This window comes from Alligator sinensis, unplaced genomic scaffold, assembly GCF_000455745.1.
Source record: "Alligator sinensis unplaced genomic scaffold, ASM45574v1 scaffold209_1, whole genome shotgun sequence".
Taxonomy (NCBI): domain Eukaryota; kingdom Metazoa; phylum Chordata; order Crocodylia; family Alligatoridae; genus Alligator; species Alligator sinensis.
This window is the reverse complement of record NW_005842184.1, coordinates 1,248,703-1,309,217: the sequence shown is the minus strand read 5'-3', so window position 1 is coordinate 1,309,217 and position 60,515 is coordinate 1,248,703. Positions and strand designations below refer to the sequence as shown.

Genomic DNA, 60,515 nt, shown 5'->3' with positions numbered 1-60,515 from the left:
CTTTCCCTAGGTGAGCAGGCTCTGCCATCCAGACACCCCTCAAGGGTAAGATATCCATCCCCTTGCATGCCACAGACATACCTCTCTAGTTACTTATCCAGATAGATGTATTGATAATCACCAAAAAGCATCTCTCATTATTCACATGTAAAGTAGGTCAAGAAATTGCATTGGAAGAGTTTCCTACTGGAAGCTGCAGTATCACTGGATATGCAATGTGTTTGTTTGGGGGGTTTGTTTTTTGTTTTTTAAGAAAAACACAAATTGTTTATCTTGTTTCATTCCAATGAAGTCAAGCATTGCCTTTGATAATGTCAAACCAGATCCCTGAACAACAAAACAAAAAAAATGCAATATATATAATATTGTATATTATATCAAACCAAACATATATATATATATATATATGTTTGGTTTGATATAAAATAAACACTTTTCATATTTATTTAATTTAGACTTCCATATTTGAATGTCATCCTGCTGTTATATATAGTATGAAATAAGGACTTTTATATTAAAATATTAAACCTTGTTATTATATTACAGTAATTCAGCACAGCTGAAACTTAAATTTGATGTTTTCAAATAAATAGTGTTCAGAATTTTCATTCCTTGAGAAGTTAGTTGTGAAACGTCAACTTTGTGCTCCAACTTGAAATAGATATCTATATTTTTTTTGCATGATCAGCAAGATGAAAATGATATTTTCGCATTAGCTGTAGTCACAAAATGTTCAATCCTTTGCAGCCTCCTGCAGAGTCCTGACTTGAATGTACAGTTGTGGTAATACAATATCTAAAGATAGTTGCTTCATTGTACATGGATCTAGGACCGCCATTTTATTTTAAAATCTGACTTTAAAGGAGGAAAAGACAAAGGTGAAGGAAATGTGGTGTGGTAGAGAGATGATGTTATTAGTTTTGATTAGTCCTTCTAAGCTGCCCCACATTTTGCAGTGGCCGGTCGAAGTGTTTAGAGCACTGTCTTTGGCTTGTAGAGGAAAGTCATTACAAGGAGACAAGAGGGAGAGGAAGAGAGAGAAATACCTGGTTGAATACAAAAGAAAAAGCCTGAAGATCAGTTCTGTGCTTTTCCCGAGAAGTGGTTACGCTGCGATTCCTGGGTAGGGAGAAGCAGCCGTGGAAATAAGGTCTCCTGGGGGAGGTTATGGGACCAACGGTGCATGACCTGGTAAGCGACTTAGGCGCGTGCTGTCATTGTTAGCACGGCCTTGGCCTCGGAGAGATTTTCTGCAAAACTTTGGAAGAAACGATGCTGCGTTTCCTTGCCTGGCAGATTTGTGTCCCCCATGAGAAGGCCCAGGAAGATTTGTGCTTCCATCAAGTTGCTGTTATTGACTGTGTATTTCAATCTAGCGGGTCGCCAGGGAGAGAGGAAAGCCCCGTGTAATAACTTTGTGTTTGTTTACAGGATTCACCTGTCTAGCCCTCTGCTTGGAGGTCGTGAGGAGTTAGCTGATGCTTCAGCAGGGCAAGCGTTATCAATTTCCTCCCAGCAGACGCACCTGGGTTACGCTGCGGTCTCTGCCTGCTGCACAGGGAGTCTGATGATTTCTTTCCAAATCCCGTACTCCAGGCAGTGCCGTCCTGAGAATAGAGAGCGAGCGGTTTGGAAACGGTCTCAGCTGGCATTTGGCTTGCAGCTTCTTAAAAGTTTCTTGCTTGGTCAAAATAAAATATAAGCATTTATTGAGGGAAAAGGCAATGCTTGATCCTTCGGCACACAACATCATGCATATGCACGCTCAGCCTTGTAAAGGAACTGAAAAAAAGTCTTCTTTTTCTAATATGTTAAGCCAGCGCAGATTGTTTCACAAAATAATCCTACAATAGATGAAACTACAATAGACCATTATGCAGACAGTGCAAATGACAGTAGAAAGCCTGGGTAGGACGGAGTTTTTTTCTGTTGTTATCAGCTATGCTTGGCTTGGTTTTGCATGGTATCAGCCCAAGGCTTAGCTGCAGCTTATCTGAGGACTTTTACTTCCCTTTTTCCATGTCTTTTGGACAGCTTGCATACATCTTGGTTTCTAAAACTTTCACGTAGATCAAGTTGCAACTCTTTATAGTTAGGCCACCTATTTGCATACTTTTGTCAAATCCTTTTCATACCTGTATTAACTAGACAGCTTCAGTCAAAGAATGAATCAATTCAGGCTATCGTTCTCAGAGCTGGAAGTCCCCTCCGACCTAGGGAAAGAGCATACATGCAGTTATCTCATACTTCACCTAGAGAAGCCATTGTATTTATAATGCAATAGTTCATCTTCAAGTGCAGCATCATTTCATCTAAGCTTTGTGCAAAAGGATTGCACAAATCCTGCAGGAAGACGGTGGGTTATAGTTTCATCTCAACACACGGAAAATGATGCTGTACAAATCCTGATTTATCAGTAGGAAAACAACCCCTCCCTGCGTGGGGACATGAACTCTTTATCTGGAAAACAATGTTAAATTAATACAATAGTTTTAAAACTATGAAGCCATATAAAGAACAACTGATGGCATAGAGAGGGAAAACAAAGCGTTTCATAGCGTGCACAGGTTCTCGACATCCAGAAGGACCAGCCGCCTGCCATTTCACGCCTGGGTGTATTTATAGAAGTGCGCTCCTGTCCACAGCGGAGTAGCAGCCAGCTCTGAACATTTGCTTTCTCTCCCAGCGCAAACGGCGATTTCAGGAGGTTTGTCTGCTGTCTCTGTGCGGCAGGACTGCAATGCACGCGGGGAATGGATAACTCAGTTGATAGGCTTGTCCCTTTGTAGACGATTCTTGTTATAAAATTGCTCAAGCTTGTTTTAGAAATTCATTCGGGTGCTGGAAAGACTGCTCTTTCGGCACAGTGGGTAATTCTCTAGGATGTGCTATTTCAAGAGCTGGGAGAAAGCAGAGTGAACACCAGCCTCAAAATCTGCTCTCAGAGGCACTCGCATCCTGAAGGATGCTGCGACATCCGTGGAGTGGCTGAAAGCAGAATTTGGTCTCTTCTCTTTGAAGTGAACATGCCTAGAAGTGCTGATCCCTGGTGCTCAAAGATTGCAGCACCGGAGGGGACAGACAAGCTGGCGGTGAGCAGGGGGGGACTAGTACTTGTTTCAAACCAAAATTCATCTCAAGATGGCAGAAAACGTGAACGTTGCAGATGTTGCTCTGCATCCTTGCATGTATCTGAGGGAAGGACATCGATGCTAAGCCCTGTGAAGTGGTAACATGGCAAAATACAGAGCAACACAGCTGTTAACAGCAGTCACCTCTGAAAAATCCCAGATAGTGGTAAGAAGTATATTAGCAACCAGCACACGCAAAAAGGGTTGGTTTTGACAGGCCTTGCTAAATGGGCGCTATAGGCAAACCTTGGATCTAATGAACTAAATTAAAAAAAAAGAAAGAAAAAAAGCCATGGAAAAGCTGGTATTTCATTACAAACTTACATGATGATGACAAGGGAGTGGAAAGGAAGAGACTTGCTCTGCTGAATCATAGGCTCATAGGGAGGTGGGGCTGGAAGACACTTCCAGAGGTCACATCCAGCCCAACCCTCTGCCTGAGGCAGGATCAGCCCTGTCCAAACCGTCCCAAATAAACCCGTCGCCTAAACTCTTCCTAAAACTACTGTCAGCCCTGGCACAACACAAACATCACACCCGAGCCTGCCGCAGGCAAAACAAGAGACCCATGACAGCCTGCTTCTATAAACCGCTGTTAATATAACAAACCAAATGTGTGCTTTGTTGGCAACAGGGACGGGAACCCTGTTCTGCCCACCTTGCTCAGAGTCTGGCCAGCTGGAAGGAAAAGCAGGTCCTTGCTTGGGGATTTGTCTTGGTCTTGTGTGACGGCTGGGTGTAACGGGGCGCAGGAGGTCGCAGCACCCGCGGTGTGCGTCTCCTGGCTTGGAGAGCTCAGGGCTGGCCCGTGACAGATGCGGTGCTCGTCCCTGTCGGCATGGGCTGCTGCCTCGCCATCCACCCGAAGACCCTAGGGGTAAACGAGATGTCGAGCGGGTCCGTGGGCGAGTCCGTTAACTGCACCCCGTCCCGCATCCTCGGTTATCTGCAGCCTCTCGTGCCCGTGAGCTGTTTCCTAAGTGCTCTTGTCCTGACCCAGCTTTCCATGCTGTTTACCCAGATTGCCCTGGCTGCTTCGTCTGCCTGCTCCTTTTCATTTTGCCCTCCACATCCAAGGAGCGATGCTAGTTCCTGCCTTTCTGGGGACATCTCTTTCTGGCCTTGCCATCATGCTCGGGTCTGGAACAAGCAAGGCCAGTTCTCTGCATCTTTCACCGCTGTGTGGGTTTTGCTTTCCAGCCATTTTAAATTGTTGTTATTCTTGGAGCCAGTTCCAGTTGGCGTCTCTTTGAAAAATGCATTTCCCCAAACTAGCGACAGAGCCTGCGTGGTGCTGTACCAGTGACACGCTCTGAAAAGAGGCAGAGAGAGGATGACGGCTTTGCGAGGTTGTTTTTTTTCCTCCTAATGCTGCAACTATTAATAAATTAGATCCCAATATAGCTTTTGTCTGGTTCGTACACTGTTGCATTGACTCATTCAGTGTATCACTTCGAGCTCATTTGCTGCGATACTACTGCTTAATGAGTTGCCTTCATTTTAGCTTTGTGCGCCTGAGTGTTTCTTCCTGTGTGAGTTGCTCAACATTTGGTTTATTGAATTTCAAATTTATTAATTTTAGCTCATTATTACCATGGTAGTTGAACAGTGCTGTGCATTGTTCTTTTGATGTCTGAGTTAACTCCTCGTCCCCGTGTGATGCATTTGGACAATACGCACACCAGGCATGTCCTGAGTGGGCTAGCACACTTAATTCCACAGTGAGGATGCATTTGCACATGCACCCATCCCATGAATAGGAGACTGTTGATGGTTTGGGATGTTTGCTTATGAGGATAACTGGAGCGGGGAGGAGAACAAAAAAACCAAAACTGAGCTCATGGAAAACACTGTCTCTATTCCTTCAACTAAAGCTCTTTGTATTTATCACCAGACTGTGTGTATAGCCCAAGAACTACAGATAGGTCAAGTAGGATCTCCTAAAGAGCTCAGCACTGACCTAATTCAAGGTCCATCGGAGGCAGCGGGAAAGCTCTCTGATTCTGCAGCAAGCAAAGCTGGCCGGCATGCCGAGTGCTTTGCCGAATTTCCCTGAAGTGGGGTGCAGAGAGGATGGAGCTGGACTTCTGTCAGTGAGGGCAGATGGCAGGACAAGGAGCAATGGGCTCAAGCTGCAGCAAGGGAAGTTGAGGTTGGATATTAGGAAAAACTTTCTCACTCGGAGGGTGGTGAAGCGCTGGAGCAAGCTCTCCAGAGAGGTGGTGCAGTCTCCATCCTTGGAGGTGTTTAAGACCCAAGTAGACAAAGCCCTGGCTGGGATGATGTAGGTGGGGCTGGTCCTGCTTGGAGCAGGGGGTTGGACTAGATGTGACCTCCCGAGGTCTCTTCCAACCCTCCTTGTCTGTGATGCTGTGGCATGGATGCTAGACTCTGTGGATCATGGACCACCTCTCTTGCGGAGGACCAACTTTGCTTAGAGACTGCAGCGGCGCTCTTTAGGATAAAATTGCCTAATGTCCACCGCTCTCTGCCTGTAATTAGCCTCGCCATGGCTCAAAGAGTATCTGGTTATTTGGGGTTTGTTTGCTTTTGCGTTTCTTTATCTCTATGCTATTCTTATTGTTAGCAGTTTTGCACTTTGGGGCAAATAAACAAAGGCAGTCTCATGTAACACAGGTAACTGCAGGACTACATTTATTTAGTCTTATTTTTCCTTCCAATTTGTGGACATATAGGATACATCCCTTGGTCCCCACACTGGCTGTTCCCATTGCATACCTCCTCCTTCCAAGGGGCATTGCTCATTTTAGTCTCCCCATCAGTTCATTGCAACACATCATGCCTCCCTCCAAAATGGATTTTGAAATCCTAGATGTAAGAAATTCAACAAACTTGGGGAATAATTATATTGGCAAGGAGGCCTTTTGGTTTAAGGAGCACTTCTGTCATGTCTATGATTTTGTCTGAAGCCTTGCTCTCTTTAGATGAAAGATTCACGTGACCCCAGAAGCTGGGGCTATAAACACATCTTAAATTATGCAGGAGCTGCAGTGAAATCGCAGGAGCTGACAACACTCCTTTGGGCTTTGATTATCCCTTGCCCCCTATATCGTGACCCCGGCAGTTCAAAAGGTACAACCTGCTGTTTTCAGGGCGGGCCCCTCCCCATCCCGCACATCTACAACCCAGCGCTCCTCAAAGGCAGATGTGTGTGATTTGCACAAGAGCAGCGGAGGTAAAAAGACCGTTCATGTTGTTGTTGCATTCGAGCATGAGTCCCACCATCTTTGTGCAATATAGTGATTTAAATCTCTCCTCCCCTCTCCTGCAAGGCGGTGAGAAGACCCTGCCCTGCCCCTCTCAAGTCAGGGAGGGAGCTCCAGGTGTTTTCATAGCATCGAGCCAAGGGCAGAGCGTGGAGGATGGAGCTGGCAAGGACCATGGCAAGCCCCGTGGTGGGTGGGCTTGCCGTGGGGCAGATGAGGTGTGTACAATGTGGTGTGATATGTGGTAATGGGTATGCCTTGCCTGGTAGAGTGAGGCCCCATGAACAGCAGGGAAGCCCTGAGGTCAGGAAAGCCGAAGGGCAGCTGGGCACGAAAAGGGACTGAAACATTGCAAGGTCATCCATTTGTCGACACCATGAGGGGAGTTTGCATTAGGTGCCGTGGTTTTCCCTTCCTTTCTGGAATCACTCCCTCCCTGGGCAAAGCCACCGCTGAGTTGGGACAGGCTGGATGACCAGGGCATTGTGCTCATGGTCCCTTGGCATGATCCAGGCTGGTCTTCCAGGGCCAGCAAGGAAGGCTGGATGAAAGACGAGAGCCTGCGCGAGGGAAGGATGGTGGATGAAGTTTGCTGCATGTGCTCCTGCTGCTGCAGGGAGCACGTGGTGCTGGGAGCGCCCGAGTTTCTGTGGTGGCATGCATTTAGGGCTCCCTTAGCATCCCAGGAAAGTTGGGCTGGAAAAGAGCTCATGACGTCACTGTAGCCCAGCCCTTGCTCAAATTAGGATGACCTTGGACTAAACCATCCCAGCCACGTGTGTCTCTAACCCTGCTCTGTGCCCGTTGTGCCTTGGGCCCGCAGAGCTCTGAAATGGCTCGCTGCAAATGCAACTTGCAGCAAAGTCCCACTGCAGAGCTGGAGGTGGGAGCAGGGGTCTCCTATCCCTTCCTCACACTGTCAGATCCGAGCCTGGGGCTGGGCACTGCTCTCCAGGTGTCCGTGGTGTTGATGTGGTCGAACCTCCATCCTTGGAAACTTTCAAGAGCAGGTTGGGCAGACACTTGGCTGGGATGGTGCAGTCAGGGATGATCCTGCCTTGAGGAGGGGGCTGGACTAGATGACTTTGTGAGGTCCCTTGCAACGTGACTGTCCTATGATGATGTGATCCAAGCACACTGTCCCCCCACTGAGTCCTCCGGTGTGCTTGAAACTACCCATGTATATGCACTGCAGTGATCAGTCCCCCAAATCGCCAGAGACACTGGTCCAGGAGCAGGTTCTGAATTAAAGCCATTGGCATTCATTTCATCTTTATCTGCCCTGCAATGCAGAAGAGAGGTAGCTGGATTGGGAAAATAGCAAAGGGAAGGGGCGGCAAGGCTTGGAGCCCAGGACTGCGGCTCTGAGAAGGGCTACTGGGCAGCAGTACGTTGCAGTCTCGTTGGTGCCTCCAGGCTGCATAGGTGGCTTGTCCTTCATCTGGTTAAAGTCTGGAAATGAAAGGCCTAGCGGATGCTGCGATGTTTTGGGTTGCAGGAAAAATTAGCAGACAAAATACGTGCCAGTAGCAGGAGCTTGAACTTGCAAATTGCATTGAGGATTACAAATAAATTAGGGAAATTGAGTTCTTTCCGAAGCAGATGAACTGTGAAAGCCGAAGTCAACTGCCATAGCACCGCAAACCCTTCTGCGCTGGCACGTAATGGCTTCATGCCGCTCTGCCGTCTCCAGGAGAGACTGACAGCTGAGAAACGTAGGGAAGCAATTTTAATAATTAATAGGCTGCTATTAGTACAATCCAATACAGAGCACTCCTTTTATTCAGCTGCCTAAGTCCTGGCTAGAAGGTTTTGCTTTTATGGTTAGAGTCAAACTGAGAGTTTGGGGGCAGGAAGCCATCTCTACCTCGGGGGCAGTTGCTGAGAACAAGGGGGTGTTTTGCCTCTTCCTTGCATCTTCTCAGTTTATACTGACCAGTTTCTTCTCTGCCCTTGAGGTGGCCATGCCCGCCTCTCCCTGTTTTTAGCCTGCAGCCTTGGCGTGTTATTGCTGATGCCGGTCCTGTGCCTTGCAGCCCTGGGGTGTGAAGGTTTGAAGCAGGTGTTTTTTAAGCAACGCTTCCATTAATGTCATGCCTGAGAATGCAGGCTTGGACTGGGATACACTCAGGCCTAGTTCACGCGCTAACATGCCTGGAAAATATGTACGGCAACACGGCATTTTATAGCCGGCCTTTGTGCGCTGATGTGAAGTGGCTGGCACCTCGGCGGGCAGCCAAGTCCTCCTGCGGTGACCGCGGTGAGCCAGCGCCCTTCCCCGTCGAGCAGCAGGGTGGTGGAAGTCAAGAACTGGACTTACCCAGGACACGTTGAGTCTAGACGTGGCAGGATCCGATTTTTACTGGTCAACATCGATTTCACCTCACTTTTTCATCAGTTTGTGAACGTATTTCCATTGTTAATAATGAAAATATATAGAAGTGGGACATAAGAAAAAATGATGGCTGATGGAGTGCGTGGTGACAAGGGGAGCAGTGCTACTGACGTGCGCTGACCCTAGTCTGGACCACAACCCCCAGAAGGCCCAGGGGACTGGGACACATTAAGAAGACGCGGCCAAGCAAAACAGGGAGCTCAGCTGCTCCAAACATTTGTTGTAGCGGATGGTTAAACTGCACTATAATAATAGTATCCCCACCACTGCTACTTTTGTGCAATCCTGAAAATTATAATATATAAAAATCTAAGTAAATGCTCAACAATAAGCATTGCTATCTGTCAAAATTATTTTAAAAAAATAAAAATTGAATTCTGCCAAGACTAGTCAGGTCAAACCAACATCGCTTAGTTCTGCGGCAACTAATAGGCCTCATGCACAGAGAAGAAACAGTCGAGGTGATCTAGCTGGACCCTCGCAAGGCAATCGATATTGTCCCCTGTAGTCGCTGCAAGGGAAAGTCCCGGGGCTGAGCAGCTGTATGTGCCATAGATGCATCCCTGCAAGAATTAAGTCCGATGGAGCCTGTGTCCTCTCAATCCAAAGCAGTCAGGTGAGATTGCTGTTGTAGAGAGCAACACCTCTCACCTGTCTAGAGCCCAAACCATGCCAGGCTCGGAAAAATCAGTGCATCAGCCTCAAACTAGACTGTTCAGCCAGGTGCGAGCCCCTGGCCCAACATAGGTGCAGTCTGTGCTTTTCCACATTTCATCCTCATCCTATTCATGCCTGCATTTTCCTTGGGATGAAACGCATAGCGGTATCTCTGTGCAGTGAAATAGCTTTTTCCATGGCCATGTACCCTCATAAGTCATTTCCTCGTGATTGCCCTTAAACGTGGAGAACTCTAATGTTTAAGTGAAACATCTAAATTAGTTTTAGATAGGCTACATGAGTTGAAACAATAAAGCCTACAAAGTGAGCAAAACCTACTGTTCCATTAAAAGTAATAAGAAAATAAATTGAAAGGCTCATTCTGCGAGAGCAAGTACATAATCATAACGCTGGCTGCACATTTGTAAATGAAAACGTATGCGACACTTGAGCAGCTCCATGTGAAAAATGTGCGATATGTTTATGTGGCTTGAAATTTGCTAGCAGCCGTCTGCAACCGTGAGCATCATTTAATTAGAGGACTTTAATAAAATAAAATAGAAGAAAATAAAATATTTGTGGGTTTGCAGGCCAGGTCCCTCTTTGGGCAGATCTAAGATTTTGAAAGGGGGGTGCAGATGGTATGGTGCATCATCACATATAACACAGCACCCATTTTTATCCAGGTAAAAAGAAACTAGAAGCTGTACTAATAGGCTAGGGGCCTAGGACTCTATTATTTTGTTTAAGATTGAAGCAAAATAAATGTAACTTTATTGCAATGTGCATTAACTTTCTATACCATCTTTACGTATTAAAAAAAATCACAACAAACTAGGCAAAAATAATCAAAATGTGTTGTTTCTTTTGTCCTCTAATAGTCATTAGAATGAAATGTGCAGCTCTTTGAGATTCATGAAACAAATGCAGGCCCTCTTGAGCTTCTTGACAGTATATCCAATGCTTCACAGGAAGTTATTTCCATCCAGAGTTAATGTTCACCTGTGTAAAAGGTTTCCACACCTAAGTTCATGTTTTTAGCAAGAGTTAACAATAATCTGCAGGCTTGCAAAATAGGTTCCACCTTACCAGGAGCAGCTAACAGACAGCAGCATTGCAGAAGAGAGAATAGTTTGTGTGGCAGAAATGCCCCCGTCGGTGCCCCTCTCCAGAGATCTGTCTCAGCCAGCCCGAGAGGCTGCTGTTGAATCCCTCACAGCAGGGATCTCGCTCCTTGTCTGCAGACAAAAGCCTGGCGCCTGGGAGGCGATGCTCTGGTCACCTGGGCAGGGGGGGGAAGCCCCGGCCCTGCGCGCGGGCCCAGGTAGCCAGGGATGCTTTGCAGATTGGACGGTTTGTAGCCAGTATTGGCAGCTTCGATTGGACCGGCTGCTGAGGTCAGGGAGGTTTTAAAAAGGCCTGGGCGAGGAAGAAGGCCAGCCATTATCCATGCGGTCATCCAGGTGAATCTGAACCTGGCTCTCTCCTCATCACCGCATGCTGCAAGAGTGCCCTGCCGATTCCTCTGATATTCCTATAAGATTTCTTGATATTGCTCTACCTTTTACCCTATTCCTGCCCTACCCCTGTAATCAATAAAGTTCTCCTTTGTGACCGGTGTGGAGACTTATTGAGGGGTGGGTCTAAATTATGCCAAGGAGGCCCCTTAGGTCGGTGGACTAAGGGAGGCTTCCTAATCAGCCCCTGACTTGGGGAAGTGCCCCAAGTGCTTGTATTGGGTCTAGTACCCATTGGACGATCAGGCCTGTGTTTTCCAAGGTGCGCAGAGCCAGAAGTGAGTCCAGAGCCTTGGATGGTGGCAGCGGGAACCCCAGGCTAGCGGGTGTGCTCCAGGGAAGGGGTCGGCCGGACGGGAGGCACCCCAGGGAGGCACTCGGAGCCTGGAAGGTGGTCGGGAGCAGGGAGGTGGGCGGCTCAACGCAGGAGCGCCCCCTACTGGCCCGCCACACTTTGATTAGTAAAACATTAAGATCATGAAAAGAATGAGGCAGGGCCATTAACACCTGTGGCAGGAGGAGTTTAGGAGGGATCAGGTACATGACAATGAGCCATGAAGGCAAGCAACTCCCTCACCCCTGCCTGACTGGAAATGCTGCTGTCACTGCCAGGCATTTGGCTTTAAAGCTTGCATAAGCCAGGAATCAAATGGGGGTGCAGCTGCACCACTGCACCCCCTGGATCTGCACCCCCTTGGGCCCCTTCATCAAGAATTGAGAAGCCACTGATTGCTACCCTTCCTCTCCTGGTCACTGAAAATGCAACCTGAATGTACGGAGACAGGCTAATGCATCAGTGGCTTCTGTCCCCGAGGACTGCAGCCAGCCGTGGCACCACAGAGGGGATCTTGGTCTTATCATAAAACTACAGCAAGTCCAAGGAAAGCAGTAGGCCAGCTCCCTTGGCTTCTGAACCAACGAAGCGGGCTATCGGTGTCAGCGGAGAGAAGGGCAGGCCATGGGAGCGACTGTCCAGTGCAGCAGGGCGCTGTTGAGTGTTTGCATGTGCTGGGCTGCTGTTCAACATCTGTAGTAGGAAGGTTACTGCCTCTCTTGTTGAATTTCCAGGCTTCTGGGTACTGCATCGCTCTCCAGTACCTGTGTGTTGGTAGTGCCCAAGGATGTGGCATCCCTGAGCTGGATCATACCGGGAGCTCATTCGCACCAGTGTCCTGCCTCCAAGGGTGGCCGCTACAAGCAGTGTCATCGGGAGCAGTGCACAAAACCCTCGCAGTGGCCGTGATAGGAAGAGGCGTGCCCCAGGAAAGTGTCCTGTGGGCCCCTGTAGGCACAGGTTGGCTGTGGCCCTGAAGCAGAGGTGTTTCAGCCCCTTCCAAAACCACAGAAGCATAGACAATTTGGGTTGGAAAGGACCAACCAATTGCATCTGCCCCCTGCTCAAAGCAGGACCAGCCCCAACTACATCATCCCAGCCAAGGCTTCCATTAGCCGGGTCTTAAATGCCTCCAGGCATGGAGAGACCATTATTTCTGTGGGTAGCCTGATGTAGTGCTTCACCACCCTCCTAGTGAGAGAGCTTTTCCTAATATCAACTTCCCTTGCTGCAGCTTGCGCCCATTGCTCCTTCTATCATCTGCCCCCACTGAGGACAGCCCAGCACCATCCTCTTTGCAGCCCCCCTGCAGGGAGGTGAAGGCTGCTGTTCAATCCCCCTCGGTCTTCTCTTCTCCAGACTGAATCAATCCAGTTCCCTCCTCCTCTCCTCGCAAGTCCTGTCTCCCAAGCATTTTCCATCCTCTCTGCTGGACTCTCTTCAATGTGTCCACATCCTTTCTGTCGTGGGGGCCCACAGCTGGACACAGGACTGCAGATGTGGCCTCCCCAGTGCCGAATAGAGGGGAGGAATCACTGCCCTCCATCTTTGTAAAGTAAATCATTGCCTTACTTTTCATTCTCTTTGTGTTGCCGTTGACTTACAGCATTTCTCTCCACTTTTATTTACTTTTCTGAGTCTGGCTCTTCCTGTGCCCGGACCGAGCCCAGTCCCTTCTGAATTGCAGCAGAGCTGGTGGTTTATTTGCCAGGAAAATGATCCAGAAGCGTTCCCTGGCGGGGCTGCCAGCTCTTTAACAAGTTGCATCCTAATAACCCAGCACAATGCCCTGGTGGAGTCCGGCCTGCCTTTTTAGTGAAGCTTAGATAAACCTTTAGAAAAGCTGATTTTCACTTCAAAGGGCAGTTTAGGAAATCAGTAAGCACCTGAGATGGAGAATCCCAAGCAGCTCCCTGGTGACAGCCCTGCAGGGAGAGGCTTAGAGCGCAGATGAGAAGAAAAGGTTTTGAACACAACGTGCTGCACTTGGGAATCAAAGCGCCGAACACACCTTTTGGTCCCAGATATATTTGTTAATTTTAATGTAAATGTGTCAGTGCAGCATTTCACATGGCTCTTGCTCTTAGCAGCTGCTTAAAGTAAAGAATGCTATTCAAATCATGTTCCCCATTTGCAAGGTTTTTAGCTTCAGGTACACCAGGTGTGTTACTCTTGTGCTTTTTCATGCGGTTGCCATCATTAATGCCTGCTAGTGAAGCAGTACCCTGGATGTGCATAGCACTGACAGAAGAGATCCCATGCTCCCCAGAGCTTATGCTGTGGGAAGGACAAGAGCAAATGGAGGAGAAGAGACATGGGGGTTAAGACCACAGGACAGTGCTTGCTAACCCCTCTGTGTATCTTCTTGTGGAGCAGTTCGCGGTTGGGGGTACATCAGCAGGAGGAACTTCTTGCAGAGTGAAGTGAGTGTGCATTGGCGTTTGGGTGTGAATGTAAAGCTACTGCACCGTATCGTACTCGCACACTGCAATTGCAAAGCTCCCCGTGTACTTTAGGTGCACAAAAGCTCTGTGAGCGCACAGTGGGAGTATCGGCATCGCAGGTGTGTCGCTTGAGCTATCCAAGACTGCTGACATACCTGGCATCAGCGAGGTAGAGGCAGGGGAGTACCAGAGCCTTCCTGCACCAAGATGCATGGAGATCGTCCCACCCCTGCCACCGGCGTATATCCCAGAGGCACTTGTAGAAGGAAGTGAAGCAGGAAGCGACAGGCAGGGTGAGGGCGGAGAAGATGCTGCAAAGAGACTGGAGATTTTGGCTGGGACGATGTAGTTGGGGCTGGTCCTGCTTTGAGCAGGGGGTTGCACTAGATGTGACCTCCTGAGATCCCTTCCCACCCTCGTTGTCTGTGATTCTCCCCCAGCCTGTTGTTTGGGGCCGTTCTCATTGCTTTCAAGAGCAATGAGATTGGTTGTGAATCCCCAGAGCCGTGATTAGCGTGAGGGCTGACTGCTTGTGGCTGAGGAGGGGAGACAGAGAGAGGAAGCTGAGAGCATTTTCAGGACAGATGCATCATAGGAAAGTCTATGGAAAAAACAAGCCTGGGATTAAATCTGGTGAAGTTGAAAAACATCAACACAAAGATGTGCATGAAGGGCAAGAGTTGCAAAAATGTTCCCGATATCCATTTTCCTGCCAGCTCTGAGCTGGGTTTTGATCTTGCGAGGCAATTTTTCATGAGATGAAAAAACTAAGTTTGGGCTGTGACAGCTCCCAAGGCCGTGCCTTGCACACGGGAACCTGCGAAGGCTGAGCTGGCCGTGTCAAGGGACTGGAAACCGGTCTCGAAGGTGGGGGAGATGCCTTCCACGGCTGCTGTCACCCCGTGCGGTCCAGGTCGCTGCAGCCTGCCCGGGGAGGCCTGTGGAGCAGCTCCTGAGTTAGCATCTAGCTTTCCATTGTCCCAATTAAGATCCACACTCCTGTTACACAACAGCGGCTGGGTCATTTCCGAGTAGGTAACGACAGGGCAGGCATTAAGTGCTCCTGCATTCGTTACGGCCGCCAGCTGTCGGCTACTGCTCTGCCCTAAAATGCTGCTGAGGCTCTTCCTGGCTCGTGGAGCTCGCACACAGCGCTTCCCCAAACAGTGAATCGTCTGGACAAGGGGTAGGGGACGGGCAGGCCCTGAGAGACGAAACCCAGCCGCCGCCCTTCTACAGCATCCACCCAGCGTCTGAAAATCACTGCGCTGCCCTCCTTCCCTGTGCATTTTAATCAGCGGTGGAGAAAGTGAATGTGAGCGACCCACTTTCTGTGTGCAGTTGCTAGACCATTCATCATAAAACCCAATTTGTGGAGTCTCCTGACACAGCAAAAGTCTCTGCCCAGGTTGCCAAGCGTGTGCTTCTCCCGAAATCTCTGCTGCCTTTGTGCACTGCCGCACCATCCCGGGGCGCGCGGATGGAGTCAAAGGAGGGGCAAGATACGGAGGAAATACAGCACCTGACTTATATTCCCAGCTCCTTCCTAGCACCTCAGCTTTGCATGCAGAAATAAATCATGCTTCACAAGAGCTGCAGCAGGCTCTGCGATGGGTCTCAGGTCTGTGGCCCCGGGGCGTGCGTCAGAGCTGCGCCGTTCCCACTGCAAACAGCCTGGCCCTCGCAGGCATCGCCCCGGGATTATGAGGTCTGTTCCCGCGCAGTTTCTCTTCTCCTGTGGCAGCTGCACACAAGGGAAACAGTGCAGCGAAGAGCCTCCTGCAGCCCCAGAGGAAAGCCCCCCGCTCCACTGGAAGGATATTGCCATTCAGCTGAAACTGCCTCGCAGTGTTGCTGCTGCAGCTTCTGCCTGTACTTTGCCCACCCCTCAGTTCTGCTCCGGCTCCGGCGGTGCACGCAGGTGAGGTCTAGCTGGCGTGAGCTGTGAACCGCGGGACCTCAGCGAGGAGCCCAGCTCAGCTGCTCCCTCGCAGGAAGAGGCTATCTCTGCCCCCTGGTATCATAGACTCACAGACAAGGCGGCTGGAAGGGAGCTCAGGAGGTCACATCTAGTCCAACCCCTGCTCCAAGCAGGACCAGCCCCAACTGCATCATCCCAGCCAAGGCTTTGTCTACCCGGGTCTTCAGCACCTCCAAGGACGGAGACTGCACCACCTCTCTGGGTGACCTGCTCCAGTGCTTCACCGCCCTCCTCTTGAGCATGTTTTTCCTAATATCCAACTTCAATTTCCCCTGTTGCAATGTGAGCCCATTGCTCCTTGTCCTGTCGTCTGCCCCCACGGGGAACAGCCCAGCTCCACCCTCTTTGCAGCCCCCCTGCAGCTGGGCTCCCGGCCTGCCCCTCCCCGGACTCCAGCCCCAATCCGGCCCTGAAGGAGCAGGTGGCCGGGGAAGTATGGGTTGCTCCAAGGATGGATGCTGGGTAGCATACAGCTGCTGATGCCAGACTGATGCTCTGCACAATCTCTGGCTTCAGCCCAGGTCCCTGCAGCCAGGCATCTCTTCCCTAGGCCCCTGTCCTAGCAGGCATGAATGGGAGTTGGTACTGGAAACATCTACAGAGACCCAAATGTGTCTGGACATCAGAGTACGCTCTTATCTGCTCGAGCAGCCCAGCTGAGCAAGGCACTGCCACCATCTCACTGCCTTTGGTAGGACGTAAGCCTGCTTCCGAGCATGCTCGACAAGCACTTTTGCTGTGTTGTCTAATGGACCGTTTAAACCCGGGCAATGCCATTCCTCGCCCCAGGTGGCTTCTTTCCTCTATCTCTCGACCTCAAGACTGGGCGCAGGGGCTGTGTCATGAATGCCTTGCAGGCCCCCGGTGCTGCCCAACGCAGCCGTGGGCTTTTGCCCTCTGGTGTGCCTGCACGTGCTCCGTCCTCACCCCGCTGCTTTGAGCTTTATTTTGGCAAGTGAAAAAAGCAATGTTGATTGTGCATTTGGCTGTGGCTGAGGGGAAGGAGCGATGGTATCACAGGCTGCATTCGACTGTGCTTTCCTGGTTCCTTTCAGCCGCGAATCGTTCCTGGCTACCGGTAGAGAAACAGGAGAGCTGCAGCAATGCAGCAGCCTATTAGATGGTCTGCGTCGTTATCCTGCCTCCCATACCGGCTTGTCCTTCCTTATTTTCAGGCAGATAAAGCCCCCTGCATGCATCTGGCTGCCTGGGTGGCAGGAGGATGTGACAAAGGAAAGTCCGACACAGGTGGACTTATCCCTTGCTCCTTCTGCAACGGGTTCCCTGAGCGCGGCTGCCCACTGCGCTCCACAAAGAGCCGTATTAAACCCCTGCTAAATGATTTGCCTTGATAACACCCGGCGCATCGGTGATTAATCTGCTGAGGCATGCAGCGCATATGGCACTGATGTTTCTTCTTTGAAAAAACAAACCAAAGCATGTGGAATAAAAACAAGGTACCGTGTGAGAAGCACGGACTCATAGCGTGGGAGGGGAACTCTGGGTCAGCTCATCCAACCTCTGCATGAACGCAGGATGATTGCAACCAAGCTTACCTGGCAGACAGTTATTTCTCATTCCAGGAAGGAAGTCAGTCCCCCGCTTGGCTTGCTGGGCACGCAGGGTCTGAGCTGGAAATCACGGGCACTCCTGCCTCGTGGGAGGACAGTGCTGCAGCTGTGGGTCGTGCAAAGTGCTCACACTGACACTGTTTAGGGGCAGAGCACAACGTGGCCACATAATGAACCGCAGGAGCCAGGTCCCACAAGGACTGTAGGTGCCTGAGTCCAAGATTGCGCTCCAAAAACAGCCCTGGAGCATTCCAAGCCTGGCGATGCCTAAGCTCACAAGGGGCCGACGCACGCGAGCGGGGAGACCCACAGGGTGCGTGGTCCTGCCTTCTGCACGTAGCTAAACCAGCCCACACCTGACCAGCTCAGCTCTCCGCACCTGACACCCAGCTCCTCGGCACCGATTAAGCCCCGTCCGGTGCTGTTCTGCTTCATCGGTAGTGATGCCACCGCCCATCTTTCTTATAATGGCCTAGTGGTTAGAGCACAGGCTCAAGGGGTCTGGGTCGTAGGCCTTGCTCGGGGTGAAGGGACACCAGCCCGCATCTCCCACCTGCCAGGCTGTGGACACGGTGCTGCACGAGCATCCTCCCTCTGCCCTTCCTGCCTACCCAGTGACACAGGGTAGTCGGGGCAGGAAGAGAGAGCACCAGCTCTGCGGCTGGGCCTCGGCACCTGGGAGTAGGGGGACTTTGAGCAAAAATGAGTCAGTCTCAGTTCTTTCGAAGGGGGAGGTGGGTGCTTTGTTGCAGGAAGCACCTTCCTGATGGCCTGGCTCCATCCGGCACCGCAGCTCTGGAGAGGGTTGGGGGTTCGGCTGCACCCCTGTCTCACACCTGTGGTTGCCTCCTGCCTCCTGCCCAGACCCTGTTTATCCAGAAAGAGGAAAGCCAAGCCCAAAACAAACCAATGTGTCTGCAGCAGAAGGTGATGCCCGAGCCATGCTTTAACTGGTTGGGCTGTCAAAAGACGTCTCCTTTGAGGCAGTCCTTTTTTATAGAAGCAGGACATCGGCTGCTGTAGCTTCCCTGCTAGGTAATTAGGGTGTTTGCCATCAACCCTGATGTGAAACTCTATGCATGGCAGTTCTGTCTTATCTGGGATGGTTTGGACGGGGATGATCCTGGCTCGGGCAGGGGGTTGGAGTCGGTGACCTTTGGAGGTCCCGTCCAGCCCTGCTTCTCTATCTGCACGGTGCGAGTCAAAAGCGGGACAAAACAGGAGCAGCACAGCCCTGTACACTTGGCGTCCTTCCAGCTGCATCACTGTTCCTCTGTCACCAGGCCATCCGCGAGGCAGATTTGTCCCGGGATAGACTGGCCATGAACTTGAATGAGCCGCAACTATCTTAGAGAGGCATGCGGCATCGTCCCGGGAAAAACCGCTCGCGCACTGCATCTCGCATGCTTCACGCGCGCTTCAGTGGGACAATGGGCCGGTTGGTAGCTCTGCAGGAGTCCAGGACAGGAAGCTTTCTCCCTGGAGAAATGAGACCCATAAGTATAAACCGATGTCCCCGTCAGCAGAACTGTTACACGTGTGCTAATGTGCGGCTGCTACGGTTTTCCTTGACGGATATTTTTAGCACTGCAGGCTCTATTTACACTACACAACATCCTTATTTAGCTTCACACATTTACTTCTGTTCTTGGCCCGGGAGAACGAGAGAAGTGTCCCCAGGGTACCTCGGAGAGTTTGCCTTTCTCTCTCCACAAAGGGAGGGCATAATCTGGGCTTGTGTTGATTCTTTTCTCCCACGCGACTGCATTCACGAAGACCTTGAAATGGTAACTTCTCCTAAGGATGAGAGAGGCAGGAAAGGCAGTCAATAGCTTTCTGACATGACCTCCATGCTGATAGATTACATCTGAGTCAGACACAATGCTAACAGCTGGTACCCAAGAGCTAGCGGTTTACCGCGCCTCCTCCTCGCTGCATGCCTTGTTCTGTGTAGTGTCTTCCACGTATGGAGAATCCAGTTCAAGGAGAATTGTCTTGTAATTAATGCCTGTCTCCAGCATCCCATTGATACCTTATGTTGTGATTCACAACCGGAAAATGTTTGAAACATCTCAATGCAAAGACAGATCAGGTGCTGTTGCATCAAGTGCTGTAAAATGGATTTGTTCTGACAAAAGGCAAGGGAAAAAGACAGTTGTTTCTCTGGGAAGTAGCCGACGTTTCATTCCCCTGCCCGCTGGATTAATTCCAGATAGTAATTTCAATTTCATTATCTCTTCATATGACCTCAGTCTGTTCTTAGGGCCGGTGAATAGTCATTTATTTTATAGCAGGCTGTTTATCGGGGCGCCTTTGATCTGCGCAAAAATAGAGGCCCAGCCTAACCTCCGGGGTGCCAAGGCCTCCGTGCCGCCGTCTCGGCAGGTGAAGACTCTATTTTGGCAAATGCCAATCTGGCTTTTCCAGTAACCATATTTGTTTTGAAGATGTTTTATTTATTTTATGGGACAAACTAAGTCACATTCAGAGGGGAAGTTGAAAGAAGTCGAATTCCTGGAACAGTTTTGGGGTGGAACACGCGTCTCAAGCAACTCTACGCCTACATGCCGCGGGCTCAGCCGTGACCTCGAGGGACCCTTTGGCACGCAGGTGACATGAGTCTTTTCCCACCATACAGCGCACCAGGTCCAGAGTGGTGTTGGCAAGGCCAAGCAGGGAGGGGTGGAAAGTGGCATTTTGCAGTAGTGTGGTTGCTTTACATCTTCCTTTTGGTGTTCAAGGGAGGTGCTTGCTTCAAAGCGAGGCGTCACTCGAGGGCCTGGACGTTGTTCTCCCATGCAGTGGTGATCCCCTTCCCCGAACATGAGGATATACCCACAGGACCTTCCTCTCCATTTTTTACCAGGGAATCTGAATTCTGGCCTTCCCCAGCTTTGGAGCTCGCTACTTTTCCACCTAAATGTGCTTTCGACATGGAGTGGTTGTTTTTTTTGTTCCGAGAGGGTTGCTATGTAGAAGTTATAAATGTTGCATGAACTTGGGTGATGACAGGGACTGGCCCACTCTCATCTGCTAACTCTTGGAAACTCTTCCACCCACCTAATTAAAGGCAGCCTTGTGACAGTTGTTTCTCTTTGCCGGCTTCTCACCCGGAGGGCTGTTTTACTAAGTGCAGCAAATGTAGCTCTGGTTCAACTTCTACCGTACAGATGGAGGGGCTCAAAGTACCAGGTGTCAGCTTGGGGCTAATATAAAAAATAATAATAATAATAAACACATCCTCTTGATCAGAATAGCAAACACCGGGTCCAGCATGTCAGATGGGGGATTCTCATCCTTGGTGCTGTTGACTCTTAATCAATGCAAATGACGCGTCTCCACCCTTTTGAGAAGAAAGTGCCCTTTTCTAGAGCTGAGAGCAAAGGCTAGGCTTGGCTCGGATCACGGGTTGTTTTCCAAACAGACTTGTGCCGTGGCAATGGTGCTGTGTGTGCCACGTCTTTGTGGCAGACGCAGCACCGAGGGGTGGATCGGAAGTGAGGAGGGGAGAAGCGGTCTGGACACATCAGAGGTAGCTGCTGGCTGATTTCGGGGAGCTGAGGGTCTGGGCTGAACCTTGGCTACCCTGCCAGGTCACCTCTTCCAGTCATTTCCACTGTATTTTGGGACACCTCCCTTTTTTTGCCTTTTATTATAGCATTTCTGGTAGAAAAAGGGCTGTCTCATTTCAGCTGGTGGAAAAAAATGCTGCTTCTTGTCCTGCAGTCAAGAAACATTGCCTTTCCCCACCCTGCCCGTGTGCTCTGCACTGTGGCAGGACCTCGGCTCAGACACAGCTCCAGGCAGAACGGAGCAGGAGGCCATGCCTTCGAGTCCCATCCGGGCTTTGCCATGACTGTTAATTAAAATAATGTGTATTATTCATCAGTGGTAAATGCCAGCAATTCCTTGCAAGATGCACAGGGTTTAAAACACACATGAGTAATGACTTAAAGGCAGGGGCTCAGTCGAAGCATTGCTTGCTTCTATATTACAACCAGCGTGATCCTCCTTAAAACCCTCGGTGTGGCTCTTCCAGACCGATCTGCAGATGTGGTAGCAAGAAGATGCAGCCTTCATCGGCCTGGAGTGTGAGACCCAGAGCTGGAGAGGTCCTATGTCCTCCAGCGCCATCCCTTTGGCTCCAGTCATGCCTAGCCCACTCTGGTCCTAATAGTGTTTCTCCCTTATTTGTATTGCAGCAGTGCCCAAAGTGGGGAGCTAGACCGAAAACAGCATTGCCTCAGTGCTGTGCTGCACCCACTCATCTGCGCCTCCCCATCGGTACGTGTCCTGTGCACCCCAGGTCCCCAAGTGCTTCATGTTTCCGGGGACCTGCCGCCCCTCATTATTTGCAGCCCCTCTCGCGGCAGCCTCACCTCACTGATCTCGCCATCCCGTATGTCGGTGATGAGGTGCGCTGTGGGCACACAGGCTGGACTGACGGGAAGCAGGTAGCTTCTTAATGAAGGCAGGTAGCTTTTTAAATACAGGCAGACATGATGCAGCTAGTCAGTTTGCAGAGAAGCACTTGGGTTTGGTTTAGCCGGTGAAATTACCCTTTTCTGGGCCACAACTCTTAGGACCCCGTTCCAGGAGTCACTGATTAAAGCGGGTGTGGACATGACTGCATGGCAGGTGACGTGGCTGGGGGCAGCACGCACACGTGTACTGATGTCTGTCTCTGTGCAACGTGGCTTAATGGGCAATATATGCAGATGCCCCATCAACAACGCGAACTGAACAGGCTCGAGCAAACAGCAGCACAAAATTAGCTTCTAAGTCACGGGTAAAAGAAACCTTACTTTCTTTGCACTTCACCACTGTTCAGCATCTCTGGTTTTCACTGCTTTGATTCCATTTTCAATTGTAAAACCTTCCCAACGTATATCACGGCCATAAAAGGCGTGCAACCTAATTCTCAAAACTCTTTTAAACGTCACCCTTGAATTTTGCTTACTGTTGGAATTAATGCCAAAATTATTCTCAACAGAAGCGCAAAAGGTTTTATCCTAAAATTTTACAGTTGCTGACAAGAACAATCTACCTCCCCTGAGTTCAAGGCTAGCAGAAAAGGGAACTAATTTAATCGGTGCATTTATAGTCCATGAACGGGCAGTCCTCGTCGATGGAGCCCAGTACAAATTGGTGCAACATTGGATTCTACAGGGAGCAGATTATGCTCTCAGCTGGTTGTGAAAAATAAATTTGTGTTTTATTTCCTTTCCCACTTGTCAGATAAATACTGATTCTCTTGAGCATATGTTATGGGAGCACCAGAGGCCGAAAGATTGATGCAATGATGAGGGACCATTTTCTTGTCCCCGGGTGATGTGTTTGTCTGTACTTAGAAAGGCATCCTGCCTACAAAGAATGTGCTAGAGGGAAAACCTCTGCGCTACGGTAGAAGTGTAAATATTATCTCGTTAAGGAGGGGAAAGACAACAGTTCTGTTGACTCAAAACCCTCAACTTCAACAAAATAAACAGCGTGCTCCATGTAATCACTCTCCTGCGGGAGCGCGTTTTCTCACGGGTTTTAGCCCCTGTTTGAGATTATCCTCTGTACTGACAAGTGTGGACCACGTCCTATTCGAGTACGGAGTAAAAACTTTTCTCTTTCTTTTCTGAGAGACTCACTGGCCTGACTCAGAGGCCAGGAACAACTCCGGTTTCCATGAGCTTCCACTGCAGTTGTGGGTGCGCAGCGGGTCTGATGAACGGGATTTAGAGGGTTGATATTTTCACTGATTTTCATTGCAACTTATTGAGTGCTATGACATTTTGCTGCCCAGTTTTGGAATGGACTGGCAGACAGCAACACCGGTTATTTTTCCCAGGCCAGCACTTTCCTCTATGTTATAGCATTTTCCAGTTATGAAACACCACGTGCATTCATGGTCATTAAATGTATACCCTTGTGCTAGTGTATTTCTCTGAGTGGATAGCGTGGCTGTGTATTTCTGGTCCATGCATATGGACCATTTCTGGTCCGTGTTTGGCAGTTTTCATGCACTTGGGGCCATATAGGATTACAGCTCAAGCGGGCAGACATGCTTTGGAGAGAAACATGAGTGTTAAAGGATTGGGCGATGGCCCTTCCATCTCACTCACTCCTAGAACAAGAGATGCATCCACCTAGCATCTTTACTGGGTGTGTCTACATGAGACACTTTACTGCACAGTTGACTAATTTACTGTGCAGTAAAGCATCACCAAGTAACATGTTTTAAACTACTGCACAGTAAATTACTTTACTTTGCAGTTCGCTAGTACCTGTACTAAACTAAGTGCACAGTATCTGCTGCACAGTAGGGCTTGTGTAGACGCTGAGTGGGAGCAAATTTGCTCCCGGTCAGCCGCACCAGCAGGTCCTAGTGCTACTTAGTTTCCAGCTTCCCCCTGGTCCTAGTGCTGCTCAGTTCCCAGCTTCCCCCAGGAGCCAGGAGCCAATCAGTATGGGGCCTGGGCCCTTCTCTGCCCTCCCACCTCCGCCCTGTCCCTGCCCCCCGCTCCCATCCCCATAGGATCAGGGAGCTGAGCAGTGGGGCAACGAGCAGTGAGCACTAGCTGGGCAGCTCCCATTGGGAGCAAATCTGCTCCCAAGAGGGAGCACACATAGACGTGCCCTGAGTAAGATTATTGCACAATATATTTTCTGTGCAGTAAGCCTACTTCAAATTAATTGCACATGTAGATGTTGCACCCAGTGTCTGCTTGCTAGTATGAGTCTGCTGCTGCAGAGATGCAACCTTCACCTCCAGCGCTCCACGTGTAGGGGTGGGCGCCGCGATGCTGTTGGAGTTCCTGGGGGGTCACTGCTAGCTGAGTTAACCTGCCTAGGTGGGCATTGTCTTACAGGCTAGTGGAGAGGAGACCCCCACAGCATGTGTGCAGAAGAAGAACAAGGCGAAGGCTGTAATAGCCCCGTCAAGGGTGCAGCGCCGCTAACTGTGGAGTCAGGGAAAAGGGTGATCACTTTCTACCATTCATTTGCAGAGCCAAAAGCATCATGTCGGTAGAAATTTAAATAAAATGTATTTAATTCTGGCTGATTTTGTGGTGAACTCAAGCGAGCTGATTCTGGAGATAACAGAAAGAGTGTAAGTGCCCAAGGGAAATGCAGGGGTTTAGGTTGTAGCCGTGTTGGTCTAAGGACATAGGCAGACAAGGTTCCTTGGGTGAATTTGATATCTTTTATTAGACCAACCCAAATAGTTGGAGAATAGTTATTAAGTAAGCTTTCGGGTTCAAAAACCCTTCGTCAGGTTAAGGAAGTTTCAGCAGTTGGTGTGTGCTCTTGCACACTCACCTATCAGCTTGTCATCGTTTGCAAGGCAGGAGCTGCTCAGGGAAGCCCATTTACTGGACTGGTTTCCATCCTCAGTGGATAAGGACAAAGCAGTATCACAAAGCCTTGTCATGTGTTACGGTGTCAAGAGGGCATATCTGAGACAGGACAAAGTGTATATTTGCTAGGGGACCCTGCCTCCGTCTGCTTTTCGATACCAAACTATAAATGCCACCATTAAGAGAACCCGTGGCTAATGTATTTCCATAGCTCTTCTAATGCATTCAGATAACAATTAAGAGTGACATTATTCGGTCTAATCTGACCATCTCCTGTTGGCCTCATCTGTTGAACTGGGATAGTACAGGGAAACCTCAGATGAGGCCTCACTGTGCTAGGCGCTGCACTTCCACAGTTTATGAGATGAGCCCCATCCACAGGGTTTGCCACTGAATGAGATGGGAAGGGGACCCATGTCATCCTAGTGCCAGGCCTGTGCCTTAACCCCAGCACGAATCCGCCTTTCCTTGCTTCCCCGCTGCACGCGTGCTGCTCTGCGTTGGGTCAGGCCTCTGCCTGGAGATCGTAACCATGTGCTGTCTGTTCTCTTGCAGGCTCTTAAACCTGATCTACAATGGAAAAACTGCTTTTGTATCTGCTGTTCATTGGCGTAGCAGTGAGAGCCCAGATCTGCCCAAAGCGCTGTGTCTGTCAAATCTTGTCTCCGAATCTCGCAACCCTTTGTGCCAAGAAAGGGCTTTTATTTGTCCCACCAAACATCGACAGAAGGACTGTGGAGCTGCGGCTGGCAGACAATTTTGTTACAAATATCAAAAGGAAAGATTTTGCCAATATGACCAGCCTTGTGGACCTGACGCTGTCCAGGAATACAATAAGTTTTATTACACCCCATGCGTTTGCTGATTTGCGCAATTTGCGGGCTTTGCATTTGAACAGCAACCGATTGACTAAGATCACCAATGACATGTTTAGTGGGCTTTCCAATCTGCACCACTTGATACTGAACAACAACCAGCTGACTTTGATTTCTTCCACAGCGTTTGATGATGTTTTGGCCCTGGAGGAACTGGATTTGTCCTATAACAACCTGGAAACCATCCCTTGGGATGCTGTGGAGAAGATGGTTAGCTTGCACACGCTCAGTCTGGACCATAATATGATTGACCACATTCCTAAGGGGACTTTCTCCCATCTCCACAAGATGACCAGGTTAGATGTCACGTCGAACAAACTGCAGAAGCTGCCGCCTGATCCTCTCTTTCAGAGAGCTCAGGTATTAGCAACCTCAGGAATTATCAGCCCCTCGACTTTTGCGTTGAGCTTTGGTGGGAACCCTTTGCATTGCAACTGCGAGCTCCTGTGGCTGAGGCGCCTTTCCAGAGAAGACGACCTAGAGACGTGCGCCTCTCCCCCGCTGCTCTCCGGTCGGTACTTTTGGTCGATCCCAGAGGAGGAGTTCCTGTGCGAGCCCCCGCTCATCACCAGGCACACGCACGAGCTGAGAGTGCTCGAGGGCCAAAGGGCCACCCTGCGATGCAAGGCCCGCGGAGATCCAGAGCCAGCGATCCATTGGATTTCACCGGAGGGCAAACTGATTTCAAATGCAACAAGGTCGCTGGTGTATGACAACGGCACGCTTGACATATTGATAACCACGGTCAAGGATACAGGTTCCTTCACCTGCATAGCTTCCAACCCGGCAGGAGAAGCCACGCAAACGGTGGATCTGCACATCATCAAACTCCCTCATTTGCTAAACAGTACAAACCACATCCATGAGCCCGACCCCGGCTCCTCGGATATCTCGACTTCCACCAAGTCGGGTTCCAACGCGAGCAGTAATAACGGGGATACTAAAAGCAGCCAGGACAAGAAAGTGGTAGTGGCGGAAGCTACGTCGTCCACCGCCCTGCTGAAATTTAATTTTCAAAGAAATATACCTGGAATACGTATGTTCCAGATCCAGTACAATGGCACTTACGATGACTCACTTGTTTACAGGTAAGACAGATCCATCTGCATCTATATCTGCACTTAGTGCTCCATCAAGCCGCCGCTTATTGATTTATTAATGTACTGTTTCATTTCAGTCCGTTTTGCGGCGTGGTTACAATACCATTTAGGCTGATCAGAGCGCTGCCCTCCAAAGCATATGGTGCCAGCCTTGTGAACGACTAATGCAATTTTCACTAACAAATGGGGAAATTACTGTGAATAGCGTTATTTTTAGATAATCCAAACCGACCCTTAATCCTCTCAGGTAATCTGATTAGCAGGAGGATTGTAAAGTTAGATGAGTTAAATGGATTTTAACACCTTCTGTTTTCGAAAGTGGGGGAGGAAGATGTCCACAAATGCGTTCCTGCTCAGGCCCTGCAGTGCTATCCTCAGCTTTCTCCCAGTCCGTGGGTACAGCACGTGCAGACGTGTTGTGTGTGCTAAGTGGATTTGTTTTTAAGATGGCTAATGCAACGTTTCCAAACCAATTTGTCACCAGTGATTTCTCCTTTTTTTCTTCTATTCCCCCCCTGCCTCATGGTGGCTGCAAGCCAGAGCTCCCCCCCACCCTGCCCCGTGGGGCAATTAGCTGTGCCAGCTCTACTAAGTCAAGGCACAAACTATCCATGGTCTCCAACCATTTGGGTTGGTCTAATAAAAGATATCAAATTCACCCAAGGAACCTTGTCTGCCTATGTCCTTAGACCAACATGGCTACAACCTACACCCCTGCAAACTATCCATGGCCATTTGACTTGGGTGCAAGTGCCTTCAGTTAGTATGCCCTGACACAACACATCGTGGTGAGGGGTGTCAAACTCGGATGGCAATCCCACGGCCGGCGACTTCAGAGCATGGGGATGGGAGATGATTGCGATTGTCGTGTTGGCTAACACCCGTTCCCTTGTCTCGCAGAATGATACCTCCCACGAGCAAAACCTTCCTGGTCAACAACCTGGCCGCGGGGACTGTCTACGACCTGTGTGTCTTGGCAATCTACGACGACGGCATCACCTCCCTCACTGCCACCAGGGTCGTGGGGTGCATACAGTTCACCACGGAGCAGGATTATGTGCGGTGCCACTTCATGCAGTCCCAGTTCCTGGGAGGCACCATGATCATCATTATCGGTGGGATTATCGTGGCCTCGGTGCTGGTTTTCATCATCATCCTAATGATCAGGTACAAAGTGTGTAATAACAACGGGCAGCACAAGGTGACCAACGTCAACAACGTGTACTCCCAGACCAACGGGGCTCAGATTCAAGGCTGCAGCGGGGCGATGCCCCATTCCATGTCCAAACAGGTCGTCGGGCACGAGGAGAGCGTCCAGTGCTGCAAAGTCCCGAACGACAACGTGACTCAGTCGTCAGACACGTGCTCGAGCCAGGACTCCACTACCACTACCTCTGCTTTGCCTCACACGTGGACTTCCAGCACTTCTGCCCCCCAAAAGCAGAAGAGAAAGCCAGGGCCAAAGCCAAGCAACGAGCCACAGAGCGAAGCTGTCACGAATATCGAGTCCCAGAACACTAACAGAAATAACTCCACTGCACTGCAGTTAGCTAGCCGTCCCCCCGACGCCGTCAAAGGGGCCCCCATGTACAAAAGAGCACAATCAAAGCCAAGTAAGTTTCTCACTTTGCCAGCCGAAACATCCCGAGCAAAGCGCAGGTACTCTCTGAATGGAGAATTAATGGAATACCATTGTTATGTTAACTCCCAGAACACAGGTGGATTATGGTCTAAAAGGAGCTTGTCTATGAATGGGATGCTAATTCAGTCAGACAAGTCTGACGTGGATAGTGGAAAAGCAACTTTCTCGAGTTCTGAGTGGATATTGGAAAGCACTGTGTGACCTGCTTGTTTTTTGTTTGGTTTTTTTTTTTTTTAATTTTTATTTATTTTAATGAGAAACAAAACACCAAACATTGTCTGGGAACTCTCTCTCCTAGGAAATTGGGATTTGGAATTCCACTCGTGTCTCGATGATGTACGGCTTGTTCATGCAGGGTTTCGTATAAGCCACCCAGTGCACACAGGTTTTAAGTTTAACTTAATTTAATTTAAAATAATATCACGACCGAAGGCAACATTCAAAGATTTAAATAAAAACCATAAAAAAAAAGATTAAGGGAGAAAAGCATGAGACAGCACCAGTGCCTTCCCCTACTCTAGGACTGGCTTCCTGGTTCTGCAGTCGCAGAAAACAAGAGAGTTTTCACAGAAAAGCAAACAAACGAGCAAACAAAAAAAAGCCTTTTATAAAGGAAATGCTGTTTCCTCACACTAGCAAAAGACCACTTATGGATCAGTCAGTAAAACGATATTTTTTAAACCGATCAGACTGTATATTTCTTTTCAGTGACCATGGTGTTGCCTTTGTTTTTAGGCAAATGCTGTACAGAAACAACAACTCTGTGTTGTTATGTTGTGTAAAATAAAATATTCAATGAGTCTATCCAGCCAGTGTTAACGTACATCACCCTGCTCAGTCGCACTCCTGGCGGAGCTGCCTCAAGGTGGGACGGCAGCGTCTCCGTGGAAGAGCTGGCCCAGACGGAGAGGGGGAAGGGGACAGCGTCCGCCCTGCTTGGAAACCCCAGCCGGTGCGGGTGCATGTTTTGGGTGAAGCGTCGAGGCTGGACTCGGTGCTATGGGTTGGGCTAGCCCCACAACACCCGGCGACCACGTCCGCCTGCATGCCGGCTCCAGGCAGGTCGGCCGCGGTTAGCCCCCAGACGCCCTCCTGCCTATGCAGGGTGCAGGCATGCCGTGCGCAGGGCAGCACAGGGCCAGGCCACGCGAGGGCTTGCCTTACGTGGGTCTCCAGAGGTGCCAGCTTGTGGGATAAATGAGGGGTCCCAGAGCGGCAGCCCCCGTCCTTGTAAATTCACACCGATGGCAACGGGGGTGCGGACCGGAGCTCCACGTCAGCAGGGAGAAGCGTAGAGAAAAAGACCAGGCGAGCTTTTAGGTAGAGGGGAGCATCTGCCAAAGCGAGCCAGGCCCTCTCGTTACAGCAGCCTCCACTTGCCAACACAGCTTGCGGCTGCGGTACTATTCCCTCGGCTCCTGGGTTAGACAGGAAAGGACAGTGCCTTTTCCAGGGTGCGGCGCGCATGGGGGTCTTTGCTAACTGCAGACTTGCAGGCAGGCGCCTCTACCAGTGCTGGCCTACATGTGAGAAATGCTGGATTTTTTCCCATTTCCCCTCTTAGCACCAGCCCCGTGTTCAGGTTAGATGCAAGTGCAGAGTGAGCATTAGCAGCAGCTGAAAAAAGGGCCTCTTCCCTCCCCTGATGAGCCAGATCTCTGACATTGCAGGGCAGGAATGAGCTGAGGGTGTGTAATCTTTGTGCAAATACTCATAATCCTCTCCCTGCCCAGCCTGGTGCTATTTCTGCAAATTTTCATAGTGTTTGGAGATTTTGTCCGGTACCTGGGTACGGCCGAAGGGGCCAGTCCTTGCTGGGGACTAACCTGTTATTGGACTGCCGTACCTTGTCGTTTAAACCCTCTTGAAAATGATGCAGGTAGCAATGAATAGAGAAGGGTAGCAAATGCGAATGGACTCATACGTGATGATAAAGTCATTTCAGGGATGGTATAAATGTGTAAATGTGTGGCAATGGATGCCTGACAGCTGAAACATTCTTATTTTTAATTTAACAAAAGCAGATGTGGTTTTTCTTGCCCCAGTTTTTCAAACCGGCTGTACTTCACCTGATCTCAGCTCATTTGGGCTCCAGGTCTAAAACGGAGATAATGTAATGGAGTGACATTTGTAGAAAGCTATGGAATCACCACTAAGTAGTTTTAGCATCGTTTTTGTTCTTTAAGGTCATTAAGTTTGCAGGGCTTTTTCCATTTACTTAGCTTTATTTGTATTTTAAAGGATTTGGGGAATTCAGTAAAAGAGGTTCTGATCCCCGGTAAAAAAAAAAAAATAAGTTATTTTATCTCTTGGTACTTTTAGTACTTAAAGCCAAATAAATCCCACTGCTCTGTTGTAAGAGATCCCAGTTCTTGATCAGTGAAGCCTCTTGTCAGGCTGATCATGCAGACAAGCCTCCCTTTGCTGTCTCTGGGAGTTACGTCTATGAAGGCGCTGCAGATTTGGGCTAAGAAAGAAACCTTTTGCACTGCATCAGAAGACTTCAGTTGCAACCTGCCCTAGATTTATTGTTGTCCTTGGCTGCATTCTCAATTTGAGTTGGGAGGAAAAAAAAAAGTCTTTTAAAGAATTGCATATGCTTCATGTAAATAAAGAAACAAAAACTCATACTGAAAATTGCAAGATTCAGGTCCTGATGGAAGAATGGACACACTTGGGGTTTCCCTGTACGTTTACGCTCCTACTGAAGGAGATGCATGCATATGCATTGGCTGTTATAATAAATGACAAACCATACCAATGCATGTATACTGCTTCCAGTAGTCTTAAAAAGGGGACCTTGTCGGGCATGAGGAATAAAAATACCATGTGTTGAATGATCAACTAAAACCTCAGGAGCCGGTATATTGACTCTGTTCCTAGGTAAGAAGGGAGCTTTAAAGGATTTTTTTTTTTCCCCTGCTGAGATGTTTGTTTTAATCGTGTGTGGTTTAAAAATAACAAATGGCAATGCAGGATATGTTGTCTGCAACTGGAAGTAATGTGTGTCTAACGTTTTGGTGAATGTGCTAAAATATTAATAGCTTCTTCATTTTTTATTTATTTATTTATTTATTTTTACTCTGAGGAATTAGTTCTCTAAACACTAAAGCTAAAAATTCCATCAACGACACATTTATATAAGCAGCTTAAGGGGACCATATGTCACTGTGTGTCGGCAGCCCCCGTCCTTGTAAATTCACACCGATGGCAACGGGGGTGCGGACCGGAGCTCCACGTCAGCAGGGAGAAGCGTAGAGAAAAAGACCAGGCGAGCTTTTAGGTAGAGGGGAGCATCTGCCAAAGCGAGCCAGGCCCTCTCGTTACAGCAGCCTCCACTTGCCAACACAGCTTGCGGCTGCGGTACTATTCCCTCGGCTCCTGGGTTAGACAGGAAAGGACAGTGCCTTTTCCAGGGTGCGGCGCGCATGGGGGTCTTTGCTAACTGCAGACTTGCAGGCAGGCGCCTCTACCAGTGCTGGCCTACATGGGAGAAATGCTGGATTTTTTCCCATTTCCCCTCTTAGCACCAGCCCCGTGTTCAGGTTAGATGCAAGTGCAGAGTGAGCATTAGCAGCAGCTGAAAAAAGGGCCTCTTCCCTCCCCTGATGAGCCAGATCTCTGACATTGCAGGGCAGGAATGAGCTGAGGGTGTGTAATCTTTGTGCAAATACTCATAATCCTCTCCCTGCCCAGCCTGGTGCTATTTCTGCAAATTTTCATAGTGTTTGGAGATTTTGTCCGGTACCTGGGTACGGCCGAAGGGGCCAGTCCTTGCTGGGGACTAACCTGTTATTGGACTGCCGTACCTTGTCGTTTAAACCCTCTTGAAAATGATGCAGGTAGCAATGAATAGAGAAGGGTAGCAAATGCGAATGGACTCATACGTGATGATAAAGTCATTTCAGGGATGGTATAAATGTGTAAATGTGTGGCAATGGATGCCTGACAGCTGAAACATTCTTATTTTTAATTTAACAAAAGCAGATGTGGTTTTTCTTGCCCCAGTTTTTCAAACCGGCTGTACTTCACCTGATCTCAGCTCATTTGGGCTCCAGGTCTAAAACGGAGATAATGTAATGGAGTGACATTTGTAGAAAGCTATGGAATCACCACTAAGTAGTTTTAGCATCGTTTTTGTTCTTTAAGGTCATTAAGTTTGCAGGGCTTTTTCCATTTACTTAGCTTTATTTGTATTTTAAAGGATTTGGGGAATTCAGTAAAAGAGGTTCTGATCCCCGGTAAAAAAAAAAAAATAAGTTATTTTATCTCTTGGTGCTTTTAGTACTTAAAGCCAAATAAATCCCACTGCTCTGTTGTAAGAGATCCCAGTTCTTGATCAGTGAAGCCTCTTGTCAGGCTGATCATGCAGACAAGCCTCCCTTTGCTGTCTCTGGGAGTTACGTCTATGAAGGCGCTGCAGATTTGGGCTAAGAAAGAAACCTTTTGCACTGCATCAGAAGACTTCAGTTGCAACCTGCCCTAGATTTATTGTTGTCCTTGGCTGCATTCTCAATTTGAGTTGGGAGGAAAAAAAAAAGTCTTTTAAAGAATTGCATATGCTTCATGTAAATAAAGAAACAAAAACTCATACTGAAAATTGCAAGATTCAGGTCCTGATGGAAGAATGGACACACTTGGGGTTTCCCTGTACGTTTACGCTCCTACTGAAGGAGATGCATGCATATGCATTGGCTGTTATAATAAATGACAAACCATACCAATGCATGTATACTGCTTCCAGTAGTCTTAAAAAGGGGACCTTGTCGGGCATGAGGAATAAAAATACCATGTGTTGAATGATCAACTAAAACCTCAGGAGCCGGTATATTGACTCTGTTCCTAGGTAAGAAGGGAGCTTTAAAGGATTTTTTTTTTTCCCCTGCTGAGATGTTTGTTTTAATCGTGTGTGGTTTAAAAATAACAAATGGCAATGCAGGATATGTTGTCTGCAACTGGAAGTAATGTGTGTCTAACGTTTTGGTGAATGTGCTAAAATATTAATAGCTTCTTCATTTTTTATTTATTTATTTATTTATTTTTACTCTGAGGAATTAGTTCTCTAAACACTAAAGCTAAAAATTCCATCAACGACACATTTATATAAGCAGCTTAAGGGGACCATATGTCACTGTGTCTGATTTAATTCGGTGATAATATTATAGGAGTAGTGAGCTGGGATATAGGAGAAAGTTCTTCGTATGGAGCTTTCTCCCTTCATCAGACCCATACATATCTGCACGGGGAAGGAAACAGATGCCATTTGCACCTGCAGCAAGTAGGACATCTCAGTGTATACAGATTTGATTCATCCAAAGCATGAAATACCCTGGGAAGAGGAGACTGTTATTCTTGTTCTCCAAAGCCAATGGTGCCAATGGTTTGGGCCTGAGTTATGCAGGAGAGGGTCAGAAGAGCAAAATGTGCCCATGCATGTGCTTTGTGAAATCCTGGAGATCTTCCACACCCTTCCAGAGAGGAGGCACAGGGTTAGCAAGGTCAAGGGAAATCCACGCCGCTAAAGAAGTCAGCTCAACACTTGGGTCATGTTCAGTCCTAAGAGAACAAGGAGGACATAATGCTGCGGTGGCGGTCCCCTTGGATGTCCCCTCAGCACAGGGGTCCGCTGTCCCCGGGGGAATCGCACAAGGGATGTATCTTAGCGGCTGCTCAGCAGAGGAGCTTCGACGTGAAATCAGATGAAGCATCTTCGGACGACAAACCCGGGTCCGGTGGCGCAGCGTGAATGTGGATGTGAGACAGGGTCTCCTCTGATCCTCACCAGCATCTTCAACACAGCGTTTCACAATACATTGATATAGGTGTAGAAAGATAGATAGATCTAGATCTATCTATATGTAGATAGATCTAAATCTATAGGTCTATCTATATATAGACAGATATAGATATGGATGCATCTATATATAGATCTAGATCTATCTATAAATGGATAGATCTAGATCTAGATATATCTATCTGTATATAGATATATATCCATAGTTATCTATATAAATAGATAAATATAGAGAGAGGTGTGGCTATCTAGATATATCTATATAGCTATAACTATAACTTCTGGCACCTGTTTCCTGTCACTGCTCTTCCTAATCTTTCCTACTGAACTTCACTGTTCAGCTAAAGGAAAACGCATCCGTTTTGGTATAAATCATGTTTTGGATGGAGAAACAGGGTGGCGGTATTCAAAGTGTGTGTTTCCTGTGTGAGTTGTTCTGTGTGCTTTTCTTGTTACCTTCCGGGCATGTTCTTTATGATGAATATATCAGGCAGCTCAGTTCTAGATGCAAACATGACTTTACTTGTGCCAATGGGCTTTTATTTGCTCAAAAATTTTCTCTGTCTTACGCACCTCTGCCGACCCGCACGGGTAGAATAATAATGGGGAAACAAAATCCCATCTAAAGCCTTTTGAAACTCCATCTCCTATTCTGCCATATAGGATACTGCTAAACCTGCACCCTCCAGAGACTAGGGCTCGCCAAGGAAACAGCTGGCTGAACTTGCAGGGGCATAGTTATTTAGCTGGAAGAACAGAGGGTCGATGCTCCTGGGTGCGCCCCTATCCGGATGCCAAGCAGAAGACTTGGCCTTTCCTGGGTTCCTGTGGATCTGCTGTTGCTGTATCAGCCGTCTTGCTGTGGCTAACGTGAAGGATTCGGCTCTCTGAGGCTGGGTTTGCCAGCTTTGCCAGCTGCATGCCCGCGAGATCCCGGCGGCAGGCTGGAAGCTCTGTGTCCCGCTCCTGCTGCTGCATCCAGGTGCATCCCATGCACGGTCCTCGCTGTCAGGCAGATGTACAGTTTTGCTATCATGGTCCATTTGCCTTGTCCAAGAACAACCTTGTACTTGCCTGCTGTACTGCTGGAACAGGTTACTCCGTGTGAGCTTATCAACACCAGCCATGTTGGAATATACCCATTTTTTTCCTATAGACTTATCCAGGATATAACAGCATGTCTTGTATGACCCGAGCGTGGATACTGGAAAAACTACAAGTGTGTTAATCCAAAGCACATCGTGTGTTGCACTCTCTGTCACTGCCATTGATGGGCAAGAGCCGGGCATCTCCCCGCAAGGGGAGCGGAGCTGCTCTGAACTTCCCTGCTCAGACAGAGCCCCTGTTTCCCAGCATTCAGCCTTGGACCACGTGGCATGATTGGACTCTTACCTGTGAGCCCTGCCCAGGCTGTCAGTCCGGGGCAGAGGAGCAGTCTGTGGGGACCGCTTGGCAGAGATAGAGCTGTGTCTAGGAGGCCTGGTGCAGAAGACAGGCACATGGTGCTTTGCAGAGTTAGGAGAAGTCTTAGCTCTGCTGCCAATAAATTCATGGTCTTCGTTCACATTGAAACAGCCACTGGCCAGTGTTTCTCGTGCCCGTACTTTGCATCAGCAATGACCACCCGGAAGCCCAAATGCACCCTTGCACGCCACCCTCGCAGCTAGCAGAAGTCACGGTGAGCCAGCACAGCTGAGGGGTTGACTAGCCGCCTCCTGTTCACACTTCCCTTGGCTGTTTCAGGAGTTTTGCAGCTGTATTTGCTCCCTGCAAAGGCCCTGGCAGTCCTACTGCTTGCTCCCCTGCCTGTTTCACCAGCAAGGCTGACAACAATCACGACTGCATTCCCCATGCAGAGAAGGGAGAAGCTGAGGGCTTTTTCTAGCTTATTAATGCTACAAGCAGCAGAAGGGGAGTTTGCACGCTGGGCTGTTTCATAGCATTGTTATCGCTTGTCATTATTCATCACTACTTTTCTTTGCCTCTTCTGTTTTAAAAGAAAGCATTGGTGTTAGAAGGTGCGGCTCAGCAGAAGTAAAACAGTCCTTGCTGGAAGTTTTACTGGCCCAGCTATACAATTTGTTCTTCTCTTACTGTGCTGGTCAGGAAATACAGGGGCTTTTCCTCTTGTGTTAAAAATGTACTTACCCTAGGTGACTTGGTAAGCAGCATTTATTACATGTGGCCTGATTGCAGTTAGGTCAGGTTTGGTTTTGTTTTTAATTAGAAAAGCAAGTACGCGCACACACACACACACACACACACACACACATGTTGGGAAAGTCCTAATAACTAAAACCATCTCTCCAGTATTTTCTATTTGCAAACAGATGTCCACATGCCTCCTAGGTCACTGCTAGTTGTGAGAGATGCACTGTATAGGCTAAAACCTTAGCTACAAAACCTTTCAATGACGAAGGTGTCCCCACGTGTTGTCTCTTTTTTTAGCTGCAGGTCACGTCATCTTCTGTTTTCCTGTATTCAAATAAATGCATGTGCTTTCTTTTCATAGCTATGTTGCACTTTGTTGTATATCACAGAATTTTCTGTGAAAGTCGTGTCCACGTACGTGGGCAAACTTTCCCTTGATGTTTGAGCTAACAGCGGCTATAACCTCACGCTGGTTTGTAAAAGTAAGAAACAATGCATCACACCACTCTTCACCTAAGCAATCGCTGGATTTGGCCCCTTTCATGTCCCAGGTCACAGCCCTTGTTTGCAGTTCCCTGCCAGTGATGGTACGTGCCTTAGGTAAGTCACCTTCCCCACAGCAGGCTTGACATCCCCTGCTTTGAAGTGACAACATATTGATTATTTCTCTCACCCTTCCTGTAGAGTCCTTTTCTCTTGATTCTTATTCTAGCCTTTCACAATGGAAGTAGCCCTCTAGATCCTGCGGAAGCAACAAATCACACTTGGCAATGTGCGCCGCCTCCTGTCCTCGCTTCGTTTTCTGAAGCCAATCAAACTGGAACGCCACCTAAAAGCAACGGCGATGTTCTTCCTCTCTCTGTGCAGAGGCTGGGAGCTCAAATTATTTGTGTTGTGTACTGACACAAGTCAATGCTGTACTCTCGCTTTTACAATTACAGTGCAGTTGTGATCTTTCTTGCTTTTTGTACTTGCTCAAATCCAGCACTAGATGGAAGGAAGTTGGGATATGTGCAGTGTTTAGGATCAGACCTAGATAGATAGCTAGATAGATAGACCAATCTATCTGTCTATCTAGGCCTATAGATATATATATGTGTGTGTGTGTGTGTGTGTAGGCCTATATACATGCATATATACACATACATACATATGTATGGTTGTATGTATGTGTATATATAGGCCTATATATATGTATGTATGTATGTATGTATAGGTCTGATCTATCTATCTATCTATCTATCTATCTATCTATCTATCGATAGATATGGTTATGTTTGCCTATTCAAATAAATCCCTCTTAGAATCACCCTGCCCAGTTTAGTTATAGGGGTTAAAAAGAGAGTAAAAAAGCCCAAGGCTGAATCAGTGCAGTCTTTGCAGGTTAGTCTAAGCTGCGTAGATTGAACCAATTAAGCAAGTGAACAGACATGCACTTTTGATTCAGAAATGCAGCCACGTGCCTGCAGTGGCCAAAGTCAGAAGCTGGGGGGCGCTAGAGCATGCCTTCCCACATGACTGGAGCAGGCAGCTTGGGCCAAGGCTATCCTGTCCACCCCGGGGGGGGGGGGGGGTTGCAGGGGAGGGGCAATGCATCCTGGGATGCTGGGGGATTATGAGTTCACTTCAATCTTGAGGGGATCTGGGACAGGTTAAATTAAGTTATTAAACTTCGAAATTAGTTAAGTTTGATACTACATCCAGGTTTATCTTAAACCAGTTTGTAAGCGGTCCATGTGTGCTGAACTTCTGTCGTGTTACAGATTGAATTGTTTTCCAGTCACTTATACCGATTTATGTGTAATTCCTGTCCCTAGCCAAGAGGTTTTTGAATGCAACCAGCCAGCTCCATGAGTCACATGAGCAGGATGATGTTATGAAAAGGGAAAGCTTATCTTCCCAAAGCTAAGAGCCAATACATGGCTTATTCCTTACAGCACAAGTACTGAATGAAGAGTAATTGTGCAAGGACAAGCACTGTCCATCTATATGGATCTAAGCAAATGAAACCTGCTATTTGCATTTCACTGAGACAAGCTGCATTTCACGAGGTGATCTTTAAGCACTCTCTCTTTTCCTTTTGTGCTTTAGAAGTGGGCTAGATTGTTTCTTGATAATGCCAGCCGTGGAGATCAAGATAACATGGCTAACCACGAACTGAGCTCATCTTGCTTTCACACTATCAGCTTTCTGTAGAAGTGCCACTTAATTTCTGTCCTGATTTCCATTCCCTTGCCATCAGATATGTAGAATCATATTGCATGCATGAGCAGACAGGAGCGGCAGCAGGGTTTTGCAGGCACCGCCGTCCATTACGGGGGAGATTTGTTTGCTTGGTTGGCTTGTTGTTCCCTGCAGATATGATACTCTCCCCCACTTTCTAGCTCTTCGGGGCAGGGCCCATGTTTTCTGGACATGTGTGTTCAGTGCCTGTTGCAGTAGCAAGGGCATTTTATAAAACACCCCTGCCTAGATGCTCTCGTGAGAGCTCCCCTCCCCATGTGGCAAAGGCTCATCCAGCTGCATGGCGCTGTTCCTGCAAGCCTTGAAGCTTAACCCAAGCTCCGATCGCGTGAGAGCCGTGGGCAATTGTCTATCCCTCTCACCAGGTTGCTGCATCCTGCCTGGCAAGGAGACTTCCCTTTGGGCTGTGCCTGCAGAACCACTTCCCATAAGGTCCCAGACAGGTGGCATCACACATGCTGCACTGCAAGGCCGATGGGCGAGACAGGGTAGGTAGTGCTGAATGATGCCCATGCAGCCAGCTTGGGCTTGTTCCAGCTCCCCTGTATCTAGAGAGAGCAGCGTTCAGGCCGACTCCAAGACACCCCACTTCACAAGCAAAGATGTTGAACTTGCAGGGAGCAATATCAGGATGCAGTTGGGGGGCTGCACAGACTTATGGAGCAGGACACAGTCAGCAGCATCCCTGCAGCCTCCTCCGTGCTGCACAGCAGGCACATGTCACGGGAGAGACCAGGCAGGTTGGCCTAAAGGCAGCTTAGTGCCACAGAAACGTCCTGTTTCAGGGACTGTGCACATTTGCAGCTTCTTTGGAAAACCTGGGACAGCTGGTCCTTGTATCCAGGAGGGTGCTAGGAGAAGATGCTAGTGAGGGAAACCTGGTCTCCTCCTGCTGTGCTACGTGGTCCAGCAGCGACACAACTGCAGCTCCTCCTGGGAGCACAGAGGGGTCTGTCATGGGGCAGGAATAACCTGGGTGAAGAAGCAGTCTCTCCTTAGGCACCCTGCAAGCCCCTGAGAAACCTCAGCAAGACAGTAACATGGTCTGGCTCACTCAGGGCCTGCTCCAAAAGTGGGGCTCAAACATCTGCTCCTTCGCCACTGCCCCTTTGGTACAAGGGGCGCAGGTTGCACCCCCCTGCAGAGCCCACAGGACCGGGGGCGGCTCCGGCGCAGCACGATGCTGAAGCAATGCGCGGTAACCCCGTCGTGTCACAGCAGTGGGTGCCCTCGTCCCACTGCCTCCGAGGCCGGGCTGGACCCGGATGGGTCCTGGTGGTCCAGTCGTTCGTGCAGGGGACCGTGCAGTGTGCAGCGAGCGTGTTACTCCGTGCATCATCTCCTCATCGTTATTCATTGTGTGTCATTGAGATTTATGTTTGTCAGCACCAGCCTTTTAACCCCTGGCCTTGCTTCTGATGGACAAGCCTTTTCCATGTTACTGTACAATGGCAGGGATGTCCCACCTCCTCCTCTGTCCCCAAAACTGTAGTTCAAGGGCGCGGGGTTTGTCTGGTTGGTGTGCGACGCGGTTGGGACTGAACCTGCTGGCAAGCGGAGGGGTTCTCTCGTAGGCCCCATGTATGCAATGTCTATGATTCAATGAAGGGCTGAAGCGTACATCCCATGTCCTTACCATCTTTGTTTTGTCTCTTTGAACAGAAGCTGCAGTTCATCAGACGACCGCGTGCCCTCCACCACCTCCTGAAAGTGTTGCCACTGATGTTTTAACTCGACCAAAATCCATACGGTTCCAACTCACCGAAGATTAATTGGTTGAACCAGTGCTCGGCCCAGCAGAAACTTTTACCTGACATCTACAGCCTAAACCAAGAAGCCACCCAGGTTGGCTGCATCACATAAACATTTATCCCTCTTACGGACTCCCCTTCCCCTGACTTCCACATCCAGTCTAAATATCTTTTCTGGCCTTCGAGATTTTTATAAAATAACAATAAGGCGGGGAAAAAAAAACAAACAAAAAAAAACATGTGGTGGCAACAGCTTCAGTATTAATTCATGTTACATGTTGCCAGTGGTGAGTTCACGGACTGTAAACACAGTAACTTATATCACCCTCAAATAAATGTTTTACTATGATGGTGTTGGCATGTTGATTGACTGGCCAAGGATGGGCGTTGGGGTGGTCATCACTGAATGCCAGGCGCACCGATCTCCGAGTACGTTACCAATCTGTCATTAATCTGAGCATCCTGGAAGGGGCAAGTCGCACCCTGTGCATCTTTGCTCTGACCCCGCGCGGCACGTCTGACATGAGCTTGGGTTAAAGACAGCATGTGTAATGCGTCTAGTATTTAGTTAGTCTCCAGGGGTGCAAGTCTGCTCTGTCTTCTGGTGTTAGGATGGAGAGGAGAGCATCCAGGGTTCAGACCTAAGAAGGATTTCTTGTACAGCCAAGAAAAATAATCCTGATATACGGTGTTTATACCCATCTCGCTGCCATAGCATCACTTCCACAGAGGAATGGGCAGATTATTCCCTCACCCTGTGAACAGTGCTTAGTTGTTCCAACAAGCTGGTGTTACCCTCATGATAACCCCCAGGATATTGGAGAAAAGCACTTGGCACAATGCTAGCACAGGTGCCAATGTTAATGCCTTTGACTTCACAAACGGTTCACGAGATCTCTGCTGGGGTGGGCTCTTGGGTTCCTTCTCGTCCAGGCAGAGGTACGTCTGACACGAGGGAGCAAGGCCACGTGCAATGGTGCAATGGTGCCTCACCCCCTGGAAATGCAAATGCATGATGGTGTGGCCTTCCCAGTGTGGTCAGTGCACAGAAGGAGCGGGGGCTCGCACACGATGCGGGGCAGGAGAGCTGGGACAAGAGTTCCCGCCTCTGCAGCACACGCCTTCGACTGCCCTTGCAGTCGTACCCCTTGCTAAGGGCAAACACGGACCCTTCCCCATAATGTTTTATTTCCCACTAGGAGGGGGGCCAGAGGATGTGCTCTCCTTCATCTTCCAGCAGCCCGAACAGTTTTACCAGCCCCTCAAGGACAGCTCATGCAGGTCGCCCCGCCGGGCTTCTGCTTAACCGAGCAGATCTAATGTTTCTACCACAGGGTAGGATTTGTATGATGGCATTACCTGGAAACCAGGCTCAAGTCCCATCGTGCATGCAGCTGTACAGATATACAGGAAGTAATGGTTTGGATATGCCAGCTTAATGAGCTGTGTTTGGGACAGCGAGGAAGAATAGCCTGTGAAACTGAGACGTCAAGAGGCATTCAGAGAAGCAAACTGCAGCTGGAGCTCGGCTCAGCACCAGCCCTAGCTCCTTCAGTCCTGTATAATCCCGTGCTTTCGACAAGCCTCCTGGGCCTGACCTTTACCTTGCCTCTAACCGTGGCATCCATCATCCATCCTGCTACTGCCTGGCGGAGGCATGCCGGGAGGCGGTAAAGGGAGGAGCTGAATACAGACGGCTTGCCAATAAAAGCATTTTGTTTTTACAAAGCACAAACTGATACCCTGCCTCAGCCCATCGCTTATGCAAATCCTGCCAGCACCCCTGCCGCAGCGAGAGAAAAGATGCTGTTCCTCCAGAGAAACTGGTGGCATCTTGCATGTGTCCTGCAAGACACACGTCGCTAAATAGGATGGGAAACTATAACTCTTAAGATGCAATTTGGAAGGAAAGAAGGAGATTTAGGGCTTCCCTTTGACTGTCAATGTCAACTTTCAAGACTATGAAGCTGCTGGAAGCCCTTTTGGACCCAAACGCTGCCTCCCAAGTCTCCATTGATACGCCACCTTGGCTCTCAGGATTTCATTTCACATTAATATCATGTTGCTCCCCTTGTTCAGTGGCTCTAATTTCAAGCCTTTGTGCACAGAGCAGGACTGCTGCTCCCTTGCTGATTCCTTTTTATATCCTTTTAATTAATTGTCAAGGTAGGTTTCACCTGTCAGCTCGGTATTTGTTAGAAAGCCGGCGTTCACCGTGGCAGCCCTTGCTGGCGTGGTGAATCAGGCTTTCCAAGGAGAGGACTGACAGGCTCTTCAGAGGAGACCGTGCCACCTACAAATGGTAATTAGCAGTCCTCGGTGGCCTGGCAATGGTGGGTGGCTGTATTCAGAACAGGGTCACCAGCCCTTGGGCGCCGTCGTCGCAGGATTGGGATTGAGGAGCACGCCCGTGTCTCATCGCCCTCTGACAGCACCATGCGGGTGCATCCCTGTCGTGTATAAGCACAAGTACGAGGAAACTTCACAAAATCGCTTCGTTTGCAGCGGCGAAGAGCCCAGCAGAGGCCCGGAGGGGTTAGTGGAGCTCCCTGCGTTCAGAGGGACTTACACCAGCTTTTCCAGGGCTGAGTCTGCCTCACTCCTGCCCATGCCCCTGTTGCAGCTCTGACCCCACGCCCCACCTTCCCGCCCAGGGCTGTCCCCTGGAGAGGACCCAGGGGGAAATTTGCTCCGAGCAGGAGCACGATGAAAGACGAGCAGGGCAGGTCTTATTCCTGGGTGACGTTTTTTGCTTCAGACCTGACCAAAGTGGTCCCTCGACGTGCTGCAGGCTCTGTGAGCGGGTGGAGCGTGACGGGGGTCTAAGCACTGCTGGTCGTATGTATCTGGCTTAACCAGGTCTCCTGTGAACCTGCAGGTTTCGGGATGTTTGTTTCCCAGCAGCAGTTCTGGAGAAAGGGAGCCTTTCCCTGCAGAAGAAACGACCATCTCTGGCCCGGGATAGGATGACACCGCAGCATAAGAGAGAGCCCAGGGGTTGGGGCACCCCACTGGGGCGTGGGAGGCCTGGGGTCAAGCCTTAATGGGGCAGCAGACTTGACCCTGGGTCCCAGGAGTGAGTGCTGCAAGCAGCAGCAGGGAGCAGCGTCCTTCCCGCTTTGCAGGAAGGTTTTGGTTTCATCAGCAAGCAGAGCAGGGAAGCCCTTCGCAGCTTGCAGAGGGCAGGAGAAGGATCCCACTGGCACTGCATGTGCCAGGGCCAGGTGCACAATCGGTGGATCCTGCATGGCCAGGGCAGCCCTGCATCCAGCCCAGCTCCATCGCTCTGGCACCATCGTGAGCCATCAGGTGCCCACGATGCAGCCCCGACCGTCTGCTGCAGCCTGCCAGCTGGGGATCTTCTTTCATCTGGGTGACAAGGGAAGGGATATTTCTCCTCTGTGTCCACGGGAGCTGGGAACCCCCCCGGCTGTCTCAAGAGTTGGATGATGACAGCAGCCTTCAGCTCCAAGCGTTGCAGCATCCAGGTATGTCTTGGCTGTGAGCTCCCCCCAAACCCGATGAGCTGGAGCAGCCCGTCCCTGCAGGACCATCCCCAAACCTCCCGTTCTCTGTGTGGGTTAAGGCCAGAAGGTCCGAGATACAAGTCACCCCGGCGAAGGCCAGTGCAGACACCCTGGGTTGCAAAGGCTGTCGCTTGGCAGTCTTCTGCCTGTCGTTCCTGTGTGAAGGGGACACACGGGTTAGTAGTTACTCCCGTGCTAAAGCTAGTGCTGCCTCGGGCAGGTGCAGCGTGTGAGGACACGGGAAGCAGGGCTCGCAGGCTGGAGTGCAGCCACGTGTATTGCTGGGCACCGGATGGACCCAGAGCAAGCAGGCGGTGACCTGAGCAAGGGCGAGCGTGCCCTACAGTGACCAGGACACCTCCTGGACCCCAGTGCAAAGCAAGGGAGTGAGGATGCACTGGGGAAAGAGGCCTGGTCACTGGGTGCAAGGGGTCAGGAAAAGGGGAGAGTGGGCTGGGGGTGCTGAGGGCAAGCAGAATGTGTCCAGCCACCCCCGGCCCTAAGCAGCAATTGGCCTTGGGGGGTGGGAGGTGGGGAGGGGCAAGGCGAGGGCTCTGTTTTCAGGTGTCGCTGGCTATGGGTGGACCTCAGGACTAGGAAAGGGGGTGCAGAGGGTGAGCTGCCCCCTCATATAGAGCAATGCACACATCTGTCTCCTAGTTTATTTTTAGCTGAAGTGTCACTAATACCCTTGGGGAGGGCGGGGGGGCAGGGCTGGATTGCTCGATTTACAATGTAACTTCATTACAATTAGTTAAACCTCCTACTTTACAGCTGCTCGGTGCAGAACCAAGGATGCTTGCTTGGTGGAACATCTCCGAGCATTAAAAGGAAGAGGGGGCCGTTAACACCTGTGGAGTGAAGAGATTAGCAAGGATCAGGTAGATGAAGTCAAGGGACTCATTCAGTGCTGCCTGACTAGAAATGCTGCAGCCACGGCCAGGCACTTAGTTTTAAACTTTGGGTGGGCCAGAAATCAAAGGGGTGTTCACAAGTGTGTGTGCTTACACATGTCTGTGTGAGGGTGAGGACTGTGGTGTGTAAATCCCTTCTAGACATTTAGAGGAAAACCTCCATTCCTGCAACCATGCACAGAGATATTTGTCCCTGTCGGAGGGCTTCCCCCCCAGCAACACTTGCTTCCAGTAACCTGTGCACAGGCAGGCAGGGAGCAAGGCTGCGTGTGTAAAGTCTCACCCCCATGGGCTGGGCCAGACCATCAGTGCCCGTCTCTGCCCCATTCATGGGGTCATTAATGACTCCTTCCCCTTGTCTGAGAAGCCATGCATGGGGGTGGCAGGGCTGTTCTTGGTCCCGGTGCCAGCAGGAAAGCCTTTCAGCAGCTCTCACCCTTGGCTAGCCCCCGTGCTGCAGCCCTGCCGGCATCACAGGGTGCTTCGTTCGACAGCTACAAATTGATTTAAGTGATCACTTTTGTCTTCTTCAGTAGCCGTGAATTATTAATGACTTACTCATGAATATATTTTGCATGGCAACGAAGCGGAGCTGCTGCCTGCTCACACTCGGGATCCCTGTGTGGATACTCCCCAGTGAGAAAGCCAGCGCTGGCGTACGGCATCTGGGAGGAACGGGGACTGCTGCTGCCATCGTCGCCAGGCCTGCACAGCGGGGATAGCATTGTGATAGTGTTCAGGCCCCTTCGACCCGTGTCTCAGCCTCTCCCGGGAGAGGTGACCTTACCACCCATGCCAGGCCTGCTGCACGCTGGCATCGCTCCTCCTTCCGTGGCATTTGTCCGTTTGTTATCGATTCAAGTCTCTTTGTTTCACAAACTCTGCATGCCCAACTGCAGCAGCTTGCACATGAAAAGGACAGTGCTGAACACATTGCAGGTTTGGCACGTGTGGCTGCGGGGCTACGTCCCAGACGTGATAGGGATGCAACCAACAGCGGCTCAATGAACAGTTTCGGCTTTGTCTGGAAACCAAAAAGCTTGTATGGGGCAGGAACTCTTTTTCAGAGGTTTCTCCACCATCTGAGAGACTTTTCTATGGATGTGCTGCCAAACATCTCTTTCTTTCAGGTCAGCTCCACGAGTGACGCTGGCTTTTGTAGCACGGGGCCAGTTGGTGACTGCAAACCCAGCCCCTCGTGCTGCACCCTGGACCGCCGGTCGTGTGGCGGCATGGAGCTCTGAGGACATGTCCCTCGCGATGCTTCACCCTACCTCTACCGGGTCTTTATTGTTTAATGTCTTTATTGAGTAGGAGTAGCCAAAGGCTCTTCACAAAGATGCTGGAGGGGGTTTCCTTTTCCTCAATTGTTTGACAGTGTTTACTTCACAAGGCACGAGCCCACCTTGCCCAGACATCTGCAAATGCCAACAGCCAAAATGCATTGCCCTGGATATTGCTTTCTGCTCTCCAGCCCCATGGAGGATGCTGGCTGCACCCGGGAACAATCCTCCTGCCCTGGAGCAGGGGAGTGAATTGATTACCTGCAGAAACTTCCAGTCCTGCCTTCCTATGAGCCACTGGGGCTGATCAGGTGCAGCCTGTGGCCAGGCTTTGCATTCACCCATCTCCTGAAACACTGTCCCTTTGCTCCCAGGTCCTAAGCCGTGCTCCACAGACGGGCTGCACAGCTCCACGCTCAGCATCCGAGGGCCTTGCAGAATTGCAGCAGCCCCCAGCTCTCATGGGCTGGAGGCATCGCTCTCTGATATGGCGAGAGCTTCTCCAGCTCCCTGAGAGTCAGGAGAGTCCTGCGCGGTCCTTGGTGTGGGTCAACCCTAACCCTCTTCCAGCGGGAGCAGGCCGCCGTCCCTGCACAGACACCACACCTACGCCACACCACAGCCACATGCCACACACCCACCCAGCTACACACACCCACACGCCACACAGCCACATGCCACACCCACCCATCCACACACCTCACACACCCAAACACGCCCGGCCACCCATGCACCCCCACACCCCCTGCGGAGGCAACCCACACCCTTGCATGGCCAGGCCCCGCAGTAGGGAGCACATCCTGGCCCCATCCACCTGGCCCCCACCTCTGCCTCTGGACAGACAGATGGACAGGCAAAGGCTCCGGGTTGCGCATGCGCAGTTGGCCCAGAGCATTATGGACAGACAGACGGATGTGGTAAGGCTTTTATTATATTAGAATGTATTTGATTTCCTGCCCCAAAAAACCTCAGGGCAGCTTGGAATTGAAACAAGGTACATTATAAAAATAGAAACAAATATCTACATAAAATAGTAAAGGATAAAGCAGTTCCCCATGCAAGACCCTGTATGCTAAATGCCCGCCCAAGCACTTATGGCACTTGTGGAAGACCTCAAGGATCTGGCAGCGTCACGGGGGAGAGAGCTGCAGAGCTAAGGAGCCACGGCTGAGAATAGCCTCTCTCGTGTTTTTGCTGAATGAACTTGGCCCATCAATGGTGGCTGCTCTCTGCTGACTTTAAGGATCACGGTGGGGCATTAGGGATGTAGGGTTCAGCACTTGCACCATGCACAGCATCCAGAAAGCTTTGCAATATCAATCCCTTGCTTTCTCACTCCTTGCACACCATACACACAAACACTTTCCAGGTCTCAACTGCTAGATGCCCCAGTGGATCCAGGTGCTCCATTTAATAAAAGCCATAATGCAAATCGGCTGCATGATGGGGCCAGGCTACCGGTGGCCCCGGAGACCCCCCCCCACAGAACAAGTGATCCTTCTGCATGAGCTGGTGAAGTGCCTGATCCTGGACACCAACCTCTCCCAATAGGCTTCCCCAGCGACAGCGCCCTGGGACCCGCTGAGGGTGCACTTCTCCGTGACATGTGGGGCAGCGGCCTTTGTGCTCCACCATGGCTGCTTGTGGCTACCCTGCACCTGGAGCACCCTCTGCACCGGGATGCAGCCAGCTCTGGGCTGACACAGGGCAGCTGTTACACCGGCACGTCGACAGAACAGGACAAAGGATATCCCCCTGGGTCGGTGTGTCTCCCACACCCATCACCCCGATATGTACAGCCCGGCTGCCTCAGGCTGCAGTGCCTCCCGTTTGTGCTGTCCTTGCCAAAGGCTACTCCTTGCCCGCAGCATCTGGATTATTGTGAGCCAAGTGGCAATGGGCCATGCTGTTATTTCACCTTCCTGCTCTTGCAGCCCCTGAGGGTGGTGCAATGACAGTCACAGAGTTCAGGGGTCTCGGCTTGGGGCACATCACGCAGCCTTGGCCTCCTCGGGCCGGTCCTGGGGCTCTGTTTGCTTGTCTGTGGCTGCTGCCCAAGGGACAGACCAGCTAGTCCCAGCTGGGGTTTAGGGTCCTGCCCATGCAGGATGGTCACGAATGGTTTTCCAGACCTTCCCTGGGACCAGGCATGATGTTTCACAATGGGCTTTGATTAAGCGATAACTTTGGAGGCTTGGGGCATTTCTGGGAGAGCAGTGGCCAGCTGTGAGAGCTGATAGCTCCAGTTGTGCCCATGTCACTGCCAGATGTGTTGCAGTGCCAGAGACAATGTGCTACCTTTGCAACAGATTGCTTCCTTCATGCATTTGTAAAACTACTAAGAACAGAAAACCAACTACAGGAAAGAAACCTAATCATTGCTCCCTAAAGCTGACTCCTTGCCCATCACCCTTCAGCCCCACAGATAACCCCAAGCAGTCAGGGAAGGACGTTTCCTTCTCTCCTTCCCCAGCCTCTCAGTGTTTCTGTGGCTGCCCTGGCCTCAGCCCCGCAGAGCAGGCAAAACAACCAAGGAAGAAGCAGGCCCATCCCGAGAGTCGGTGTCTTTGCCAACACAGTGCCAGGCTGTAGCAGAGTCGCTCCTGTACTGGATCCAGCCCCTGAATGTCAGAAAACTGAACCCAGGGAGGAGGCATGGAGGGGCCTTCGGGTCATCGAGTCCAGCGCCTGTGATCACAGGCAAAACTAGGCACGAACTGATTGACCCGGTGGTAAAAAGAGCCTTGCTGCTTGTGTCAGGAGATGCTTCCAGAGCCGCACTGCTCTGACGGGCAGGTCTTCTGCTAATTGCCCGCCTAAACTTGGACAACATTGGCCAGATGCAGCCATGACTATGTGCCAATGTGGAATAAATAGCTATTCGCCCTCCCAGGTGGAGGAGTCTGCTCAGCCTCTGCTTTGCCCCCATCTTCTCCGGTGAGCTCAGCTCCCCATTCCCTTTGCAATCCTCATATCCATTCCCTGCACCTGTTCCCATGCGACTGCATCTTTCCTGGGCAGCATCGACTGGGACTATGCATGGTGTTCACCTGTACAAAGGTAGACGGTGACCTTAAGGCTTCCTTTTTCAAATGAGCCTTATGATCATATTTTTTTTTTCATGTCTGCATCCTAATGGCATCTCAGTCAGCCGATGGTCAATAGAAACACCCCGCTCTGCTTTATCTCTCTGTGTTGAGCTCCAGGTTTACAGACTTTAATTAGTCCCTAAGCATGTGACTTCCACTTTGCACCACTGAATTTCATCCCAATACAATTACCGCAGTCGTCACAGTCATCCCACCTATCCCACATCATCTCTGGATCCTCCTGTGTATTGACAGATGGACAGACACACGGGGAGGTAAGCATGAGGATGGAGGCACTGGCAAGGCTTGGGGTTTGCCATGGGCATGTCCAACACTTTGGGCTTTGTGAAATGCCTTGTGAGACGAGAAGGCCAAGAGGTTTCAGTTGGGACCACCAATCTGGCTGTTGCTCTTGCAGGTGAAACATTTCATAATGTCAGGACATTATAAAGCCATAGAAAATATGAAATGTGCAACATTAAAATATGTAGAACATTTAATGTATAAATTAGCATTATCACTCAAATGGCACTTAAAGTATTAAAGTTTGAAACAACACAAGCCAAAACTATAAAGCCTAAATAGAGTGCTCCAGCATTATCAAAACAAGATTAAGAAGCTGAATTGATTCCTTCTGTTTTTTGGTTGTTTTTTTTTTTTTTTCCATTGGAAACTTGGCTGAAATGCACATCCCACAAATAGATAATTTATTTCAATGAAACTGCATTTTCCAATGTAAAAGTGATTTGTCAATGTATAAATGTATACATTGCACTTTTGTATTTACTCACGACCTTTAAATCAAAGCACCTTACAAGGTTCTTAGTTTTAAAGCAAATCTACCCCTCTAGGAAACAGGTCAAACAGGAACCTATTCAGTTGATGACAAAGCTGAGCCATAGAGACTATAAATGGTTTGCCTGGTCACAAAGGGGGAGAGCAGTGAACCAGAAAGGTGACTTTTGAAAAGGTGAATGCAGCTTTCCCAAGTGGTTCATCATGAGCATATCCGTTCGCCTGTGCCTGCAGACCCCCGACAGCAACCACACTGCTACTGCGCGCTTAATGATGTCTGCATAAGCAGGGCTCGGTTTCTGCAGGGGTCTGCAAGTGGGACACACACACTCATATATATATATATATATATATATTAGAAAACAGCCCAGAAGTGCTATTAGCCTGTTTTTGAATCTCCATATCTTCCAGACACCCTGTCAGCTTTGCCCTACAGTGCTGGAAAATGTCTTCCATAAGTTTAGCATCGGCACGTAGAGAGCCAGGCGAGCTGGTTCAGCCTTGACTCAAGGTGATGGATGTCAAATAGAGTCTCATAAAAGAAATCCACTGTTGCTACAACCTTATTAGCAATGCAGGTGCTCGTGCCTGTAGGTAAGATAGTCCAAGATTTATAGGATAAGGAGGGATCAACATTTTCATGTCACCTTCTTTAATGCAGACATTTTATTGTACATTAATGACCCAGCAACATCTTTACCAATTGTATTTGAAATAATGTAGTCCTCTGGAGCTATTTCAGGTTACAATATATACAGGGCTAAATCTATGATAATGCCTCTAGATGACAGTAATTATACATCTCTTAAATGCTTCTTCCCCTTTAAGTGGTCTAATATTTGTCTTCATTATTTAGGAGTACTCATCCCTAAAAAAGTGGCTGACCTTTAGAGCCATAAAACCCAATTGGATTTTAAAATAAATTGAATCTAATCTGTGTGTCTGGATTGATCTCACCCTGTCACTGCTTCGAAGGACGAATGTGATCAAAATGGATATTTCAGCGCTGGAAATGTTCAACCCGCTCACCTCTGGGAAACGCACCAGTGCATGTGAGATGGGTCACTGCTGCAGGAGGTGTTGGCGCCAGCCTGACTAGGGCAATTGGGGAGCCAGGCCCAGGTCTCACGCTGGCCGGGCTGGAGACGGTGCTGGCCGCTGAGCATAGGCGTCCTTGTTCCTCCATGGAAAGGCAGGGCTAGCAGGGCTCGGTGCTGCAGGCACCCAGGGGTGTGCTTGAGGCTAGTGTCAACATTGTGTCACCCGTCGCCCTGTGCAGTGACGTGCGACACAAAGGAGAATTTGGCAGCAATCGAATTGGGCCAAGAACAGAAGCAGCCTTTGCACAAATATTTTGCTAAAAAAAAAAAAAAAAAAGTGTCTTTTTTATTGCAAACGGTTGAAGTGGTCCTTGTGCGAGCCAGTGTCAGGCATTCATCATAGAGGTTGCTCCCTCCTCTGGGTTATTCATTGATTTGTGCTCTCAACCCTTCCCCGGCCTGTCTCCTCCGAAGCAATGCTCTCTCCTTCTGCACCGTCTTTGGCAGCTGCCGCAGCAGCACTTTGCCCCTGGAAGGATGCTGACACCCCCGCCCCGCTTGCCGAGCCTGCACAGCGCAGCTGCAGTTTGACCACTTCCTCCTCACCACAGACTAAGTGCATCCTATTCCCTTTCCACTGGCTGGCAGCCTAAAAGCTAGTGCTATTTAATGGGAAAACCTGCTGCAGCCAGGGCTCTCCAATCAGCACATAATGGTTCCTGGTTTCTACCTAACCCTTTTCTTCCAGGACGATGGCGATGCAGCCCGCAACCGCTGTTCAGGAACTTGCCCTGCACCAAAGGGAAAATGCAGGTGTGTCTGACCTGCAGCTGCCCCAAACACTGCTGTTTTGCAAGGGAAAGCAGAGCTCAGCAAAGGGTTAAAACATAGGCATGAAAAACAGATCTCAGCCTTGTTTGGCAGAACAAGCATGAAAAGTAATGCCCACCCCATCCTTCCTTGACCTCTGGCAGGGTCAGAGGCAGTGCCAGGCTGCACCTGCCCTGATGCTGCGTGCTTTCCCTCCATTCCCCGTGTGTGAGAGCAGAGCACCTGGTCATGGGGACAGAAAAGCAGAAGAGCCAACTCTGCAGGGTTACATTATCGTGCCTGTGAAGTGAGCTGCTCTCCAACTCCTTTTCAGCCAACCCCAGCATGGTTCTCCATGATCCTGGGCCTGGCAGGCATCCTTTCCCTAAAGCACATGTTACAAACACACTGCACACACCAGACCCCTGGACCAGGATAGGTCTGTTACTGGACAACATTGTCCACTGTAACCCCCAGTTGTCCACTTCATTGCCCCTGGGATAAGATGCATAAGCTGAATATGAGCCAGAAATGCATTCCTGTTGCAAAACGGCTAACAGCATCCTGGGCTGCATTGGGAGGAGCGGTGCCGGCAGATCCAGGGCAGTGATTCTTCCCCTCTGTTCAGCACTGGGGAGGTCACATCTGGAGTCCTGTGTCCAGCTGTGAGCCCCCCAATACAGAAAGGATGTGGACAAGTTGGAGAGAGTCCAGCGAAGGGCAATGAAAATGGTTGGGGGCTGGGGGACAGGACTGGTGAGGAGAGGCGGAGGGAACTGGGCTGATTGAGTCTGCAGAAGAGAAGACGGAGGGGGATTGAATAGCAGCCGTCACCTCCCTGCAGGGGGGCTGCAAAGAGCATGGAGCTGGACTGGTCTCAGTGGGGGCAGATGGCAGGACAAGGAGCAATGGGCTCAAGCTGCAGCAAGGGAAGCTGAGGTTGGGTATTAGGAAAAAAAACTCTCTCACTACGAGGGTGGGGTCACATGCTGAAGTAAGGCCTTGTGAGCTGCCAGGACCTGAGGGGCTCTCACTGCTGAGGAAGAACAAAGACAACCCGTGCTACAGCCGAGCGTGGACGTTTGCATCCTCAGGTGTGCTCCTGACATCAGGGATGGGAGCAGGGCTTTGCCCTTGAGGACAAATGAAGGCAGGAGATCACCGGACATCTCTGGCTTCAGCAGGTGCTTCCATTTTAGACACCGCTCAAAAAGCAAAGTAGAAAGCATGTGAGATCCCTGTCCTACAAGGCAACTCATGTTGTCATTGGGGGGAACTGCCACTGAATGAGCTGGTTTGCTCACATATCATAGGGCTGCTGCAAACCATTTGGGGACAGGAAGCAGGGAGAAAGGGCAAGCCATGACCTCAAAGAAGGGGGTTTGGGGATGGACCTTGGGGCAGGTGTCCAGGGCTGGGCTTCTCGGCCCGAACGGGTCCTGGGGGGCCGCTCAGTGGGCAGCTGGACATTGAGGAGAGCTGGTTTGTTTGCTCAGAATAGTTGTGTTTTGAAGGAAAACGGGGTCTTTTTAAAACAAAGACACTTCACAAAAAGTGTGTGGATTTGTTTATGGTTAATTGTAGCCTTCCAACATGAGAGGTGGGAAGGGGGCAGGAATCAAAGCATTTTATAAGTGAGTGTATAGAGAGAGGCTTCTTGTTTTTTAACCTCCCTCATTTGTCCTGTTTGCCGCCTCTGCAGCCATGCAAAAGCTGTTCCTGTTTGGAAAAATCCCTGATAGGGAGAGGGAGAAAAATGAAGTGAAAGGGAGGCAAAAGCTGAGCATCCCTCCTGCCAGCTCTTTTAGGGCAAGAAAGAAAAGAACTGTGCTATTTTTAACATCAATATTCTTCATTTTCAAGTTATTTTCTAAATATTGCTTCAAAGCCTAGAAAATACAGGGCAGGGGGTGGGACACTGCTACACGCTCCTTGGAGAAATGGTTTCCTCATTTGTTGGCTGAGCTGCAGTCCTGAGGCTGGGCGGACGCTGACTCTGGGGCTAAAGACAAGGTGTGAAGGAGGAACCGAGCTGCAAGATGCATCCGCTCTGCTGTCCGGAGCCATTGCATGGGTCATTGCAAGATGGTTTGAAGGGCTTGGCCCACTTGGCCCCTCACTTTGCTCTGCAAGGGAAGCCATCTCTTCTGGCTGGAAGTACCAAACCCGTTGCAAGCAATCAAGTAGCAGCCTGATGAAGGACAAGGCACAGTCACTACGGTTTTGTAAGGGCTTCCTCTTCCATGACCCATTGCTCTTGCTAGGCCCCTCTGCATTTGGTTGATACAGACTTTGAAACTCAAGTTGCTGAATTACACATGATTAAAGAGTGAAGGGATCATGATGTGGCCTCTGGATTCAGGTGTGCGTGTGCAGTTTGCGTAAGCATGTGGAAGGGCCTGCCTGCTGCCGATCCACGCACATGCAAAACACCTGTGCACGTCCCGTGCTTGCATGGGAGCCTGTGATGCTTTAAGTTAGCCGTCAAGCAAAAAAGAAAGGATTTGCTTCTGCAGAGCTGCATTCCTCGTAACACTTCTGTTACCGAAACCACAAGCACTTCAAGAATCAAATTTTAATGATTTGCTTTTCTCTTGGTCTGGACTAGTTTAATTGTTAAGACGTGTAGAAAGCAAACACTTCAAAGGAATGTTTATTGGTTAATTAAGACAGAACGTGGTTTTCCTCACGGTTCAGGAGAAAGCTATAGAAGAAACAAGGGTCTGGCAAAACTGCCCATCAAGGAGCGATGGACAGAGAGGGGTTGTTGCAGGTGAGAGGAGAGAAATATGAGTGGGCACCATATAAGTTTATAACCCTGCCAGTGGAAAGGCAAGACAAATGGGGACCTGAGCTCTGGAAGTATGTGTGTGTATTCAAATACATTTATAAGAAATTAAAAACAAGAGAACTGATATTTCCTATGGGATTTATTTTGTTTTTTTTTTTTTTTTTAATTTTAGAAAATGTATATTTTTAGTTCTGTTGTCACCTCCCAGCACCCCATCTTGGGCCAAGTCATGATCTGAACCTGGCTAATGGCAAGGAAAGAAACAAGGGCAAGAGAAAAGCAGGCGCTCTTAAACTCGTTTGAATCCCTGCACACTACAGCTTCGCGCGCGCATGGTCTAGAGCTCTTCACCAGCGGCAGGAAGTGCGAGTTTAAAGGCCATTAAGTACTGAATATAACCAACATATCACAATTACAGAGTCATCTCTGCTAACTAACTGTGTCATAAAGCAAAACTGTAAAGATCCTCATTTTATACTGCATTGCATTGTATTACCGCTATTTGCACCTGATAATCTCAGGCAGCCAACTACTGTGCTATAAATATGCTGTATTTAACAGGGTTGAAGTGTGGTTGTTCATTTTGCGAGTACAGTAGGTAAATACACCCCATGAGTAGCTTTTCTTTCCTCATTTCCATATAGAATTAAATGACCAAATAGATAACTAGTCCAACTCCTGCTCTAAGACATGGAGCATATTTCAAAATGAAGCGGCGGGCCACAAATTGCAAATAGCTTAAATTCTGACAGCATCTGCAGTAAACTGAGCTTAGAAATACCATGACTGTATTAGTACTGCTTTAACTAATCCTGTCTGGGGAAAGGATGCAGCTGTATTAATCATGCAGTGATTTCTCTTGGGAGAACCAAACCAAGTTCACTAGGGATGGAGACAAAAGCAGAGAAGTAAGTAAAAAGGCCTGGGGACCTGGGTAAAAGCTTAGTGAGAAGAAGTGATAGCAGTGTTCTCAGGGACAGGATGGGATAGTCAAGTGGATACCTGAAATGTGTATATATTAATGTGTATATACCGTAGCCAAGGCTTGGATGGGGCTGTGCCAATGTTTTTGCTGCAACTTCAAGCTGGAGGGTCCTGGATAGAGGGTCTTGCGCCTCCATTCAGCATCATCCCCCTAGGGAGGATCAGGATCAGACCATTCACCATGTTTGGGGTCAGGAAGGAATTTTACCCCCTGATCAGGTACTTATGGATGGGTTGGGAGGGGTTGCCTTCCCCTGTAGCAAGGGCACGGCCTCCTTTGCCTGGGATTTCTTGAATGTGTATCGACAACCTTTTCTAGAAGCAGGACGTTGGCTGCCGTGGTCCCCACGCTGCACCTGTGGCCAGTCAGGGGGTTGTGTGTTGTGTTGGGTTGTGTTGTTTTGCATTGCATCAGGGTTGATGGTAGTTTTAAGAAGAGTTTAGATGATGGATGTGTCTGGGATGGTTTAAACAGAGGGGTGGAGCTGGAAGGGATCTCCAAAAGTCATCTCATCCAACCCTGGCAGGATTATCCCTAAGATCCTGACGTGAGAAGCACGGGGAACAAACAGGAAGAACTGGAGGTCCCAGTGCAATCACAAAATTATACTGTAATTGGGATTATGGAGACTTGGTGGGACAGTTCACCTGACGGGAGTATGGCCATGGATGGGTATCGCTTGTTCAGGAAGGACAGGCAGGGGAAAAAGGAGCAGGTTTTATTCTGTACTGCCCCTCTGAACATGTATATACACATTATATCTCCTTTATAGACAGAGTAGAAGGGAGATTTACTGAAAGCCTTTGGGTAAAGGTGAGAAGGGAGAGCTGCAGGGAGGATGTTTTGGTGGGCATCTACCACAGGCCTCCAAAACAGATGGATGAAGCCTTCTTTAACAATTGATGGACAATTGTGGGACTTATCTTTTAAAGACCCCCATGAAAACCATCTGCTGGGAGGAAACACAGCAGTGCAAAGGCAGTCCAGAAACGTCCTGGATGGTAGACTAGGGGAAAGCTCTTCTTGCCCTCCTGCTCACAACTACGGACGAGGTGGAGAACGTGATGGAGGGAGGTAATGACAGAGTTCAAGATTGGAAGAGGAGGAAGGACAGAGAGCAGCAGAATAAGGAAATTAGACTTTAGAAAAGCAGACTTTAGCAAGACCTCCTAGGAGGCAGGTCTGCAGGGACAAGGAGCCCAGAGGAAGAGCAGGCTATACTCTACAGGGCACGAGGGCGAGCCGTCCCGATGTGACGGCAGAGCGGGCAGCAGAGGCGTGAAGCCTGAGCATCACTTTGCATGATCACAGCCTCTTTTGTGACCCCGTGACTGTGTAATCACTTCTCCTTTGATCTCCCCCTGCTTTGCCAGGCTTCCCGCTGTGCTGCTCAAAGAGGGCTTGTTCCCTGTGCCTCGATTATTATTATTCTTGTTTACTAGCTTGGCAGTTTCAGCCTTGTTATTACAAGAAATGTGACAGGAAGGAGCCCAGTGCAATTTTTCCGTAATTCAATCTAAACGGCGCTCCCATTTCGACTGGTTTCAAACAGTTTGAGCAAATAGGAACGACCCCCCGTCCCAGAGCAAAACCTGGTTTAGCGCATGGGGCTGCCTCGTTGCAGACCTTGCCTCCTCTGCTGTCTTTCTGGACTCTGAGCAGAAACCTCCATCCTTCTCCCCTTGAGATAAAATCATCTTGCAATTGCTGATGTGACGGAAAATATCAAGACCGTACAAAATAAGGTGCTTGCTCCAGGGACGCTGTTTGATTACCAACTGATGGTGTAGAAAAGCAAAGAGGGCTGGAAAAAGGAATAGGTACGTGACTGAAACCCTGAATGCTCAAACAAAACAAAACCAAAAAAGGCTGAATGATACAATTAAAAATACTTTTGGAAATCTTTTTATTTCCTTTCTTTAGTTTTGATCCTGGGTGGGTCAAATAGTCAAGCTGCTCTCTGGAGCTAGGAGGGATAGAAAATCACTTCACATTTTTTTTTTTTTTACTGAAAACAGGAACCCCGGAGTCTGGGGCTTTAGGAAAGACAGCCGCTATCACGGGTCCTGTGGTGAAACCAGCAGAGCTGCCAGCTCTCTGTGGAGGGCTCTGCTAAAACCCCCGTGCCACTGTTCATCCGAGGGTCACCACTTAGGGGGATGCGTATTGCACAGCTCAGGTGCAGGCTGGTCCATGGCAGGACAATCATCCCGCTAATGAAACGTATTGATTTCCAGCCATGAGCCCAGTCAAGAGGAGTCTAGAAGCCTTACAAAGAGCAGACGCATTTCTCTCACGATTGGCAGCTGGTGCCAGCTTGGAGCCAAGGTTATTTGTCTGTCTGTCTTAGGTGCCTCTACAGCCTCTGTTTCCTTGGTCTCAAGCGCCTCGCGGCCCTCCCTGCATTTTTTCTTCCGTGGCAGGCGCGGTATAGTAAACTCCGTCGTGAAATGCCTGGGGAAGCCGCAGCTGCATTTCTGCCCCGGGGCTGCACCTCTGGTTTCAAAGTGGCATCTCCCACAGAAAACCTGGGCTGCTGCCTGGTCTGAGCCTGGTTCCTGAAGGGGACACTGGAAGCAGTGTAAGGAAATCCTGAGCGCATCTACACGTGATGCTTTAATATGCATTAGCCTAAGTTAATGCAATTGAGGGAGCACATCTACATGTGCGCACCCTTCATGCACATTAAAAATGGTGAATTTAGACTGTACCTGCCTAAATTTGATACCTGCATATGCAGGTTACAAAATTTAGGCATGAATAGTTAAAACACATTAATACGCATGTAGACACGTTAAAGCGAATTAATGCTGTGTGTGTGTGTTAGTCCCAAATCAGTCCACATACATTAACTGAGTTTAGGCAGGTATCTGCATGTGCAGGCATTAATGTGCATTAAGCTAATGCGCATTAAATTTAGGTGCACTTAAATGCATGTGCAGACGCATCTCATGTTTCCAAAGGTACGGTGTCCAGAGCTCCAGGCCCTGCTCCAAGGGACACTCATGTGTTTTATCTAAAGACCGTGGGTGACCGGTGCCTCCTGATCCTGGGGGCACCAGCAGCCGATTGCCGACGGGGGTGGGGTTGTCCGCCAGAGCTACCCAACAGGGCAGTGCTGTGTGCACATGTTCCCCTCCAGCCCCTCTGCTCCAGCTTCTCTTGGCACCCCCATACTCTCGGGGGGGCATCAGCCATCGCCCCCTACTCCCCAGCTGGTGAGGGCCAATCTCGGGGCGGGGGAAGGGGGCACGTGCCTCCCCCCCATCCCGTGTTCCCCTTATGCATCACTTAGACTAATGACCGCTTGGTTTAAATATCATGGACAAGAGTCACAAAGCCCTGGGGAATGCCCTCGCCACTGGGTAGCAACTCATAGATTCATAGATGTTAGGGTCAGAAGGGACCTCAATAGATCATCGAGTCCGACCCCCTGCATAGGCAGGAAAGCCAATCTAAATCTGCTCTCTGCTAGCTTGTGGCCATTATTTCTTGTAACCCCCAGGGGCGCCTTGGTGAATAAAAACTCACTAATTCCCTTCTGTGCCCCCGTGATGAACTTATAGGCAGCCACAAGGTCGCCTCTCAACCTTCTCTTGTGGAGGCTGAAAAGGTCCAGTTTCTCTAGTCTCTCCTCGTAGGGCTTGGTCTGTAGGCCCTTAACCATACGAGTGGCCCTTCTCTGGACCCTCTCCAGGTTATCCGCATCCCTCTTGAAGTGCGGCGCCCAGAATTGCACGCAGTACTCCAACTGCGGTCTGACCAGTGCCCGATAGAGGGGAAGTATCACCTCCTTGGACCTATTCGTCATGCATCTGCTGATGCACGATAAAGTGCCATTGGCTTTTTTGATGGCTTCGTCACACTGCCGACTCATGTTCATCTTGGAGTCCACTAGGACTCCAAGGTCCCTTTCCACTTCCGTGCCACCCAGCAGGTCGTTCCCTAGGCTGTAGGTGTGCTGGACATTTTTCCTCCCTAGGTGCAGCACTTTGCATTTCTCCTTGTTGAACTGCATTCTGTTGTTTTCTGCCCACATAGACACACCAAGCTGCATGCAGCAACCCACCCAACACAAAACCACAAGACAACAGCTCACTTTTTACCCCTCCTCCAGGGACACACACCCCATGCCTTGAACACCCATCATCTATCAAGAACAGCACGCCGCACCTGAGCCCTGCCCCAGGCCAGATGCCTGCCTTCCCCACCCCTTCCCCAGCGCACACCTGTTCTCCAACGGCCCGGCTGCCAGATTCCCCAAGCCCCGCTCCGCGCTCTCTGTCCAACCCAGTTTTCTAAAATCGCACCTGCCTGTGTTATCCAAGTGTCACCCTTTCCCTTCCAGACACCCCTGGACGGTGGCCGTACTTCTGATGAACACGTCATCCTTTGCTCTCTCGGGCTGGCGTGCATTGTGGCAGTGCTGCGTGTAGCCACGAGACTCTTGACCTATCTTTTCTCTGTGCATGCCCAGTTTTATCTGTGTGGTAAAAATATGTTATAATCTAGTCATTATGATTTTGCAATAACGTTTGTGTAGCAGCTGTGTGGTAAAAAAAAGTCTCATCTCCCTACACAAAGGCTTCACAGCTGAGAACTGTTTAGTTTCACTACATAATTGCTTCTGCATATTATCACACTTGCTTCTGCTAAGGTATGTAGGCCAATGATAGATTTACGAGTAGCACTAGACTTCTGCAGACATAGCCGGGAACAGATGCAACAAATAACTCCTTACGAGAGATAAGAGAAGAGGCACAGGGAAAGGTGCTGATGTAAAGAACTCAGACCTTGACCAAAGAATGACCGAAATGGACTTAAGGACGGCCCCAGGGAGGAGATTTAAGATGTAAATGAGACATGTATGTAAACCATCATAGAACATGTACCTGCTAGACATATGTTGTAAGACGTAATACTTGGGCTACCAATAATTACGCGACACGTTAGAATCTTTTGTTTATGTTAGCTATAAAAAGGAACCCCAGACTCTGTTTGGGGTCGACACGGATTTGAGTAAATTAAGCTCCCTTGTCGAACTTGTTTGCAAACAATAAATCTGAAATTGGACCCAGCCTGTGTGTGAGACTCTCTCCTAGAGGTGGATTGGACAAG

General features: G+C 49.5%; 1 protein-coding gene across 3 annotated transcripts; it reads left to right on the top strand.

The window, feature by feature from the left end:
• The first annotated feature begins 25,172 nt into the window (after positions 1–25,172).
• LRFN5 (leucine rich repeat and fibronectin type III domain containing 5) lies at positions 25,173–40,484 on the top strand. 3 transcript variants are annotated; one of them, XM_006026246.2, is made up of 3 exons: positions 25,173–26,569; positions 27,482–28,194; positions 40,075–40,484. In XM_006026246.2, exons 1-3 carry the CDS (start codon positions 25,182–25,184, stop codon positions 40,182–40,184), a joined length of 2,211 nt encoding a protein of 736 aa, XP_006026308.1. In that variant the 5' UTR covers positions 25,173–25,181; the 3' UTR covers positions 40,185–40,484. The 3 variants fall into 3 exon arrangements, with proteins under 3 accessions (XP_006026308.1, XP_025062950.1, XP_014376622.1); XM_025207165.1 differs by lacking the exon at positions 27,482–28,194; XM_014521136.2 differs by lacking the exon at positions 40,075–40,484 and having other exon boundaries at positions 27,482–29,017.
• Positions 40,485–60,515: the final 20,031 nt, after the last annotated feature.

What these genes read in the sequence shown, in the direction of transcription:
- LRFN5 (XM_014521136.2), top strand. Translation starts at nt 25,182, where the DNA reads ATGGAAAAACTGCTTTTGTATCTGCTGTTCATTGGCGTAGCAGTGAGA. An exon ending in GATGACTCACTTGTTTACAG is followed by an intron (nt 26,570 to 27,481) that starts GTAAGACAGATC and finishes CTTGTCTCGCAG; the next exon opens with AATGATACCTCCCACGAGCA.